Source organism: Bombus huntii, chromosome 10 (genome assembly GCF_024542735.1).
Source record: "Bombus huntii isolate Logan2020A chromosome 10, iyBomHunt1.1, whole genome shotgun sequence".
Classification (NCBI taxonomy): Eukaryota; Metazoa; Arthropoda; class Insecta; order Hymenoptera; family Apidae; genus Bombus; species Bombus huntii.
The window spans coordinates 14,105,684-14,177,536 of record NC_066247.1 but is presented as its reverse complement, the minus strand read 5'-3'; the positions used below and the strand labels follow the sequence as shown (position 1 = coordinate 14,177,536).

General features: G+C 37.6%; 6 protein-coding genes and 1 long non-coding RNA gene across 14 annotated transcripts; 3 read left to right on the top strand and 4 right to left on the bottom strand.

Moving 5' to 3' along the window:
• The first annotated feature begins 15,275 nt into the window (after positions 1-15,275).
• LOC126870259 (palmitoyltransferase ZDHHC5-A-like) lies at positions 15,276-17,799 on the top strand. Its single transcript, XM_050627797.1, has 2 exons — positions 15,276-15,456; positions 16,520-17,799. Exons 1-2 carry the CDS (start codon positions 15,427-15,429, stop codon positions 17,054-17,056), a joined length of 567 nt encoding a protein of 188 aa, XP_050483754.1. The 5' UTR covers positions 15,276-15,426; the 3' UTR covers positions 17,057-17,799.
• A 2,043-nt stretch (positions 17,800-19,842) lies between these two features.
• Positions 19,843-21,892, bottom strand: LOC126870262 (adrenodoxin-like protein 2, mitochondrial). 2 transcript variants are annotated; one of them, XM_050627802.1, is made up of 4 exons: positions 21,512-21,892; positions 21,368-21,414; positions 20,525-20,675; positions 19,843-20,175 (listed from the first exon to the last, which is right to left on the bottom strand). In XM_050627802.1, the coding sequence occupies exons 1-4, from the start codon at positions 21,514-21,516 to the stop codon at positions 20,085-20,087; spliced, it is 294 nt and encodes a 97-aa protein (XP_050483759.1). In that variant the 5' UTR covers positions 21,517-21,892; the 3' UTR covers positions 19,843-20,084. The 2 variants fall into 2 exon arrangements, with proteins under 2 accessions (XP_050483759.1, XP_050483760.1); XM_050627803.1 differs by having other exon boundaries at positions 20,543-20,675; positions 21,512-21,874.
• A 6,278-nt stretch (positions 21,893-28,170) lies between these two features.
• On the top strand, positions 28,171-29,323 carry LOC126870265 (survival motor neuron protein-like). The gene is made up of 4 exons (XM_050627806.1): positions 28,171-28,193; positions 28,623-28,878; positions 28,999-29,078; positions 29,147-29,323. Exons 2-4 carry the CDS (start codon positions 28,757-28,759, stop codon positions 29,203-29,205), a joined length of 261 nt encoding a protein of 86 aa, XP_050483763.1. The 5' UTR covers positions 28,171-28,193; positions 28,623-28,756; the 3' UTR covers positions 29,206-29,323.
• A 1,106-nt stretch (positions 29,324-30,429) lies between these two features.
• On the bottom strand, positions 30,430-32,292 carry LOC126870585 (katanin p60 ATPase-containing subunit A-like 2). Its single transcript, XM_050628401.1, has 6 exons — positions 32,261-32,292; positions 31,874-31,919; positions 31,529-31,697; positions 31,340-31,470; positions 30,945-31,144; positions 30,430-30,794 (listed from the first exon to the last, which is right to left on the bottom strand). The coding sequence occupies exons 1-6, from the start codon at positions 32,290-32,292 to the stop codon at positions 30,494-30,496; spliced, it is 879 nt and encodes a 292-aa protein (XP_050484358.1). The 3' UTR covers positions 30,430-30,493.
• A 2,303-nt stretch (positions 32,293-34,595) lies between these two features.
• Positions 34,596-37,280, bottom strand: LOC126870270 (uncharacterized). The gene is made up of 2 exons (XR_007691261.1): positions 36,690-37,280; positions 34,596-35,854 (listed from the first exon to the last, which is right to left on the bottom strand). It is a non-coding gene; the product is annotated as an uncharacterized LOC126870270 (long non-coding RNA).
• A 551-nt stretch (positions 37,281-37,831) lies between these two features.
• On the bottom strand, positions 37,832-47,098 carry LOC126870263 (omega-amidase NIT2-A-like). Of its 7 annotated transcripts, XR_007691252.1 has the most exons (5): positions 46,619-47,097; positions 46,056-46,224; positions 45,066-45,781; positions 44,796-45,002; positions 37,832-41,280 (listed from the first exon to the last, which is right to left on the bottom strand). XR_007691252.1 is itself a non-coding variant. In XM_050627805.1 (3 exons), the coding sequence occupies exons 1-3, from the start codon at positions 46,700-46,702 to the stop codon at positions 38,341-38,343; spliced, it is 285 nt and encodes a 94-aa protein (XP_050483762.1). In that variant the 5' UTR covers positions 46,703-46,880; the 3' UTR covers positions 37,832-38,340. The 7 variants fall into 7 exon arrangements, 2 of the variants coding, with proteins under 2 accessions (XP_050483762.1, XP_050483761.1); XR_007691250.1 differs by having other exon boundaries at positions 44,796-45,781; positions 46,619-47,098; XR_007691254.1 differs by lacking the exon at positions 45,066-45,781 and having other exon boundaries at positions 46,619-46,869.
• A 1,799-nt stretch (positions 47,099-48,897) lies between these two features.
• Positions 48,898-49,854, top strand: LOC126870584 (uncharacterized). The gene has a single exon (XM_050628399.1). The coding sequence runs from the start codon at positions 48,898-48,900 to the stop codon at positions 49,852-49,854; it is 957 nt and encodes a 318-aa protein (XP_050484356.1).
• The last annotated feature ends 21,999 nt before the right edge of the window (positions 49,855-71,853 follow it).

The following is a 71,853-nucleotide window of genomic DNA, read 5'->3' as shown; positions in this document are numbered from 1 at the left end:
TTTTGTTAGACTTTAACAACTCGTATTTTTCGTGAGCAAATACTGTCGAGTGGTTATACACTGTATATGTGAAGCTTCGTTTTCTTCGCGCGAAATATCCATGTTGTTCTTTCTATACTTGTGTTCATATATCATGACGTTCAGCCTACACGTGCCCGAGAATGTAATGTAACAGATAATTGGGTTCGAGCTGTAAATCTTTCATTTGCAGCATGACGCGAATCTAACAATACTTCTTTCCTTGTTCAGATCATGAATATTTTTGTCGCGTGCAGGTAGAATCATATGTCTAGAGTATCCACGGGTTTCGTGTTTACTTATTTCTTTAACTAACTTCGGTTTTAACCAACTTCCTATTAACCAGCAAATTAATCAAATACTTTCCGAATCAATGACAAGAATATACCGAAAAGTGTCGAAAGAATTTTAAAGGTACAATCATTTTCCTAAAAGTTATCTTGAGACGTATTGTATCGTTAGTCTCATAGAGCTAACCACTTTTCTCTAGAATAATACTCGAACACAGCTGTAGCTTTCTATAAATTTCCTCGATATTCGATTGAATTTCCCGAGATCGTTTCCAATGACGAGATCGCAGCAGTTGTTACGAAGAATATCGGAAGAGCGAAGAACGCGTATGTGTGTCTGATCCATCATTCACGATAGTCTCTACGGTCCATGCGTATGATCCATCATCTGCGTAACCGTTTTACAATCCTCACCGTGGAAATGCCGATCCGCGATGCTATTCTCGCGCGGTAAAGGTAAAAAATAAGGAACTTGTTAATTTCCGACAAGGAGATAAAGTTCTTTTTATTTTTTACTCAATTTATACAATTTTTTCGGTTCGCGATGATACACTTTCGATACTTGGATTAGTTAAGAATTTTTTTATTAGACTGACTGGATGATTTTGAAGGGAGCATTTATATTCTTCCATTCGTTGGAGTGGGAGAAGGTTTTGTTTATACTTAGTGTAAAATTCGGAGAACGGCTGGAGTGATCGAATGCCACTCAGGCGGCTGAGAACGGATGCTGACCGGACGGTCACACGCGATAAGGCGTTCGGAATTTCGGTTTGTTATATACAGCTGCTCGAATTTCGTCTGTGACATTCCCCCCTTCTTAGATTGAACTTGATCCCTCAAGTTTTCTTCAGAAGACTTTTGTGGAATCGGACTTGACGTGGCTTGAAAATTACAGCGGATTCCTCCTCTCATCTGAGTGGTATGTGTTGGTTGGAATATAGATGTTGGGTGTTGAGCCCAGGGTGAGTGGTACTGGTGGGGCTGTCGCATTGTGGCTGTTGATTACAGTTTCATTTCGGCAGCAAAATAAATTGATACATAATTTGTTCGGTATACATTTCCTGATGCATTTGAATACCCCTATTTTGTTTAATCCATATATACCTAGTATGCCTAATGCTATGTACCCTAATATCTGGAGCGTGGTTAGTCCTCAATACTGTATATTTTTAATTCTGTGTTCGAAATTAAGAGTTTCTATCTCGTCGCCTATTTTATCGATCGTTGTTTTATAGCCTTGTAAATTATCTATTATTTTCGGTGCTCTCTCGAGTTTATCTAATAGATGAGTGAAACTATCGTTTGTTTTGAGCGCTAGGGTTTTTGTTTTGATTTCGTATATGACTTCGTTTTTTGTTTCGCCTATACGCATGTGTTCGTCTTTGTACAATATATCGCAAGAAGTGTTAGCTCTTATGATGGAAGGCTTGTCAAGTTTTTGTAAGGTATGTTTCGTTTGGCAAATTGTGTCTATTTCTATCGGATTTGCTGGTATCGCAATGTAACAGTTGCTAGTTTTGAGCGGTATAAAGCTAATGTCTTCAATCTTAAGTACAGTTATTTGACAATGTTCAATGTGTGGTTTGAAATTTATTATTTCGCTGCGACAATCGGTTCTTGAATTTCTGTCATGGATTGGTAGTGTTTGCATATAGTGGTTCCGGCTCGATTCTTACAAAGTTTGTTGAAATACTCGATATCAGCGTTTATAAATGAAAGACCTGAAGTTAAATATATCTGATGTTCGACTACTGGAGCCAAAAATACTCCATTTCTTTTACTCGGGATAGGATATACTTGTAATATGTTCCATTCTGTGTTAGAGACTAAAGGTACTATGATTTTGAAAAATATTTTGTCATCTATTGTGAAGATTTTAAGATCACTGATGTCGAGTATGAATTGAAAATGTTCGGTTTTGGCAGAAATCGCGGTGTTGTACATCTGGCTACCTATTGCCTTGGCGTAATTTTCTATGAATTCATTGGGGTCAAGTATTTGTGGACTAATTATTCCTTGTTTGCCTAATATCATGACGTTAAGTATTTCATCTAATTGGAAGTGTAAAGTTTGCATCGCGGTGTGGACTTTCATGATCATCTTAAGCATAGATCTATCGATATTTGCCTGCTGTTGTAATTTTAATATATCACTATATGATCTCTCTAAGTGGTTTAGGTTTTCTGAGTTTACAATTTTTCTAATAAGTGCTATTTGATTAGCTATTATGGTCTTGATTTTATTATTATCATCGAATAGTTTGTCCATATTTTTGTTTATGAGCGTAAGATCATCATCGTCGAGAGTCCCGAACAGACTTTTCGATACGGAACCTATGATGTTAAGCAAACCTCGTGTGCTCCGGGTATGTGTTAACGCTTTCAAGTGTTTTGCGAGTTGTTTTAGGTTATTGATGCGATTTTGCAATCCGCCTAACTCTTCGACGTATTGTTTGCTGATTGCACGTGATTCTATTGTTAATTTATATGATTCTATTGCGCTTATCTGTTCGTATATGTCGCTAGTGTCTAATCCTACTATTACATTGGCAGTGTCGCTGTATAAATATCCTTTTCCTATGTTTTCTACGAATACAGAGTTTCCTTCTAATGGTGTAATATTTATTTGCGCGGATACTATTCCGGCAAAGAGTCGACCTGGAAAGTAAGGTTTTAAACGATTACCGTGTATCTTTTTGTCTTGAATCAGATAGTATGGAGTACATACTTTATCAATCGTGCACGGTCCTAACCATTCCACATCAAGTTTATGCCTTTTATGATCGTTATGTATTAAAACAGAGTCTCCTTCTTTGAAAACTGATTGAGGTTTTATAATTTTACGTTTTTGATCGCGCTGATATCGCTGTTTACTTTTGATCAATGTTTCGCGAGCGTGTCGGAGTCTAGAGTCCCATTCCTTTTTGCGGAACGTGACTTCGTCTGCGTATGTGCGTTGGGGATTCTTGGATATTGTGGAGGGAAGATTGGCTTGGTGTCCGAATGTGAGTTCGAATGGCGTGTAACCAGTAGAGTCGTGTATCATTGTGTTATATGCAAGGCATACAAAGTTAAGTTGATCGTCCCATTCTTCATCCGAATTTCGCTGTATCGATTTTAACATGTCCGTTATTACTGCGTGTGTCCGTTCTAACGATCCGTTACTTTGTGGGTGGAAGGGTGTCGTTTTGATATGTTTGATTTTGAACGCGTCTTCGTACTGTTGCATTAAACTAGATATAAAATTCTGTCCGCGGTCAGTTAATATCTTTTTTGGAGCGGAAAAGATGTAAATGTAATGATTCAAGAGTGCGTTCCAAATTGTTTCCGTTTGCTGAGTTTTTAGTGGTACGAGTATTAAGTATTTTGTCAATTCGTCATGTATGGATAGAATGTACTGATTGCCTTTTTTCGTCTTTTTCAGTGGGCCTAATAAGTCCATAGCAATTTTATCGTTTGGTTCGAGGGGTGTGTCGGTGATACAAGGTTCTTCGCGCGGTCTGATACGTGTAGTTTTAGATGTTTGGCAGGTGTCGCATGATTCTATATGTTGTTGTATGCGTTTCATCAAATCTGATACTCTGTGCCGTTCACGAATGCGGTCGTATGTCTTTTGTATACCGGGGTGTCCTACTAAATCGTGATTTTCTTTCAATAATTCGTCTATTTCTTCGTCACTATATGTTTGAATTGGTTCCCATGCAAAATTTAATTCTTTTACGGTGTCGTTCAGGAATAGTAAAATTTGTTTGATCGCGTTCTTTTCGGTCTCTGTGAAACTGTCGTCGCCTATACCTATCTTTTCGTTTATATGAATAATTTCGTTTAATTTAGTTAACCATTCGATTCTGTCGTAATTTCCTAGCTCTGTTTTGGATAATTGATAGAAAGATTTACGGTTCGGAGTCATTTTGAGAATTTTGGGTAACGCGTCGGTAGATTTTTCCCAATCGTGATATTTTTTATCGAGTTCTATGTTCAAATTTTCGCGTCGTCTGGTCAGAACATGTATTCTAGATAGTGCGTCGGCTGCAGTATTATCTTTTCCTTTCGTGTATTCTATGTCGTATTCGTATTCTTCTAGTTTTAATCACCATCTCATCAAGCGTGATGAGGGGTCTTTGCAATTCTGTAACCATTTTAGTGCTTGGTAATCGGTTCGGATGAGGAATTTCCGTCCTAACAGATATTGTCGGAGGCGTTTCACGGCCCATACTATTGCTAAAAGTTCTTTTTCTGTAGTGGAATAATTTCGTTCCGGTGCGTTTAGAGTTCGCGAGATATAACAACATGGATGTCCGTCCTGTGATAAGATTGCACCTATACCTTCGTTACTGGCGTCAGTCGTTAATGTGAATGGTTTCGCAAAGTCTGGGAATTTTAGTACGGGTGATGAACAGAGTTTGTCTTTTAATGTCTGGAATGCTTCTTGGGTTTTATCTGTCCAATGAAATGGTGTCTCCTTTTTTGTAAGTTCGGTTAATGGTTTCGCGATCTTAGGAAAGTTTCTGATGAACTTACGGTAATAACCTGCTAGTCTTAAGAACGATTTGATGTCTGTGAGATTATGTGGCTGTTTGAAATTGCTAACGGCTTCTAATTTTTTGGGATTTGGCTTTACACCTTCGGCGGTTACTATATGTCCAAGATATTCTAATTCTGGTTTGAGAAATTCGCATTTGTCCGGCTGTATTTTGAGTCCGAGTTCGCGTAGGCGTTGCAATACTATCGCGAGGTTGCAATTGTGCTCTTCAATCGACTGTCCGAATATTATAATGTCGTCTAAATATACGAAGCAATGTTTATTTATGAGTCCTCTTAGCGCGGTATCCATCATGCGTTGAAATGTTGCAGGTGCATTCTTTAAACCGAATGGCATCCTATTGTAATGGTAGTGTCCTTGTGGTGTGGAGAATGCTGTGTACTTTTTAGAGTCTATGTCCATTGGGATTTGGTGGAATCCGGAGGATAAATCGAGGGCTGAGAAGAATTTTGCGTTGCCTAGTTGGGATAGTATGTCGTATATGTCAGGTAATGGATATGCGTCCTGGTCAGTTAGTTCGTTTATTTTTCTGAAGTCTATTACAATTCGACATTTCTGTTTCCCTGAGGCGTCTGCCTTTTTTGGTACTACCCAGACTGGTGAATTGTAAGGAGAATCAGATGGTTCTATAATGTTCTTTTGTAGCATTTCGTCCATTTGTCGTTTGATTTCTTCTTTATGGCATTCAGGCGGTCGGTAAGATTTTGTGTTAATGATTTTATTTTCTTTTAACGTTATTGTGTGTTTAGAAAGGTTAGTGCATGGTAATAAGTCGGTCTCTAGATTGAATACGTCGAGGTAGAACAGCAATATCTTTTCGATTGGTTCACGGAGGGTTTTCTCTATATGCGAAAGTCTAACTAAATCTTTAAACGTGGAGACTTGATCGTACGTATTTGAATTTTCGATAAAATTAGTCATTTTGGCTGGGCACTCACCACCATTGATAAAGCAGATCGTTGTCGGTTTTCCTTCCAGGTAGACTGTTTTTGACACTGCTTGTTTTGGAGGTACGTCGTTTTCCTGTTGCAATAAAAGTATATTATTGTCAAGTTTTAATTGTTGATTCGAGAGTTCAAATTTGAATTTAGATAGGGCTGGCAAACCGAATATGCCGTCTTCTATAATTGGAAAGTTGTCTTCTACCACAAAAAATTCTAGAGTTTTGCCATATAGTTTTATCAAAGCGTGTTCGTTGGTTTTAAATTTAGAGTGTCCCATCGAGAATTTCCGTTCTTTTGTTATTCTTGGTCGTAATACGCATCTTCGCTTGAGTATATTAATTCCTGCTCCGCTGTCAATGAGGAATTTATGTCGCTGTCCGTCGGATCGTAAAAGTACTGTGGGTAGTCTTCCTGTTGTGGCGTTAATTCGTAGGTCTGGTCTATTGGTTTCTCTATTTCTTCCTTGTGTGTCTCGAGATTGTGGACTGCTGGTGGTCTCGGAAATTGGCTGGGTGTTCGAAAATTTTTACATTGACTGGAGATATGTCCGATCTGGTTGCATTTGAAACATTTTAATTGTGTCCTTTGGGCAAGTGGTATTTGTTCGGTTTGTCGGAAGCTTCTTGGCATTGGATTGGGTGTTGGAGTTGGTTTTTTAGTGATCGGATTAGGATTATTGGTTGTTAGTCGTTGCTGCTCAGGGAGTCGTAATCGTTCTATTGGTTTTGGTCGTCGATTTCGATCTTCCCTGAAGAATCGCTCGATGTCGGTGGCTTTCTTTTCGGCTTCAAGGATATTGTATGGTGGATTGGCGAGTAGTAATTGTCCTATTTCGCCTTTCAGGCCTCGGATAAAATCGATCACGGAGTCTTTTAAAATCCTGTCGTTCATAGCTCGTCTAGTAATTTCGTCACGGTATTCGTTCGTTATACTGTATTGTAACTTATTGAGTGCTCTGCGGAACCTGATGATATAACTTTGCACACTTTCGTCGTGACGCTGTCTCGTTTCGCGTAGCTGGTCTTGATGTTCTCTAACAGAGTCTTGGGTGGCTACGTTTCGTCTTAGGGCATCGTACAGGTGTCCGTATTCGTATATCGGTATATTGCAGATGGCCATTGCGGCTTTACCCGTGATTTTCCCGATTTTGATCATTTTTAATAGTAGCGTGGGTTCGCTACACATGGCTCGTAATTCGCGTACTTCGCGTATGAATTCTTCTACTCCGATATTGTCTTCGCCGTTTAATTGCGGAATACATACTATCGCGTCTTTGGCCCGTAAGCTCGGAGAGGCGAATTGCGGTGGACGGTCTTCGTAAGAGGGATGGTTGTCTTCTTCTGTTCGAATTGGAACGCATGGTGGGGAAGTTCTATCTTTCGCGGCAACAGATTCGTCCATAGTAATAAGGGAGCCTAGTTCTGTAGTAGCGTCGCGTCCTATTTTTATTTTGGAGATATTTTTGCCTAATAGTTCTATTTCCGCTGCACGCTTCTTATTTTCACTGTCGGCCGTCCGTTGTGTCTCTTCTACACGTTGCGCAAGAATTTCAATTTGTTTTTGTATCACGTCGAGTATGGCACGAATCGAATTGTCCGTACCTCCGTTTGTAGAAACGGTTTCAATAGTTTCGACTTTGTCTTTTCGTGATGTGGGCATGATTCTAATTGAGCTTATTGAGTCTGAACTACTGTTGCTATTTGGACTCGAAGCGCTTGAGAAACTGGGTTTTCTCACACGGTATCGTGAAAATGAATCCAGATTTTTCAGCTTACCGTAGTAGCTATGATCGTTGAGGAGTCTCAGGGATGTTTCCTCTCTGGTTGGTTCTAGATTCCGAATCTTATTCGTAGGCTTGCTCTGCGCTGACCGTAGTCCTCTCGTCTAGTTTCACCGTAGTGGAACGTTGAAAGTTGCTGCAGGGCTTCGTAGTAGCAAAGATTCGCACTGGGTCCGTTGATCCTTCGATCTTCAATGATGCGCGTACGCCGAAATCGTAATTTCGTTTGCACTGAAGTGAATAGATCCTGGCACGGATCGCCAAAAATGTCGTGTAAAATTAAGGTAAAAAATAAGGAACTTGTTAATTTCCGACAAGGAGATAAAGTTCTTTTTATTTTTTACTCAATTTATACAATTTTTTCGGTTCGCGATGATACACTTTCGATACTTGGATTAGTTAAGAATTTTTTTATTAGACTGACTGGATGATTTTGAAGGGAGCATTTATATTCTTCCATTCGTTGGAGTGGGAGAAGGTTTTGTTTATACTTGTCAGCGCCCGCTGGCAGCGGTGGAGACGTGGACTTCCCACCGATCACATGGGTTAAGCAACGGTCGCCGCGGCACGGACAAGGATGGGTCAACGTTCGGGCGGGCGCTGGCGAAGAGGAAGAAGGCGCACCGCCGCCATTTTTCTGGGATTCTCCAAGGAGCACTAGGCAGGCAGAAGCCCCCGGAGCGCAGGACTACCCCGGGGGTAACCGGCGGAGCTATCCCGGCCGCCACAGGAGCACATGGAAACCAGGAAGAAAGGCGTCAGGGACGGGGTCCCCAGGAAGACGCGCAGGATCGAGGCGCTAGGGGGTGTGGTCCCCCCTAGTGTTCCAAAGAAGAGCAAGGATGCCTCCCTTCGAAAGAAGGAGAGATAGACGCCCGGGGGTGACCGGCAGAATTCGGAAGAGAACCCGGGTGCGTCTCGACTCAGGCGTCAGGATAGGCCACCGTGGAGTTTTAGTCGGTAAGAGTCCGACACTACCCGCCTAGCTGGTGTCCATGAGGATTTCTCCACGATAAAAAAAAAAAAAAAAGGTTTTGTTTATACTTAGTGTAAAATTCGGAGAACGGCTGGAGTGATCGAATGCCACTCAGGCGGCTGAGAACGGATGCTGACCGGACGGTCACACGCGATAAGGCGTTCGGAATTTCGGTTTGTTATATACAGCTGCTCGAATTTCGTCTGTGACAAGAGCATCGTCCAGAGACGTTTCCATCATACACAAATAACTTTGTTTTTCTTCTTGCAGTCGGAAGCGTGGAGAATTCGATGTTTCTGGCTGATCTGTTGTTTTATCATTTGCGCGGCATTTTTTCGCGGTTAGAAGAAAGATGAGATTAATATCTTTGTGGTATTTTGATACTTATCGATCTGCCGATAATGTCGGTGCTGGTAGGGGAAAGCGCGGTTGAGAAGAAGCGCGCTTTTTCGATAAATTATGAATTATGGCTAACGGTAATTCACGCAATTTACATAATCTAAATGGAACAGACGCTTTTCAAGATCGCTTGTCGACTCATTTATGTTTATAATTTTCAGGAGAAGAAAATCTAAACCTTGAATATATTCAATTCGAATATGTACTGTAGCCTAAATTCAGGTCTTTTTTCGGCTTTCAACGATATCGATTTTGTCTCGATTGACTTCCTGCCGGTTTACGTGCTTTTATTCTTCCTCCTTCTTCTTCTTCCGGTGTCCAATGATTCCTTTGAAAATCGACGCGGTTCGTACCGAAGCGTACGCTTCCGATGCGGAAAGTACGCGATCGAAGCGCGTGGCTTCTGACCGGAAGCGTAGCTTTGCAAACGCGATTAGATTGCATTAGCTACGAGACTGAAATTAAATCTCGAGTCGGAATTGTATTTAATTTTCTTCGGGAAGTTCAATGCCGGAATCGAAAATTAGACGATTGAATAGGGATTCCTAGTTGATTTTAGACGTCCCTCTTCCTGTAACTCCCACCGAACTTGCATTGGGCGTTGTTCGTAGGCTTGTCGTGCGGCAAACCGTTTCGCAAGAGCTTATTTGCATTTCCTCTAATTGCGGTTCGCATAAGACGCGTCAAAGGAATATTGACTACTATCTATTAGGTCAGATTTTTTCACTATTTTCTGCTTCTCGTAGGATTGTAATGTTACAGTACCGGTAACACGAAGCTTGATCTACGGCAAATAATAAAATATCTTTGAGATTAAAAAATATAAAGATTTGAAAATTAGGACATTTGAAAGTTTGTACTTACTCGACTGAATTGCTATTAAGTGACGTTTAAAAATTTTAATCACAAGGTTGAAAGTAATATAGTTAGTAATTCTAACGAACACCTATCCTCAGATAGATTGGTATACACACGCGAGTCGACCGTATTCTCCGGAAATGAAAACAACTACATCCCTGGAACCTGGAACACGTGATTTTCCGCATATCCATTAAAGCAACATCGGTCAGTGACTCGTCTACGGTGCAGTCGCTAGACTCAATTAATGACCACGTTCTGGTCGTAAATATAGAAAAGGCAGCGAGATATTTTAGTTTGTTGGCTAACTGGGCTGAGGTTGGGTCAATGTTTCTGTGGATTTCATTTACCTCTTCCGGCCTCCTTATATTTTCTGAATTCTTACAATTTCCGAGATACCAGTTCATAGCAAATTGATTCTTATTATGGCGTAGGATATAGTAAATCTTATTGTCTAAAAATACAGGAAAAGATTTCAGTTTAGATGATTATTTCATTAAAAGATTATTATTTTTTTTAACATTTTATTCAAGCGTTTCTTAAGACATTTGTTCAAAGAGATGTCAGGTTATAAAAAATTGAATCAACCTTCCCAAAGCTCCTTAACCTCTTGTTATTTTTGATAAATCAATAGCATTACGCAATATATACCGTGTGATTTCCCTAGACGATCTAGTAGCACTCTTCTTTACAACCTTCTTTCAAAACGAGAAACAAGAAGAGGATTTACCAAATATCATTGTCATCGAAGCGCAGAGACGCTCCGGTGATTCTTATCTCCATTCATCTCTCCGAGTGAAACTATTTGACGTCGCCTTGAATAGGCTCAGACAGTTTTGTCGGGGGTCCGTGTCGTCGCCTGTAGCCAGCTCGCACGATCGTGAATGGAAAGACTCGTATAAAATCAAAGGGCCGACAGACTCTTCCTGCTTAGACGAGATCAATGAGATCTCGTTCAATAGAGAAGTTACCTTCTCGACCGCCGGCGCCGTATTACCCTTCAAAGTCACCGGAAAGTCATATAAGCCAACCGATGCAGCCTAACCTTTATCCACAGATAAAATAGGTTTCTCTTATTCCATCTGAATTTCTAAAGAAACCAAGACTTGATTTCAGTCTGGTTAAAAGCTTCGCTCGATTAAAGCTGTTTTTCAAGCAATAACCTAATTTGTGAATTTCATGCACGCGAATCCAAGTATGTATGCGGCAGAAATGAAGCTTTCGTGCATGTCTAATTGTAAGTTGATGCGAAACAATGCGCATGCGCCGAAATCCCACTACTTTGCGGACCCACATTGTGCCTTTTATTAAGGCGCTTTGTTTGTTTACTCTTCTCGAGCTAATTCTTCACTATTATTATCTACATTATTTTCACTGGCTAACAACTGGTTGGTCTGCAATTGACTAACCAATACAAATTTTTCGTTACGTGCATATATTCGAAAGAATTCGAAATTAAATTATCATGTATTACGGGCAGTTACGATAGAGTGACACAAAGCAATCTGTGTTTGAATGCCTCCACTCGTGGACAATATCGATATAACCTAAATGCGATAAATCGCGAACGTTTGATTCGACTCATGGGAAATTTACGCGTTTTTGAATCGTTCCTAGTCGCACGCGAAATGCAGGTCAGAGAACCGTCTAATATTTATTGTTGAGATCGTGGGCTTGATCTTAATAGCGCGGCGGCACGCGATTCTTTACCAACTATGCTCCTTAACTCCAGCTCTCGACCTTCTTCCCTATTCAACTAGCTCGAGTAGTGAAATTGACTCTGCATGCCTGTGATTTTGGCAGGGAATGGGAGTCGAGTTCGTAGTGAATGCACATTGTGTATACGTGTTTTAGGTGGTTTGTGTGAGTTTGTTGCGGAGATTCGAGACATTTATTTAACCTCTTTATCATATTCGAGCCTGTGCGATATAACCATATCTTAAATGTAATAAGTTTTATTTTTTATTGCAAAGTTCTTGAAATATATAATGCACACAATAAGTGTATAATATTTTATATATATAAATTATATTTAAGAAGTTTGGGATAGTTTAAAGATGAAATAAATTGCTTTTTAAGTTTAATCTCTTACTTTCGACGAAATCAAGTTTCTCTGGAATTTGATGGAGTTTAAGATTTGATATCGGTGTCGTAGGAGTTATGTGACACTTTAAGGTGGAATAAATCTAGCGAGGAGTTTAAGGTGCGGCAAAGGAGCGTGGAATGTTGCAATAGAAATTTATTGCAGTGTTAGTGCATTGGTAGATTGATCAAATTTACGTGTAGCGTGGATAACCAATGGTAAATATTTTGCAATGTGTATAATTTCTCAGTAATCTGAGGCTTATAAAATCTATTGATAACTAATGGAATTTGTTGATTTAACAGATCAATTTTAAATTCCTCGTTAATTTAAATTTTTTTAATCCTATTTACAGCTAAACCTTACGACGAAAAATTAACGAAGTGGAATAAAAATGGCATTGTGATTCTTCTCGTCGTGTATTGGTGTCACATCAAATTTAAGAGACAGTTTTACTTGCGGATGCTGCGTGTTACGTTGGTGAAGTCGACGAAAGCGTAAAATAGGAACTCGTCCGAAATACACTAACGCGGAAGGTTAAATTTAACGCAAAAGGCTGAGAAATTAGTTTAGAACTCGAAGTTTCATTGGTACGACGCTCTTGAAACGCATTCAAAGAGGTCGGCGACCTCGAAAGGGGATGAACGCAACTGTTTCGTGGGAATTTCTTATTGTGGCTTATTTGGATGAAGCTACTTTAAAATCAGCGCTGGATTCGTCTGTATTTTGCCCGGAAATCATAAAATGTTTAGGCCAGGCGACTCCGTGTACAGAAAATGTTATGTCCACTTTTTACGTCCGTAGAATTCAACTCTTTACTACTATGCACTTCTTCCCCAAAAAAATATCGCGTTTCAATATTAAAAAAGTTTCAATAATATACTATCCATTAGAAGAATGATAACATGATAACCTTACAAATTATTAGTATTAACAAATTCTTATTGTCGTATAGAAATGCCAACTATTGCTTCGGTAAAACAAACAAAGGAATTTTACAGGTAAATTTTACAAATTACAAGTCATCTTATAACGCAAAATACGACGTGTAAAATTGTCTCAATTTATTAATAGTATTAATAAATTATTATGATAAAAGATGCAGGAATCTTAGCCTCATGAGAAATTAGAGATGAAAATGAGTGGGAAAAGATTAATCACTGGTCCTCCTAAAAAGATGTATTAAAGCAGCGCAAAACCGTTCCCCGAATTCTCATCCCGGACGTCGTACGACCAAAGACAAAAACAACTCACTCGAGGGCATTGCGGAGAGACATTCATCGAGGACACAATAGTATTATTCCAGGAAGTGCTAGTTCTTCCTAGATTCCGGTTACAATGTTCTTAACGCGTGGAAATTAATCTTGACCAGGAAACATCTATAACGGCATGTATTTTCTGCCGTGATTGTAAATCTGTTTGGAACATGCGGTTTGTCCGTTAATCTATGCGCTGTTGTTCAATTGAGTCAATATTATTTGTTGGTAGATTAGTGTGTGCAAGAGCGCTCTATCCATTATTGACCAATTCGAGCACGTATTGGTAAATTTCACACCGGCAATTACGGTGAAATCGTTCGTGGTCGCCGGAAATTAGCAGTATCGTTTGCGGTCGTGAGCGGGGAATTATGTGAAGCAGCTTTGCTTTGTCGTTTCATGCATTTAATAGGTTTACGGCGGTGGACAGAGTTTGTAAAAAATGAAGACAAGGTAGAAAAAGATTATTTTTCATTTTTTACTATTAGATTATTTTCAAAGTGATCTTTTCAGTGAAATATGATTGACAAAAAATAAGATCTATAATTGAATCATTATAGAAAATAGAATAATATTGATAATAAAGAAATAAAAATCAATTATAGAATAACATATAATAATAATAATAATAATAACAATAATGTGGATAGACTTTATGTTTACTTTTATATGTATAATGATACTGTTTGATCCTTGAATTAAAGTTAAGATTAACGTTGCGATTATGATTATCCTATGTCTGACTAAATATATTTGAAGTATCAATTACAGTAGAATTCTTGAAAGATTCTTGGCTGTTAAACAAAAAACTGGTTCCTTTATATTTCGCTCAATTATCATAGAATCGTGAAACTGACTTTCACTTCAAATTTTGTCTGTTTCAGGAGTAACAAGTACCTGTAAAAATCATCCATCAGCCGGATATGTGCTGTCGGAGGGTTTTTCATTAGCATTCCCGTCTTTCTGACTGGTAAGAACCAATTCCTTCAATTCTGTCAACTTTAACCTTTTGAAAGATACTAGTACATAAGTTATACGTTTAATTTTTCTTGAATTCAGGCATGAATCTAAAAGATACTGTGAACTATCTCTGAGTGTATGAAATCAGTTTAGAAATCCAATGGAAATAAAGTTAATTTTAACGCCGAATAGTCATTATTTTTCTTAGAAAAATAAAAAACGATCGTCTTTTAGGGAAGTTTTAACAGATTAATTTATAAAGAGCTGAAACAGAATATTCATGTCATGCATGAATGCGGCTGGTGAATGGATCGAGATCTAATCTAAAGTTTACGTTGTGTCATGTTAGTTTACACAGCTATCATTCGCTCGATCGATCGTTAAGCTGTTGAACTCGATTCAAGACGGACATTTTGACTCTGTTCAGAAGAAAACTGCGTTTTAATAAATTTGACGGAATAGAAATTATGATAGACTACAATATTTTTTTAATTATATCATAAAATTTATTTATTTTTTTTTAATGTCATGTTAGAAACTTCAAATAATGTCCAAAACTTCGAATGTAATCGTTTTAGAAATTTGTAAATTACTTAACGACCAAAAATATTGAATTCTCTATTGTCTGAAGATAGATTCTCTATAATTTAAGTAATTTATTCGTCGAGAATTGATATATAAAGACTTAAATAATAAATTAATTGAAAAATAATTTGCGACTAGTATTGAAAATTTCAATGAAAAGCATATGTATATAGTTTACGCTTCGAGAATTATATGTATTGAGAATATGTATTTGCGCTGATTCTTTGTCCCGCTTGTTATGGCATACGTGTTATAATGATCCTCTAACAATGCTTTCAGGTATGATATTGTATACATTCATCCAGTTTCATTCGACGCCGGTGTCACGTAAAATGGATACTTGGGTTGCGAGAGAAAAGAAAGCTGAGTCGTAGCCCAACTATTAATTCTCTTTTATCGAACTTTATTATGACTTTGGCACTTACAGTAGAATAACGTTGAACAGAGAAAGGGGTGTTGTACAAGAACAGCAACTAGAACGAGAACTCCCCGGGCTGGGTGAAGTCTCGGCTTATATACACCCTGGCTTGGGGATATTGGGGGGTTTGATGTGGATTCCAAGGAGTCCGAAAGTCGGGGTTGGGGCCTTATCTCGGATGGGGACTAAGATGCGTCGCGGCGTTGGCGTCCGACAGTCGGGAGTCGATGTCTTTTCTCTGAGAGGTAATTGGTGTCACACCGGCAATCGTTACGTCGGTTTTCATAGGCCTTGGCATCGTGTTTTGTGGATGCGCAATGGTCCATAACGTCTTCGTGTGGCAGAGGGTAAGAACATATCGCTATTAAAAAAGAAAACGAACACGTTCAAACGCGTCTAAATCATCTTTTATGTGTATTTTACTCGGAAATCATTTTATCGTGAAATTTTGTTTTCAGAGTTACCATAATTTATCTGGTAGAGTTCATAAAAATTTTTCTGAAATCAATTGCAAGCTTTTAGGAAACCAGGATTTTTCACATTTTTAAGAAGCGTTATAATTATATTGCTGATCTTTATTTTATTCGTGCGAAATTGAAAAGTACGCAAATGGCGCAAAATGCATAAAATGCGCTAAAATATACGTATATAAGAAAACAAATCTCGATTAAAATTTTATTTCTTTGATTATGTTCGTAAAACTACAAACTTGTATAAAAATACGCATTCTAGTTATAAGTGTTAAAACATTCGATCTAGTCCTTATCACATTCATGAAGACCTCCATTTAACCATTCGTTGTATCAACAAACATTCATATGCAAAACTTACCACCTACCACATCCTCCGCGTATTAATATAATCCCCTTTTATAAATTATACACTTTAGAGTGGACTGGTTGGGTCAGAGTGATATAAGCTTACAAGTTCTCGAGGAGTTCTACCGAAGTTACATTTACGTTTGCATAATTTCACCGAAAAAGATACTCTGTAGAATGACAGGTTCGTTTGTTTATGTGATCCGCGATCGCAACTATTTCAAGGGGATTTTATAAATAACCATACACACGATATTCAGTGTATTTTCGTATTCTCGTTTATTTTTGGGAGATTTGTAAAACTGTTGAACAAAATAATTGAGTAACGATTATATTTGCTGAGAAAAAGTCTTTTTCTCTGTACCCCTCCTTCTACTTCAAGCATGTAGTATTGACAATAAGATTGACAATGGCTGAAAGTAATCCGAAAGAGTTTTCACCATGGTTATCGGGAACGAAAAAGATTTGAATCATCTTTAATACTTATTCGTAACTAGAATCATTTCAACTAAAATGTAAATTCTTATATTATAACCTTTTTAATTTGTTATGGCCCCTGACTACAACCTAACCTATCATTCTTATTTCGTAGGAGAAGACGAATGCCGTGAAGGCGTTAGCACGCGAACAGTGCGAAGCGGCGGTACAGCTGCAGCGTCAGCAGCAGCTGCAACAGCACCAGAACCAGCCCCAGCTACAACAGCAACAACAACTACGTGGCCCGTTAACCATCCACCATGCTGGCTGTCCAACGAAAGTCGGGCCCGTGACGAACCAACTAAATACCAGCCACGCAACGCACGGCCGAGCTGCACAGTACCAACACTATCATCACCATCATCATCATCGACACGTGTCAATGTCTCCACCGCCCTTGTCGCTCTCATCGACAGCTCCGATCGCGGCGACGCACAATCATCTGAACGTGAGCGGACACAGAAACGTGGTTACGCCACCGGATACACCAGCAGATAGATCGCCACCGAGTCCTGGAAATAAGCTAAATAGATCGCAGCATTTGCCACGGGAAGCAACCGGCAGCGTCAGTCCTGGTCTTCCGGCTGCCACATTGGATCTAAGTAGCGCAGCAACCACCAATAGTCCGCATGAATTGTCCACGTTAGTTTAGAAATTTGGTCCGAACATTATATCTTCACATAGGATTGGAGATTAATAGTTGATAGTTAATTTACACATCGATCTTTTTATTTGTAAATTGGGTCGTGGTTTAGAGTTGGTTTGTAAAAATTCGGTCCTAATTGTTAAATGATAAATATTGATTAAGAATAATAGGCATTGATGTACCAATCTTTTTTTAACTTATATACTTGAGCACACGCATTGGAGATTTCACTTTTATTCAGTGAAACAGCAACTTCATTACTCGCTTATTCAATACGGCAATTGCATATATTTCATGGACATTTTAACAATGTTTTGAATAATTTCTAACGGTACAATTGTGATGAAGTGAAAAAAATCGTGATAAGAAACAGAGAGAAAAGTTGCTCGTTAATGAATATTGACCAGAAATAAAGTAATTTCTAAAAAATATCCCGAAGACGTCGTAGATATTACGAAAGGAATGATTAATTTATACCCGCGTGTATCTTGCCATTACCATACTATTATTATTATTATTATTAATATTGTTAGTAGTACTCGATTACATTATTATTAATATTAATATTATTGCCTTATTATTATTAATGTTATGGAACCTCTAGTCCTAGGTTACTTTCGCTGCCACGAAAGGATAAGATTTTCGAATTTTTGACTATTACGTGTAATTCAAGTTTTCCTGTTGCGCATGCGCAGTAGAAAGAAAGTTAGCGGAACTCAAATCTCGAACTATAGAGAGTTAAAAAGTAGTAAAAGTAAAAAAGCACGAATAACATTTGTATTTGTGCTGGATTAAGTTTGATAATTGAAAATTGAGTTTGATGATAACATTTTTTTCGTATTCGCTTTGGTAAATATTAGTTTTATTTAAAATTGAACAAAGCATTTTATGTTTTTCAAATACGGTACATAATCGTAATATCGAATTTTGTAAACTGATAGTAAGAAACTCTATAATTCGAGATTGGAACTTTGATCAAGTTCACATTGAACGTAAACTGACTTAATTTTGTTATTTAAGCGTGTATACTATACGTGTTTGTTCCTTCTTCTCTTGTGCGCAGGCTATAGCTTAATTACTTCCAATAAACGCAGTTATATCGAATCAATGACCGATACAAATTTAGATATTAGGATTATTTAAACAAGAGATTAAAAACTAAAAAGTATTGTTTTTATACTGCATATGTACATATGCAATATGAACGACAGTTTGTGTAATAATATGTACCCCTCTTCTTGGTTTACTTTTGTATATTTTGCGACATTTGATATTAATTTTATGAGCAACGTACTTACACTTTATCTTTGTAATTAAATGTGAAATGAAAGAAAAGAAATGACATGAGAAAAGGAAATTCGATGTATGAGTATATACGAATTGACGGAATTAAAATTTAAGGCTATATTTAAATAGAAGACGTGAAATATCTTGTCATCTTAAAATAACTTGATCATTCCTATTCTTTTACATAAAAACACTTTTCGACTGTAACTTAAGAAACATGTCTGCTAACGTGAAACGTGCCAGAAAAAATTAACAACTTCCATTAAATTGGCAAATTTCTCATTAATATCGTAAAACTCGCGTTTACAAAGATCAGATCAGTGTACATAATATACAAAACAAATGCAGAATATATAAATATAGCACATACGTTCTGAATTATATTCGAATTGGGCAGGGTAACCAAGTGAAAATATGTAAATTTCACGATGTGTAATGTACACTTTATCGAACTTGTAAGTAGTGTAGAAATAGAATATTTTACACGTAACAAAATATACAAACGACAATACACAAGTTAAATTATTTGTTAGATCTATGTATAACAAGCATAGTACAAAAGTGTTTTAGCTTTATGTACTGGTAATTATGAGAAATACCAACTTAATAGATGTATTTGGTATGTACCTAGTTAAGAAAACAATAAATTATTCTGAACAGATAAAGCGTTTAGTAGCTTGTGAAGTATGAATTTTCGAAAGTATTTTATATCTAAGTAGTTAAGAAACGCGAGCAAGGGAAATCAAACAAAGGAACAAAGTTTTTTTGTTTAAAAATATTTAATTTGTTGTTCTATTATCCGAGGTTAGAAACGATAATGTACAAAATCTGAATAAATAAGATTCTTCAATATTATTGAATTTCAATTCTAGGGTAAAGTAATATATCCGCATATTTTATTTATATACAATATGTATAAATAATGATGTGATTTGACTAATTTTGTTGAAAGAATATTTGTACTTTTTACGTAAAACTTCAGTCTTTTACAAACTTTCTTGTAATTAATAAACCAGTAAACACAATATTAATAAAATCTATTAAAATTATAAACAAACTCATAAGTTTTAATTTTAGTCCTTAAAGGTTGAAATATTTTGCTCCAATGTCGAGACATTTGTTTTAATCCAAAACATTACTATACTGAATCGATAATGTTGCATGTGCCACGAAAATGATGATAGTGTCAGATAACTTGTTGTGAAACGAAAAAGCATTGCATGTACATTTCTGTTGTTTTGTTGACCATGAGTTTGATGATCTTTTAAACTTGCCCATAGCTAAGAAATCAAACAGTATATCTAAACGAAATTAATTTCAAATTATTTTTTAGGTTCTAAGCTTTTATCTAATCTTTCAGAAGTTGCAAAATTTATTCCACAAGAGTCTTTTTTATCGTAACCAAGTACACATCTTAAAACCATTTAAGTCTTCCTTAGTAATTTCTTCTTATCTTTAATAGTAACGAAAATAATTTAGATGAACGTTTTAAAATTGACACCCTGTATATTAAAAATAAAAGATATATTTTCTTCATAATTGGATAGGCTTTTTACAATGGCAATGTACAAATATCAAAATTGCAATTATACTATAACATATGTATATATATAAGCTTCACATTTAAACACAAGATTCTTTATTATATTTTTTTAATACCAATATTTTAATAATTATAACAAGGGTTTTTTAACAAGAGATGTATAACATTGTATACAAATTTTCAAAAACCTATAGATAATTTCAGTTATGCTCTTGCATCATTAATTGTTGATGGAACTCTTACCTCAATTCCATCTAGTTCCTTAGACATTACTATTTGACAGCCTAGCCGTGACCTGAAATTAAATATTATATAACTGAATATGTCAATAAATATATTTATTGCTATACAAATTAATACTAATACACAATAAGATTTCTATTTATCCATTTGAAAATCAACATTGTAAATATGCTAATTCCAACATAGATTTGTAATGATTATAGGGTCATAAATAAAAAACTATGAAAATTTATTATAATTTCAGTTTCGTAGTATTCAGAGATAGCGATTTGAAATTCTACATTGAGATGCAGATTTCGAAATACCCAATACTAACCTGTTTTTACATAAATTTAAATAGAAAAATTCACTTTATAGAATATTAAAAGGTAATAGAATTAATAATGTGAATGATTTGATACTGATTATTATGAACTAACGTATCTGTTAATTCATATGCTAAATCCAACATGTCTAATTCTTCATCTGTTGGTTTGTCAGGAAGTGCATCATAAACTTCTTTCGAAAATATTAAATGGCACGTACTACAAGTTAATGTTCCTTCACAAGCACCTATATCAATTATATTTTAAGATTACAACATACTTATATAATAAAGTATCAAAAGTTAAAAATAATAAGAATATTAAACTTGATAAAAATGAAAATTTTCAAATATTTTCTACCTCAAAATTATTTATTTTAAATTAAGTAAATTATGCTTCTTTAAAACATACCATATCCACCTAAATCAATTTCATTATTTACTACTATGTCTAATATAGTATCTCCAACTTTCCCTTTTGCTTTGATTCTCTCTCCACTTGCTTTAACAAACGTTATATTTATTCTGAAAATAATATTTATGAAAGATAAAAATTATCTCAATATAATTATTTTCTTTATTTTTTGTGTTTCTTCAATTAATCTTCTCTTAATTATACCTTAATTATATGTATCACTTATGATAATAGAAATAATTTAAAAATAAGATATACTTGTCTTAATAATACATAAATAAAATTCGTATATCATATATTTATAACAGTGTTATATTTTTAGTTGTTCACTGTCAATGTTGTTCTTATTAACACTATTCTATTAATACTATGTTATTTTTCTAGATGTTATACTCCTACAAAGAGAAAAATTTCTTAGACATTATTATTAGCATTATTATTTTGACACCAATTTTATATTGGAAGGTAAGTACTGAAATTCTATTAAAAAAAGAAGGAAAGCACAAGAAAATTTGTATCACTTACTCTTGTTTTTCTGAAAGTGGTTGCGTGGTCGATATTCCTCTTGTTGCCTGCAAAAAGGGCAACGTTGTGTTGCTCGTATATTTTGAATAATTTGATGCAATACCGAGAATTGATCTCGAAAATTTTTGTAATTGATTTACTAACGCCATTCCACTGTCATAAATATCATGAGTATGGGACACCCTGTCCGAACACCAGATAAGTATTGCGGAAAATATCAATTGTAGATCAATTGTACTTTGTGCAAAAACTTTCACGGCATTCTTCGGCTGCTATACTGGGACGTTCCTTTACTGTGATAGGTTATAAAACGATTCCTAACACAAGTGACGTATCCCTACCGGACACGTGCTCTTCGGGCCACATGTTTTATGATACAAGACCAGCAAAATGATCAATGTGTAATTTTACATATCTTACATTTTTTCCAAATGAAATATTGTTTTTATTAAACGTTTAAAACCTCAGGCAACATTTATTTCATCTGATTTCAGTTTTACAAATATATATCTATATTACATATCTGTATAAATTACGGTCTGGTTATATCAAACAGGGACCGACACTCGCTAGGGAAAACTGCCCAAAAATTGAATCGTAAAAACCAATATGAAAGACAACAAATTTCTCGTTCTGCGGAACAAATAGAAATGAGCAGAGTATCTTTATCTTTATCTGAGACATTCAAAGCGTATCACGCATACGCTAAACATGAAGAAAACTTTCTTGTCTTCCATGTTCATTTTTCCCTTTCCATTTCCGAACGGTTTCTTCTATATTTATTTATATGTTCGTGATTGATGCTATTGACAACATACAACTAAGGGGAAATGCGAATAGTAATAGATATATGTATAATTCATTATGCAATTTTATAGAATTAAATCTTATTTATCTTCAGATATAAAAACTATATTTACCAGCTGAAACACTAACGCATATGCAGTATAATATAATCTACTTAACAATCTCGTTTTAGTTATAATATGTGATTAATTCTTTTGCTATTTCGCTATAAACAGTTTCTTGTGCATACAATATTTTTTTATAGTATTCTAATATATTGTTAGATATTGTAAAGAAAGTAAAATACAGTTATTGAAGTTTGGGAACATTCAATGTTAACCTTGCTTCAAAAAATAATCTTTCGAATGAATGGGGAATAGATTTTTAGTATTATAGTTGGTATAAAGTCATCATTGTTTACAATGTGTTAGAGTTAAAGAAATGAGACAAATTAATATTTCAGAAGCAAATTCAATATTTAAATGATGTTATTTTAATATGGCAGATGATATGAATGTTCTTTTTATACGAGGAAATGGAAACGTATGTATGGTAATGGAAACGTAATGGTTTTATCATTATTTTAGTACAAGATCTTAGCATAATAGTAATTAACAGTATCCATTATCTTTTAGTCAATTTTTGAAAAATGACATATATGATAATTTGCAATAGTTTGATAATAAAATACTTGTATCAATATTAATAACGTATAATTTGCTATCTCAAAAGGATACAGACACAGCCAATGATAATGTTTGGGATGATAGTGCATTAATAGAAGCATATGATAAAGCAATAAATTTAGCAAAAGAAGAAGTTATCAAGCGAATGGGAATGGATGTTGGAAATTCTCAACCGAAAGAAAACCTGCAAAATCTTAAGCAGCCTAAACACGCAAGTAAATTACACAAGGTTGTGATTTTGATAGAATATTACAAATTTGATACAGAATATTATTAAATATATTGATTAAGAAGCAAATTATTTTATTTTGCTATTTACTTATATTTATTTGTATACACATCTTTTTTCTATAGAAATGGATCATAGGAGCACCTTATCGTGCAATATACTCAGAGGATGGAGAAATTTATGAAGCTATAATATCAAAAATTTACGAAAACAATGGCACGTGTTGAAGTGGTTACCACTTCTAAGAAAACTCTACATCTGGTCTTTTTTAGTTTTCTCAAGCACTGAAGCCATCGACAGCGTGTAGACAAAAGACTGCGACGAAGTCAGGCCATAAACAGTAGACAGGCGACGTTGGCTTCGGGGTTTTTCAGTTATTAGGTAACACAGCTAGCGTGCGGATCTGGACCAGCTCAAATTGTATTTTTACTTATTACACTTCTATTTAAATATATTTTCTACCTTACAATTTATCCACGTGTTTTCTCTGTTTACACACCGAATAACCTCAACAGGTTATGGGCCCAGGGCTGTAAATTGCAAGGTAGCAACGTGAAGTGAATAAATTGTTAAAGTGTTGTGCTTAGTAAAATAAGGGATAGTGCTAAAATGGAATCAGCAAGTGCGAAGGTCGAGATGTTACGCGGCGAAGAAAATTGGCTCCAGTGGCGTTTTGTTATGCGTACACTTTTGGAGGAAGATGACGACCTGATCAACGTGTGTGAAGGGAATTTGTGTCATCCAGGTAACAGCGCGGAGAAAGAAATCGCTCGTGGAAGATTTTTGAAAGCAGATCGATTAGCGAGAAAATTAATCGTGACCTCAGTAGGAAAGAAACCGTTGGATCTTCTTTTATGTTGCACGACAGCACATGAAATGTGGAAAAAGCTGAATACAGTATATGACATGAAGTCGGATGAGAATTTAAATATGGTCCAGAAGCAGTTCTTCGATTTTAAATGGGAAGAATCTGAAAATGTCTCTTACAACCTATCAAAGTTGGAACTCATAGCGGCGAAGATGAAAGTCCTTGGGAGTGAAATTGGCGAGAAAATGCTGATAACACGCATTTTATCGGTGTTACCAAACAAATTCGATCATTTTCACAGTGCGTGGGATTCCGTGGAAGAAGAAAAGAAGACCTTAGACAGGCTTAGTACCAGGCTGATGACGGAAGAAATTAGATGGAAGAAAGACGACCAGGAAACATCGGTGGCACTGGTAACAAAAGGTAATAATTATAAAAGGGAACAGCAGAAGCAGTCAAGTAAACGTGAATACGAGAAACAAGGACCAAGTTGCTTTAACTGTGGAAAAGTTGGCCATCTAAAGAAGGATTGCTTTAGATGCTTTATATGCAAAAGGAAAGGCCACACCAGCAAAAACTGTTTTAAAAATAACAAAAGAAGCAACAGTAGAGACAACCAGGAACCTAGAAACCAAAATCGGGATCACAGCGGAATTGGTCTATTAGGAAGTACCTCAGCGATACAAACGGCAAACCCTGATGTTTGGATAATCGACTCAGGAGCTACGGATCACATGACAGGACGACGGGAATGGTTCAGCGTTTTCGAAGAATTCGATAACACGGTGAAGATAGAGATCGGCGATGGTCCGTTCATGGATGCGTGCGGCAAAGGAAAAATCAGAGTAGAGACTTTTGTGGACGACAAATGGGTAACATGTACAATGAACGATGTTCTATACGTACCAGGTATGAAAAGAAATCTGTTTTCGATTCGATCTGTCGCAAGAAGGGGCATAGATTTTTGTATTTCAAAGGAAGGGACCAATTGCATATTTTTACAAAATCAGAAAATAATAGCAAGAGGTTCTGTTATCGGAAATTTGTATAAAGTAGATATGCGTCAGTTTGTAATTTTAGCAATAGAGCGGAGTCAAACGCGGACACATTGCAGTTATGGCACGAACGGCTATGTCGTCAGAACATCAGACATGTTAAAGAATTCTTAAAGAATTCAAATATGAAAGTTATAGAGGATAATAACTTTTTCTGTGAAGGTTGCGCGTACGGGAAACAGCATAGATCGAGTTTTCACGAGAAAATCAATCGGGCGACTAAACCTCGCGAAATTATTTATACGGATGTATGTGGACCTATGGAAGTCGAGTCATTAGGCAAGAAACTGTATTTTCTGACATTTAAAGGTGATTTTTCAAAATTCACAAAGATTTACTTCTTACGACGTAAGTCAGAAGTAATTGAAAAACTAAAAACCTTTTGCCTAGAAGTTGAAAATCAATTTAAGGATAAAATTAAAGAAATTCATAGTGATGGAGGGAAAGAATTCCAAAATAAAGAAGTCAAAGAATTTTTAAGAAGTCAGGGAATTAGGCACACGATTAACGTCCCATACACTCCTGAACAGAATGGTGTCGCAGAAAGGGAAAATAGAACAATAGTAGAGGCAGGTCGGTCGATGCTATATTCGAAACCAAATCTACCGCTGTTCTTATGGGCCGAAGCCATGAACACAGCAGTACATGTCATAAATAAGACGGGGCCGACAAGACAAGATAAGAAAACACCATATGAACTGTGGTACGGGAAACCGCCGAATTTAGAAAAGTTTAGGGTTTTCGGTACTGAGTGCTTTGCTCACATACCTGCGGAGAAAAGGACAAAACTTGACAAAAAGGCTAACAAAGGATATTTGGTAGGCTATTTAGATGACGGACGAGGGTATCGAGTGTACGTGCCAACAGTAAAAAATGTAATATTAAGCCGTGACGTAATATTTAAGCCTGAACTAGAAAATGCGAAATTCGTAAAATTAAGTTTACCGAAAATTGTCGAGCGCGAAGATGTGAGTGCGCAGAGCAATAGAGCATGTACGTATGAAAGTGCAGAGAGTGAACATGAAAAACAACCTCATGGAACTAGCGACAATGTGAGACAATTGAGAGATAGAGATAAGATCAAACGAACCGATTTTTATGGTAACCCAGTAACGTACGTAGCGGAAAAATTACCGGTGGATTTTAACGAAGCGATGAGATCCGAAAAGAAAGAGTTATGGGAAACAGCTATGAATGATGAAATGAAATCGCACCATGAAAATAAGACGTGGATACTTGTAGAAAAACCTAAAGATCAGAAGGTACTTAGCAATAGGTGGGTTTTAACGATAAAGCTAAATCCGGACAACTCGGAACGATACAAAGCGCGACTTGTAATAAAAGGGTGTTCACAGAAAGAAGGCATAGATTATAAGGAAACATATAGTCCCGTTGCTCGGTTTGACACAATTAGATTAATGCTCAGTATTGCAGCCAAAAATAATTTACACCTCGGACAGTTCGACATTAAAACCGCATTCTTATATGGAAGTCTGAAAGAAGATATTTATATGAAACAACCTAAAGGTTATGATGATGGTACAAATCGGGTTTGTAAATTGCTAAAAAGCCTATATGGCTTAAAGCAGTCTCCAAGATGTTGGACGAAACGTTTCACAAAATTTATCTCGAACTTAAAATTTTATCAGAGTAACGCAGATCCTTGTTTTTATATTTATACAGAAGACGACAAATTAATGTTGATGACCATATACGTAGACGATGGACTGGTAGCAGCTTCAGACGAATCTTTAATTGATAAATTCTTCGATGATTTAAATAAAGAATTCAAAATTACGAGTTCGAAAGAAGTAAAGAGTTTTCTTGGACTTGAAATTAATAGATTAGAAGATGGTTCAATATTCATTCATCAGAGTAGGTATATCGAAAACATATTGGAAAAATTTAATATGAATGAGGCAAACAGTGTTTCTACACCTATCGAGACTAATTGGAACGAAAGTAACATAGGCGATAATTATTGTAACGCACCATACAGAGAAGCCGTAGGGAACTTAATGTTTTTACAAACCGTAAGTAGGCCAGATATTAGTTTTGCAATAAATATAGCGGCGAGACACTTAGAGAATCCAAACCAGTATCAATGGAAATTAGTCAAACGAATTTTGCGCTACATAAAAGGGACCGCAGACATGGGACTCTTATATACAAAAGCAGGCAGTCTCGAAACCTTTAGCGACGCTGACTATGCAGGCGACAAAGAAACAAGAAAGTCGACATCAGGCGTTGTATGTAAGTATGCGAATGCGGCCATCACATGGCAATGTAAGCGACAACAATGTATAGCTCTATCTACGACCGAAGTTGAATATGTCAGTGCAGCCTCAGGAGCGAAAGAAATTATGTGGTTAAAGAAAATATTTCTTGAATGTAAATTAGAGATCCTTAAGTATATGCTATGTGTAGACAACACTAGTGCCGTGAAATTAATTAAGAATCCAGAATTCCATCAAAGAAGTAAGCATATTGACGTAAGATATCATTTCTTGCGAGATTTATACAATAGAGGCGAAATTGATATAACGTATATAACAAGCGAAGAGCAATTGGCGGATATATGTACAAAGGCGTTGCCAAAACCGAGATTTGAATATTTAAGGAAAAAGTTAGGTTTGAAAAGTAAAAAAGATATTAAGATGTAATTGTTTGTAAACATGTAGAGTTTTTAGGGAGGGTGTCGAAGTGATTATTACTTCTCAAAAAAAAAGAGGAAAAACTCTACATGATCTGTTTAGTCTTCTAGTTTTTTTTTTTTTTTTTTGTGTAATAAATTAATTTGTATGGAAAAGAGAAAGGCGGCTGGCAAATGTACTTGAGAAGGCATTGACAAATTAATTTTCAGATATTTACGACAAGAGTTAGAAAATATTAAGAGATAATTTGTAAATTTGAGATAATTGTTTGTAGGGATATAGAGTTTTAGGGAGGGTGTTGAAGTTCACTTCTAAGAAAACTCTACATCTGGTCTTTTTTAGTTTTCTCAAGCACTGAAGCCATCGATAGCGTGTAGACAAAAGACTGCGACGAAGTCAGGCCATAAACAGTAGACAGGCGACGTTGGCTTCGGGGTTTTTCAGTTATTAGGTAACACAGCTAGCGTGCGGATCTGGACCATCTCAAATTGTACTTTTACTTATTACACTTCTATTTAAATATATTTTCTACCTTACAATTTATCCACGTGTTTTCTCTGTTTACACACCGAATAACCTCAACAGCACGTGTGTTGTAAAATTTGTAGGTAATACCTTTAGCATAATGGTTATGTCAATTAAGAAATGTACTAAAAATACATATATATATGAAGTAAAGGCTTTCGCATAGTCTATCACAGTGTCATTCAGCAGGTCCTTAACTGGGCAGAAGTACCTGTCAATGTCTATGGGGAGACCCGTGGGATATAGGGTCATGAACCATAAACATGCATGTTACTTATTGTTCATTATTAGCTGCTTGGAATATAATTCTCCTCATTAGACGAGTGATTATTACTACATATATCAAGGCAAACATTTATACATATACATTTATGCACGGGAAATTCTAATACATTGCCTGTAAGGACAGTAACCGAATGGCACTCAGTCATTCTATTAAATGACAAAAATTTCTTTTACTCTGTGTTTAGGCTATGGTAATACAGAGAAAGTCGAGTTGAGTTCTCTTTTAGAATCAGAAGGTTTGCAAAGTCAAATAGCACAACAAAAGAAAGCTTTGGAAGAGAAATTCAATGAAGAGAACGATGAGACTTGTGAGACTAATTTTTCTACAAATGTAAATTCGAAAAAATATAATGTAGAAAAAATGGATTGTGACTCTGAAGAAGCAAATGCGTATAAACATCACTTCATACCGGGACCATCTTTCAATTCGATGACTGATATAATGCCACCTGCACCTCCTTTACCACCACAATTAATGGCCAAGTAAGTACAATTTAAAAATTCTAATGGAATGCTGAATACTTCTAATATTAATAAGTAATTTGGAATAAGTTTAACATTTTATTTGGAAAAAAAATACGAAATTTTAATAAAATGTACTAGATTACCAGATAATGATACAGACGCACTTTCAAGTATGTTGATGTCATGGTATATTAGTGGTTACATGGTATATTACACAGGTAATTATTTCATATAAGTATTTTATTGTATATTAAATTTTCAATGGACTATGTTATTTCTTTTGTAGGTTATTACCATGGTTTGAAACAAGCAAGAAACAATCAAGAGAACAGGAAGAACTGTTGATTATATCAATTTTTTCAATAACAATATAACAATAATATAAGATATAATAAAATATAAAACTCATTGTATTTATTTACTTCAATTATTTGAAATAAAGAACAGCTTTATTTTCATATAAGACTTTAAGACTTTTTTAAAAATAATTACTAAGATAAGAAAACATAAAAAACATATTTTTGATAAAATACACTCACATATATATGTCGGGTTATCATTAGGATTTAAGGCGCGTAATGATCCTTCGTTTGAATTAGCCATTGTTTTACGAAACAGAGAATATATTTACGTGAATAAACAAGGTTTTACAAAATATTATGAATAATGAGTTTAATAAATAATAAGATTAACAAACGATAAGTTTAACTAATAATTAGATTAAAGATTAATAAGTTTAACGAACAATAAGAGGAACGAATAATATGTCTTACGAATAATGAATTTAACGTATAATGAGATTAACGATTGATAGGTTTCACGAATAATGAATTTAATTAACGCTATTAACAATGTTCTTGGGTTCAAACGAATCCACGGTCAATGGGATGATTCTTTACTATGCGTAGAATAATTTTAGGCACAAAATACGATTGCTGAGACGCTCGGTATAAACTGCTCGATGTGTCACTCTCCAAGGCAATCGCACGAATAATAAACTGATGGAAATTTTCCTCGCTGTGCGATTGCATTTGTTTGTTATATACTCGTTGGAAGCATCGAGAAAGTTCCAAACGCCGTTGCTAGGCAGTTTCTGCCTGGAGTTTGATTATTAATACAACGTGTGTTCCATTATATTGACACCTCCGAGGTACAATCCCATTTGGCTAGGCTCGTTCTCGAGGCCGTATGCCGCCACAACTACATTTCTAGGGAGAACCATACAACCACTTCACACCTCCGTCAGGCAAAACGTCCATCCCGTGACCGTGGCTACGTTCGGCGACTGGTTGTCGCCTCGAGCCCAAGCCCACTATCACAAATCTCGAACAATTACAAATGACAATTGCTTAATTACAGTTATGATAAAATCTAGGCTAAAGCATTAGAAGGCTTCCTCAAAATTGCAAAGGGAAGGCTCCGGTTTTCCTTTCATCTCCGACATATATAATACAAGGATATAATACAACCGAACATTTTAAACTTAGCCTATAGCGCGTGCGCGCACACACACGCACACACATGACAAACATGACACACATGCGCGCACACACATGCACGCACATGCGAGTGATTTCTCGAACGATAATCCATTTATTTATATTTTTCAATATCTGTCCTTACGATTGCGTATTTATTTGTTCCACGTATCATAACTTTTTAATTCATATTTCAAAGTGGTAACAGGTGTTTCTTTCTTTTCAAGTCTCCTCCATATCGGGCTTATTTCTAGTAGCCACGCTTGCTTACAAAGCAATTTTATATCTGCACAAGAATATCTTTCAGTACATTTTACTATGTGGTTTACAATATCTGTATTTTCTAATAAGTGGTTGCTAAGGTATAATTTGAATATACCAAGTCGAGCAACTTCATTGGGTAATGATACGTATATTTGCTTTTCGAGACGCCTGAGTAAAGCTGCATCAATGCCCCTAATAACATATTTACAATAAATATTATCGTTCTATTATACTAATAATAATGAAGGAATACTTCAAACAACACAATAACATACTTGGAATTTGGAGAAATATTACGATATTTTCTACTTAGAAAACATTGAAATAACGTGATATACGTACCAAGGGGAATTAGTTGTAGCCAGAAGAACTACATTAGAATTCTCATTAGACACTAATCCATCCAATCTAGAAAGAAGTTCTGATCTGAACCTCTTTGCAGGTTCAGACAATATACAGTCTCCTTTATTTGTGGCGATCCAGTCAATCTCGTCGATAAAAATAATTGTAGGCGAATGACTATAGGCAAGTTCAAATAAAACCTGTTCAGTTTAACAAATGTATTATTCATTAAATATTATATTCGAAATTCCTTAAATTCATTGCCTCATCACGAATATGATATCATTTCGTTTTCCAAACAACTATTCTATTTATATATAAATGACGAAAAATAAAATCAAATCTTTTTATACCTAGAATCTCTCCTTCATAGACAAAGGAACAAAGAAACTTACATAGACAAAGCAACTTACACGTATATACTTCTCGGAATCGCCTCTCCATTTGCTGACCAATGAGCTGGCAGTTATGTTAAAAAAGGTGCAATGGCATTCTGTCGCGACTGCCTTCGCTAACTTCGTTTTCCCTGTTTTGTATATTTCTTGTAAACACGTACAGAAATGAAAAGAATACGAGTATCTTACCTGTACCAGGTGGGCCGTACAGCAAAATACCTTTCCAGGGGGAAAACGGGCCATCAAAAAAGATAGGATACTTAAGGAGATACACAACGGCCTCCTTAACAGCGGTTTTACATTCCTCTAGGCCTATAACGTCATCCCAATGTACATTTAATTTGTTTACTATGATCTCCTGTGACGATACAAAGATAAAATGGCGTCTTCTCTATATTAAGTAAGTGTTACGTAATTTGATATTTGAAGCGTTACTGAAATCACGTCATCGTCGATATACGTTGGACGGTTTATCGACGGGAATTTTATCGTTTAAAAGCTTTACGATACGTATATTAATCGAAAATAACTTACGCATGAGATGTCCTCAGCCTCGTAATTCCGGATTATCTGAATAAAGCTTTTCAATGCATTTCAATATCTTCGATTGCATGGATTGTTCCATTGGGACGTTAAATAGCTCTTCTGATGAACGTCCATCACTCTCATTGGGGAATATTGACGTCACTGTCATTGCGAGATTAATATGATTCGTATTGTCATCAGTTATCTTCTGATATAGATTCGTCTCTTTCACAGGCTCACTTCTTGCTTGTTTACTAACAGATTTGGCCTTTGTCTCAATACTTCTACAAACACTGGATCATATTGTAATACGATACGTTGAATACGATACGTTGAATACGATACGTTGAATACGTTGAATACCTTTTAATATCGTTAAATAATTTAAATTCTTACGTTTTGCTTGCATTTGTCACTTCCTTCGTCATTTCCCTTCCAGTTATTTTCTTACACAATATGGGATATTTTTGAAATTTCATCTTGTAATAATTTTCATACTCTGCAACGATAATTTCCAAATCGATGTTGTCGCAAACCCGATGTTCGGGAGATAGACGAGCTTCCCGGAATAATACATCGCTAACGTCTATATACATAAAAAAATGTAGTTTTTAATTAATTATAGTTTTTAACTAATTAAAAATATTTTTCGCAATGATTGAACACTATAAGATAACCATCAAACAACTGTTTTATCTCTAGGTAAGACAGGCAAAAGAATGTATTTACTATATAAATCCTCGAAGATAATTTCTTGTCTTCTGCTTTTTAATTTCCAATTTTTAGATGGATAAGAATAATTTGAATTTATACTTCATATATTTGTTTATAACTAGTTAATCTACATAATCGATTGAGTTATTCTTAACTACTGAATTACCGATGTCGAATTTTCAAATTTGGTTTCGCCTTCTCTCTCCATGATGTCCACTGATTTCTATTTCGATTGGTCACTGACACTATTCAAAAGAATTGGAACTAGGAATATATTTTAATTATAATATACTCACCCATTGTGTTCCAAATAATCACATACAAGGTATAATATGTTCCGATGACCTTCCGAAATACGACTCTCCTCCTAATATAATTATTTTTTCATTACAATAATATAAGGTTTTTCATGTAATTTTTTGTTACATTTGCGAATTCAACGAGTTACACATGATTTTTCATGAAACACGAACGTTAAAAATATTTGATACAGCCTAATTATAAAAATTGTTAGAAGCAAAAGTCATAGATACTATGTGCGAGTATCGCATAAAACGAACAGCTATTAAGAGAACTGCAGCAATATTACAAATCAAATAACAAAACACACTCGTCTGTGACGTGGAAATTCTAAAATCTAAAATCTAGAATATTCCTTATCTTTTTTCGCAGATTATAAAATATCTTATTCATACTACCTTGCATCGATAAATCACCGTTCATAGTGACACTTTCAAATCGCCTATCGTTTCTCAATGGATACGAGAATTTCCGTTTATTACTTTAAAAACAACCCGTCCATTACGTTTCTCTTAAAAAATTCTTTCAACTCTGTTGAAAACCGAGCATCAAACAAGAGACAAACGATTTGTTGTCATGGAAATGTTTGGTTCACACATAAGCAACGCACAAATATAATGATGGAATAGCTGAGTGTGTGTACTGTATAGTAAGATGGATGCAACATGGAAATAGAAAGAGAACACCATGTATAGATACTTCCTGTCCTTGTTTAATCAGGCATGCACACTAGTGGACACTGACGCTGCTCGTATACCGCTGTTACATATTTCCTGTACAAGTGCGCGTCATTAGACAAGGACGGAACATCCTCTCTCTACTTCTCTATCGCGTTTTTAGTTCGCTCACGCGCTCTGTACTTATATTTATTACATTTCCACCATAAGCAGCGGCCGTGCAGTGACTTACAAAAGTTCCGAACGGTTCCATCCTGGGCGGACGGTTAATTGCGTTCGGTACTTCGAGGCAGGAAGGTGAGTACAGAATCGCTCCTCTTAGTACTCTTATTAGAAGTGTTATCATCGAATATAAGTTTTTTCAATAAATTCTTATCGTTTTACAATCTTTCTAGAATACAATGACGTCAGCAATCGATCATTTTCGCGAATTTATTGTAAATTAATTGGGGGAATATCTGGAGTTCTTTATTGGTTTCGACTGTAAAATCAGCAACTATTCGAATTTTTCATTCATAATTGTGACATTTTCGACTCTTCCGTTGCCAAGACCCTCTTGAGAGATTTTTGGCACGTTCCATCACCCTTGTTAAACGAGTGCACATTGGTGGATATATTGATTTTAAAAACCAATACGTGTACGAGATTTATTATCTCACTGGGACAAAGAAATCCGTTTTATTCGCGAATTTTCCGTGTTTCTTCTTAATTTTCGTGAGTGTCTGGCGCGGAGCATTATTTGAATGAACTTTTTATCGTTCAGATTATATTTCGTTTAAAAAGATTGAAATTGATGTCGAGAAGAAATGAAACAAGGTGCTCGGGCATTCTTTCGTTTCCCGGGGAAAGAGAAATATGAAAAAAACGGTCGTTCTTCCTTCTGCCATTTTCGTCCATTACCAAAATGGTATGACCCAAGTGTCCCGGGCCGTGAATCAATCAAGCGAATTTTGAATAATGAATAAATAATTGATTTGTCATGTCGTGAGTATAGCTTTTGACTACCATATGTTTGTGATTTATGTGAAATTTGACCACTATACCGTGATAGAATAATATTTCCAATGAATTATAAATATTTTACATTGTGAATTATAAATATTTGTTACAAATTATATCGTACTTGAGATGAAAATGAACCATATATCTGCTTATGGAATATGAGGTAGTAAATCATTCGAAACATAATAACGATTAATTAAGCACATATACAATAACGTTTACGAATGAATATTGCGAATTATTGTATGGCTTTAATGCGGTATTTAATGTTTTGATTGCGGTCTTTGAAATGGTATCATAGGTGCTGATATAATATCGCGCGAAAAAGGAAAGACCAGTGGTTAATATTGCAGGTGCACCAGTGCGTTGCGCTCGTCGAGGGTGGTTTTGACGCTGGTGCCGAGGAAAGGCGCAGAACGTGTTCGATCGACCCGCGAACGTAGCCTGTGCTCATACTGCGACAGAGTTCGTTTCAGTTAGGCTCAGTCGCTGTTTGTCCGTCGACAGCGTATAGTCGCGTCGGCCTACGATTCCTTTTTTCTTCTTGTTTCTTGCGAACTCTCTCGCAACAGCCGTTCTATACGTACGCCGCCAGTATATCGCGTGATCATCGTTCCCGTTGCTTCCCTTACCCTCTCACGTCCTTCGAAAAAGACCTCTCTTTGGTTTTTCCTTGTTTGGAGGGAATTCATCGCTCGGACACATGGACTGCGAAGCACGAGGGTTGATCGAGGCATCAGCGTGATGTACTTTTCAGGTTTCATATTTTCTCTATGATACTTTCTAAGGAGAATTTGGAAGATATATATTTTTAGGAAATAAAGGTTTTTATGGAGTCATCGATAGGTTAGAATTTAATTAACTCTCTTATAACAGGTATTCCAATTTTTTAATATATAAATTTAGTTTCCTCTATGGTGTTAGAGAACATAATGCGGGCATTTTATGATATAACGAATATATTCGTATATATTTTAGTTTACTCATTCGTCAAATTTCCCTAGTAGGCCGGCCTGCAGCTCACATGCAGCACTTAGTAAAAATTTGTTTTGTTAGAGGTTGGCCATTCTTCTTGCTATAAAAATATCGTGAAGTCATATCATATGATAAAGCACCTTCTGAAAGCTAGATGCTCGATAACGAGCCTAATGATTCTCGGTAGTTTGTAATGTCAAGCTTTGAATTGGCGAGATCGCTCTGCTGTCAAACCGCCGTCCAGCGGCGACCACATTCTTTAACCACGTTCAAGGGGTATATCACGCTACAGAAACCATTAAAGGGTTTGCAAGTTAGTTGCCTTTGTGGCGGATCGGTATCAACAGGACGCCGACAGGTCGAGGCATCAACGCGGCGCAACACCTCCCGGGCGATCCGCGGGTACCAACCGCCAACACTAGAGGGCTACGACGACAACGAGTCTGTCTGTCTAACTCGCTAGCGGTCAAATATACGAGCGATTGGTATAAATACCGCACCTAGCGAGACTCCCTCTACGTCTAAGGCAGGGACTACCGGGCATAGCCTTACTGACGAGTCCACCGGTAGTCCCGGGACGAAACGCACGACTCTCTTTTCATACGCCTCATTGGTGACCACCGACAACGAACACGCACCTTTGGAGAAGGAGTCAGGAAAGGAGCCAACCACCGACGACGACCAAGCCAGGAAGTGATGTAGCCATTGCAATAGTTCATGGGCATCACCTCCAGCAGCACGTCAGAGGAGGAGACAACCACCTCGTCCCCACGACGATCAGCCTTCCATCATCGACGACGAGCCATTCCCTCTAACTTGTATCGCGCTATATAGCTTTGGGGTCACGCTATAGCGCTAGGGGGAGGCTGTGTGGCGGATCGGTATCAACAGAGGACGCCGACAGGTCGAGGCATCAACGCGGCGCAACACCTCCCGGGCGATCCGCGGGTACCAACCGCCAACACTAGAGGGCTACGACGACAACGAGTCTGTCTGTCTAACTCGCTAGCGGTCGAATATACGAGCGATTGATATAAATACCGCACCTAGCGAGACTCCCTCTACGTCTAAGGCAGGGACTACCGGGCATAGCCTTACTGACGAGTCCACCGGTAGTCCCGGGACGAAACGCACGACTCTCTTTTCATACGCCTCACCTTTTAGAAGTGGGGCAGTTGGTTGTTACATGTCATCCGTAGTTGCTGGCTGTTCTCCTTAGTCGCCATACATCATAGAGACGACAGTTATAGTCGCCAGTTGTCCTTGCTAATGGTTGCTTGTTGTCGCTAGTTAGTTCTCGTTATCGTTATGTATTCCATCAATCACGTGAAATTTAACGTATGGGATTTTATTCTTCTTTATTCTTTCTGTAGGGAGATTTTTTAAGACGAGGAAAATATAGAATATTTCAAAACGACGGTAAGGTTTGAATTTAAGTAACTATTTTATGATACAACAAAGTGGAAAAACGATTTAATTTTATAAAGTTTAAGGTAATTTTTTAAAAAACTTCGAATTTAAAAGATTCAAATAGATATCTTAAACGTAATTAAACCCTCCATATCGTAAGAAATTAAATGAAATTGCGCAAGAAAGTTAATACATTTAATGTATTATTTTAAACATTTATTTAAAAATATTTATTTAAAATTTAAGTGTAGGCGTTGACGCGCGCGCGCCATTCGAAGCATTTGTCAGTTCGTTACATCTGCGGTAAAAGTTGTAACTACGAAGAAGCTTAACATATGGTGCGTCTCAAGACGACGGTAAAAAGTATTAAGAGATTTTTCGAGATTTTTTCTTTTAAGTTTCCAAGTACTTTTTCTATTTAACTTCTTTTTTTTGCATTTTCTCACAATATTCGATAAATAGAGACGAAATATGACAGTTCTTAGTTCGGGGATTTATTGGTTCGAAAGTTACTTCAAAAGTGTTTCTGGAGTTCGTGCGGTTAATACTTTTAAACTACTGAGTACGACTTATTCCGTATGGCTGGACAAATCTTTGTTGATACTGTAAGCGTAACTGGTCCGGATATTGTCTTGTGGAGATAGAAAAATACACGAAGTATTGATTGAACTACATATTTTTTTAATTCTTTTTTAATTCTTTTAGTTCTTCATATATTGATAATAGAACGATATTCCGCTACTTTGAGCACAATATAGTAATGTTTAAATAAATAATAAAATTTGCGCATTTCGTCTTCATGCGTCGATAAGAAAATGCAAAAAAAGTTAAAGAAAGATGATGCGCAGACGCGAAGTTTAGTCAGCAATAATATTTAAAACCTCTAAAATATATTGTACACATTTATTTGCAAATAAGCTCAATGAAATTAAACTGTAACTGTGTTTCCAATAATGTCTTCGATGTATTGCTCGCCATTATGTCGGATTAACAACTCTAAGTGATCGACCTTAATCACTAAATGGCGGCCGTGATTCAGTGGTATAGCTTTACATATGACGGACATCGCAGGCGCTTATAAGACGTCTATTGTGAAACGTTTCCAATAGCACCGTTTATGTGATGGTGAAATCTGAATATATATATATCGCTGAAATATATATCGCTTATCACTTGAGTCTGACACGATCGTTTTTAAATAGAATCACAATTTTTTATTCTTTACAAAATCAGTCTATAAAGATTATGTGCAAATAAAATAGATAAATAGATAAATGGTTGTACAAAATTTTTCAAAATGTAAAAATCAACACAATGGTTGGTTTCTTTAATTAATCAATAACGTTTAAAGTTAATTAATGTCCAGAGTGGTTTGTACATTTTGTATTTCGCCGTATTTCAACGTTCGATGTGTAAATAAAACTTGATGCCTGAAATATCGAAAAAATAATTAAATCCGATCGTTCCGTTGAATTTGCAAATTGTATACTCGTGTAAAATCGAGTGCGCTTGTGTATGCTGATACGAAAAGTGGTAGTATATTTTTCTTTTTTCGATTATCGTTATCACTTTTTGTGTGGAAAAATTAATTCCGTGAAATGGAAGTGCAATCAATACGGCTTATCACGAAATAATAGCACAACGACGGTACATATTGGTATTGACGTCAGCTTCACAAAATTTCTCGAGTATCGCGGTCGACTATTTGGGTTAAGAATTCATTTTCAAGGTCCTACAAGCACGAGTATCTTATGGATATGAAATTTTCAGTGTACATTTTAATAACCATATTTCATATTGCATGCTGCGGTCCAAGAAAAATTCGCAGTTAATATTCTGCTAATCCCTGCTGCTTTTAAAGACCATAAGTAAGGTCCGTAAGGTCGTCCGTAAGGTTTAAAAGATTTCGAGTAGATTTGTATTACGTATTTTATCTTCTAATTTTTAAAGAGAGGGTCGTGTTTAATTAATTGAAAATGACGAAACTGTAATGGGACATTATTATCAAATATTAAACGTGGTTCCATTGGGTACTTTTATGGTCTTTGCGAGATATATATGCATTATACGTTGCTATTAGCAACGCGTAGCGATGAACGATGGAGAGCAGTACCTTCGTTATCTCGTCTCGGTTGTGTACATATCAGTAATGCACAGTACTCGTACTAAATATCTTACAAATTCCATACAGATTTTCAGATTAGTTTCGAATAATACCAACACGACCATGATAGTCACAGTACAGTATTAAATAGTGCCACTATGCATAATATACTCCTAAAATGTTTCTACAAATATATTTGTCCGAATATTTTTGTCAGCTACTATATCCTAACCACGATTTATTAAACAATATATAGATTTAAAAAAGAATATATAACGACATTACTTGTTTAGGCTAGATTGGTTTAACTTGTATAGTTTTAATAACTGTGTAAGATCAAACAAGAACTTATCGTTAGTTTGGCGAGATTTGATTACACGAAGCAACATAATTGCTTTGATACTCAGGACAGAAAACAATGTCAACCGGTAGACGCGTTTGTCTGGTGAACGTGTAACGCGTGAATAATAGATAGCGACAATCACGCGAACGCTAGTTACAGCTAACTTGGCTTACATTGTAGCATTCAAACTAGAGTATACGAGCCGTAAGCGCTATTGAAAGTTCAAAGGCCGACTAGTGAGCTTCATCCTATCTCATTTTTTAATCAGGCGATGGATCGACGAATCGTATTGATTTCGAGGATTATTATAGTTCTGTGGGAATTTTAAAGCGTGGTTTGTCTAATCTTGTCTCGTTAGCTACAGATTCTTTGGCGAGCAGCCTGAAACTTGATCCAGTTTCGAGAAAATGAAAAATTCGTTTCTTCTCTTTGCTTCCCTGTTCCTTCTTTCCTCCTTTTTCCCTTTTTACATCGCGTTAAGACCCGTTAAATAATATTGACTGCCGTGGACGCTGGCTGAGAAGTGCACTTTATAACTAGCTTTAAAATCACTGACGTCGATGAGGACAAAGGTAAGTTAGAGGGTCATTTATCTGAGCTGGTGTTATTCGACCTGAACTCTGCAGCTTTTCAGAGCTTCTTTCGTTTTTCTTTTAAGAGCAGAGATGTTAACTGGTCTTTTGTTACGTGTAAGAAGTATGTACTAAAGCTTATTTAGCACCAATTGGTTGCTCAAAGTCGAGATATACATACCTATATTATATTAATACGTTACAGAAGATTAGGCGTTAGTTAGCTTATGAGAATTTATAGTGTGTCACAGATCACAAAAGCAGAATGACTACTTTTTCATAAACGATATATGTATATGAATTGAAAGTTTAACTATTACGCTACATACTTCTCTCGATAAACGTCGTCGAATGCATATTGTTAAGGAATATTAGCCATTTGAATTCAATAGTTTCGAAGATACTAATGCTTCTGTGAAGTTTTTGCAGGCTGTTAATTTTTTATTGAGATACTACAAATTTTGAATAACTTCGATTAGAAATAAAAATCACATTACATTAACGCGTAGAATGTAACGTAACGTAGATAATGTAAATATAAATTATATTACAAGGAAATAATACGGGTAAGTAATGTGAAACATTCTGGTTAAAATTGCATCCTTTGAAGGCTAGGACACACAGTACTTACGAAGTAGATTAAGTACCAAATGGGGTACTTAAGAAAATTCATGTTGTCATTGTTTAATAAACATCTTTAGCTAATAGCTTTCTGCAAAAGCTGGTTTAAGTTATGCTAGCTTATTCCTTATTAATTGCAATTATATTGTTCGTATCTCCTAGAGGATTAACAATCCATTTTTATAATGGATAATAAAAGTAAATTCCTATTAGGTTGTCCCAAGTTTCTTTCGTTTTATAAAGAAATGACAGATGCACAACATATTTTGTTTTATGTTATTCTATATTATTTTACATTAAATTGGAAAAAGGTGGATCACACGTAATTCAATAAAATAATATAAAACGAAAAATGTTGTACATCTATTACTTTCTTATAAAACGAAAGAAACTTTTGGAACAACCTAATATTTCTCTACTACGACGCTTTTACAGTGCTAAAATATTTGATAAAAATGTTAAGAAATTCTAATATTGATTTAAGCGTATCGATTTATCTGCTCTTCATATTTAATCAAACAGAAATTGTTAATTATGATTTCCACTTAAAAGCGGATTGCATATTATGAGGATAAATTATCAAATTCATCTCTAATATAGACATTAGAGAATCATTCATAGCCGCAATCCTGTTTACCGCTAACATTCCTGGTACTCAATAATTCATTAGGTGACTGCTTTAGCCGCACAGAATACACCTACAAATAATTAATCGCGATTAAAATTCCATCGACTTTTGAAAATCCCTCATGTGATCTATTTCATGCGATGAGAATACGTATAAATTGAGATTGCGATCGACCATCCTCAGTCGGATAAATCGAGTGATTCAAATTATAACACAAAAAAAAGTTAAAACTAGTTACATTATCTTATTCAATTTTTATGTATTATTTGGCGGAAGAAACTTTGGTAATTGGTAAGTAAAGTTCACCTCCTTAATGTTAATGATTTTAATATGTTATTAAGCTCAAAGTTCTAAGGAATTTTCTATATATATATATATATATACATATACATAACTGTATGCGTATATGTATAATATACGTATAACAACCAAAGTTCAGCTCTCAAGTGTACGCAAAACTTTTATGTTCATTTTACGCTATACCAGTATGTTTCATGAATTTGTTTGCTAACAGTATCGAAACAAATAACAAGCAGAGGACGAGCTATTCATGAATTGTTTTGCCAGCGTGTACGCTCCCAATATTTTCTATTTGAGAAAACATACTTGTTGCTATTGCAACTACAAATATTTTTACAGTCGACGCTTTTGCCGTGAATCATTGGCTAACATGTAAAATCGAGAAAAAACATGGTTTATTGTGATGGAAATGTGGAAAACCGCAAAACCGATATAGAAGGGAAAATAAAGGAAAGGAAGGTAGATAAGTAGAAGCTTGGGGCCAAGTTTAATTCACTGAAACCGAGCTGCTTGTATTATCACAAAACAAAATTGCCAGTACGTCATTTCCATATTCTCGTCCTCGCGAAAATGGTTTCGCTTGTTAAGGAAAAACGAAGAGACGGGGAAGAGAGGAAAAAGCAGACGGAGAGCTCTTTTAAAAAGCTGGCGAACCGTGTGTTACCACAACGAGACACGCGATGCTATTTGTCGCTTTAAATTGTGTCGCAACTCGTTTTTGAGATCTTTGCCAGGGACGCGTTAAAACACGCTGCAAATATATTTCTGGCTTTTCTGGGGTTTAACTGAAATATGACAAATAACGTTGCAAAACATATGTACTTATGACTTACAAAGTAATTGAGTGTACAAAATATATAGTATACAAAATAGCCAGCGATTTAGGGCTTTAAAAGATCAAAAGGAAAGAAAAGAAAAGAGAAGAAGAAAGATAATATGTTGTGGCAGTCTAAGTCGATCTAAGAAAATAGATAAAGGGAGGGAGGGGCAAAGCTAGTTAATCTGGAAAGAATCCAAGCGTCAATTTCAAGCATTTACAGAGAATCAAGCGGGCTGGTTAAAGTCGTGAGTTGAGCGATTATCCCGCGTTAGGTTCAATCAGGTTAGTCCCATGCGAAATTGATCCAACCATGCGAAAACGAGTGTATTCTGATTTCTGTCGCAGATACTTCTGGCTAGTGCAGTACCTACACGGTGGTTGTTGAAATAGCCGCTTCTCATCTATTTTCCGCAGCGCGGACATCATCCTTTGATCCCTTACGACTAACGAAGTTTTCGAAGATGTACGGCAGTTTGAGATTCTACTTGAAAATGATCATGATTGCGGCCTGTGTGCCGTCTGCTCTTCTTTTTGTCCTTCCGTTAAGGACTGGTAAGTTGATACTGATTAATTATGCGATCGAAACCCTATATAATGGCTACAAAAATGCCGCTAATATAATATTCCTTCTTTCTTGTATCTGTCTGCCTCTCAGGTCGTTTTACTAATTACAATAAGTAATTTCGACTTCTTTGCGCTCTCTTTTAACGCATTCGAGACCGAAAGAAATTCATATCAGTCAGTAGGCAAGGGTATAGTATACATATTTTATATATAACTTATGTAGTAATGTATATATCATGTTAATTTCATATTTTTTTCAATATAGAATTATTATATATATATATATATATATATATATGTCGGGTTTACATTAGAATTAGGGTTAGGGGCGTGAAACGAATCTTCGTTTGGGTTACACGTTGTCGTTATGCAATAGAGAAGACATTGACTAATGCAAATACGATTATTATAGAACCGGACAAGTAACCGCGGTAGTTAGGTACTCGAGAAACTAATGACAATGATCCTAGGTTCAATAACGAATCCGCGGTCGACGGGATGATAGATGAACGTACTCACAAAATCTAAGTCGGACGCGTAATATTCACTGATCGTAAAGAGTTACTCCTTTCATCAATGAGATCGCGAGCGAGAGAATGTCTTTCCCGTCCCGATCATGCCACAGAGGAAAACTATAATGGGGTGTGTCTAAGGACACGAGATCATCGGATTCGTCGAGAAAAGCCTTCGTTCAGAAAGTAAGGGAAATTGGCGTTGCTGCTAATTGGTCAATCTCTATATCGATGGTTAGAAAAAGATGCTAGCCGCCCTCGAGGGAAAGTTGCTAGTGGGAGACGCCGCTCGTTGAAAAATATGTCTCCCCTATCTTCCCGTAGTTGGGACAAAGACTGTTTGTCTGTTTGAAGGACTTTAGTTAACTAAACCTTAAGATTTATAACGGGCCCTCGGGCTAGCCGAACATGTACTGCGGAGACGCATCGACATCTGGCAATCATCTTACTCGAAGAATAGGGTCTGCGTGTGGCGAGCCACGGGACAGAAACCGTTGGAATGTTTACTGTCGCGTGTCGCCACGAATATTTCTTTTGAGGAGAGCTATAGAATTACTCCATACCTTTGTTAGGCAAAGCGTTCATCCCGTGACCGCGGCTACGTTCGGCGACTGACTGTCGCCTCGAGCCCAAGCTCATTATCACAACTCTCGAACAATTACAATCGGATTGAATAACTACAATTGTTCAATTACAGCTATAGTAGACTCTAGGTTACAATGTTGCGGGATTATCCAAAATTCCAAAGGCTCCAGTGTTCTTTCATCTCCGACATATATATATATATATATATATATATATATATATATATATATATATATATATATATATATAACTGTACATAATACATTACAGAATAACATAGTATATAATTTTATATTTTAAAAATATGAGGCATACTATTTAAGATTGTCATCGATTTAAAATCAAAGTATGAAAAGGATACCCTGGAGAGAGTAAAACACAGAATGATTCTAACTAAACATTCAGATCGTACCGACACCTAGGTATCGACTTACAATTAAATCTCGGTCTCGAATGGATTAAAATGAAATACATACTTGCAGCTTCAACATCTTCAATATCGAGGAGATTCAAACTTTACAAATAAATGTAAATTGCGATGTAAAACAAAGGGATGTAAAAAGGGAAAAAGGAGGAAAGAAGGTACAGGGAAGCAAAGAGAAGAAACGAATTTTTCATTTTCTCGAAACTGGATCAAGTTTCAATGCGTTAAAAGAGAGCGCAAAGAAGTCGAAATTACTTATTGTAATTAGTAAAACGACCTGAGAGGCAGACAGATACAAGAAAGAAGGAATATTATATTAGCGGCATTTTTGTAGCCATTATATATGGTTTCGATCGCATAATTAATCAGTATCAACTTACCAGTCTTTAACGGAAGGACAAAAAGAAGAGCAGACGGCACACAGGCCGCAATCATGATCATTTTCAAGTAGAATCTCAAACTGCCGTACATCTTCGAAAACTTCGTTAGTCGTAAGGGATCAAAGGATGATGTCCGCGCTGCGGAAAATAGATGAGAAGCGGCTATTTCAACAACCACCGTGTAGGTACTGCACTAGCCAGAAGTATCTGCGACAGAAATCAGAATACACTCGTTTTCGCATGGTTGGATCAATTTCGCGTGGGACTAACCTGATTGAACCTAACGCGGGATAATTGCTCAACTCACGACTTTAACCAGCCCGCTTGATTCTCTGTAAATGCTCGAAATTGACGCTTGGATTCTTTCCAGATTAACTAGCTTTGCCCCTCCCTCCCTTTATCTATTTTCTTAGATCGACTTAGACTGCCACAACATATTATCTTTCTTCTTCTCTTTTCTTTTCTTTCCTTTTGATCTTTTAACGCCCTAAATCGCTGGCTATTTTGTATACTATATATTTTGTACACTCAATTACTTTGTAAGTCATAAGTACATATGTTTTGCAACGTTATTTGTCATATTTCAGTTAAACCCCAGAAAAGCCAGAAATATATTTTCAGCATATTTTAACGCGCCCCTGGCAAAGATCTCAAAAACGAGTTGCGGCACAATTTAAAGCAACAAATAGCATCGCGGGTCTCGTTGTGGTAACACACGGTTCGCCAGTTTTTTTTTTTTTTTTTTTTTTTTTTGATATCGGTGACTGCCATATTCTCTTGAGTTTCCAAATCGTAAAGAATCTTTCCCCAGGGATTGGTCAACTGTGTATGTCCCCATGCGACGTAACTTGCTTAAGGAACACGAGCCGATGATATGCAGGCAACGTATAATTGATTATCATTCGCTCTGAAACGCTGAAGTAATGACCAGTGCAGTGGTCCAGTGGTCATATTGAATGCCGCTGGATATATCAGCATTTGGCAACCTAACCCAGAGAAGCAGGAAATATGAAGCCACCGAATACCAATTAACTTCGTAGTTGCACGGTTCACATTCCATCATTTCTGAATATGCGAGGACAGTCCTCTTATTGTGCTTTTAATTCTTTTATTTGTTTCATTTTCAGCAAATATACTGGTTTTTTAAATTAAGCTTCTTTTTATACAGAGTTACAGATTATATTAATTTTATATAGAATATATTTAAGAAAGATATTTAATTTTTTGCTAGTTAAGTATTGATCGATTAAGTTACTGTACCTTTGTTCCGATAAATGCGTGCCATTTCCTCGAATCTAATATCATAGCAAATGCCAATACCTATTTTGTAGCCCTTCACATCGAACGTCGTTAGGGAGTTACCAGGACTGAGTGAATCACTCTCTCGAAAAGTAATCTTATTAGGAATGTCGATGTCGAATAGATGTACCTAATAACATAAAAATGTGGTCGCTAATTCTATTGCTGCAACTTTTGTAATTTAATATCAAAGTTACCAACTCCTAAACTTTAATTATTTTTTATTTAATAACTGACAGCGTTTTCATCACTTTCTTTTATTAAAAAATCTTATCATTTAATAATGTTTAAAAAGGAGAAAAAATAAGTATAATAATATTTTAAGTATGTGAAAAATTTATATTACACATTACAACAAAAATGGGCGTTTCCCGTATCATAACGTATTTTATAAACCGTAAATTATAGAATTGGTTATAGTATACGTATGTACATATGTATATTCCTAAATTATTCCTAGATAGAGTCACTTTCTTCACCCCAATATTTTCAAATTCAAAGCCATAAAGGAATATATTACTTACCTTTCGGTGTTTTGCTATCAAAGTTCCATCGGGACCCCAAATAGTACAGGTATTGTACAATTTATCGCCCTCTATTTCAGGCATCGTACCACCAACTACATAGATGTTGTTTTCTTTAGCTGCGTTCGATGAAGCAACGCTCGTTTCACCATCGGGAATACTCTCGGCCTATTTTGGAAAGTACTCTGCATTGCAATATTTCAATTAATGAAAAATAACTGTCTTTTGTTCCAACCATAAATTAAATTGAAATGTTTGTCAGTTTTTTATTTTTTAAATTATTAAAATAACTAAGTTTTATATTTCGACTTAATTAAATATGCAATTACTTAGCTAATAGTATATATAATAAATTGTTTCCACAGGTTCAAAATGAAAAATGAATATTTAGAAATATTTAATTACGACAATGCTATTTGTGTTAGCATCAGTGGCTTGTTACTCAACGACTTTGCTAGTACTTTTTGAAACATAAAGTTAGTTTTCAATTAACACTTATACTAGAGGCGGAATTATAAATGCAAAATAATTGATAATACTAATTTATAAGTACCGAATTATTAGTATCTTAAAAAATATATTTATACAAAAATCACGATAATCATGAAAATGGGGAAATCCTATATTCTCGAATCAATTCACAATTTATTTTGTATATTAATTAGATTCCGCGCTCGTCAGTACGTACTCACTGGCGACATCGAGAAAATGTATCGGCAATTCCTCGTACGACCAGAGGATCGGAAATATCAAAGGATATTATGGCGCAGCGCGAGTGGAGAAACAGAAACATATGAGCTTAACACCGTAATACTTTTATCATAGAAATAGAAGCAGTCCTCAATTCCCGCCCGCTAACTCCTATCTCCACCGATCCAAATGATCTCCTAGCCCTCACTCCCGGACATTTCCTCATTGGCGATTCATTAATGTGCTTACGTGATCGACATTTCAGAGACATTCCATCGAACCGACTCTCCAAATGGCAGCATATCCAACAGCTTAAACAACATTTTTGGAACCGCTGGCATAAGGAGTATTTGAACGAGCTAACCAACCGCAATAAATGGAGCAAGGGTGGACACAGCATCCAAAAGGGCACAATCGTCATCCTCAGAGAGGACAACGTTCCCTCCATGCATTGGCCTCTGGGCCGAGTTATCAAGGTTCATCCAGGCGCCGATGGTGTCATCCGGACAGCTACAGTTCAGACGGCAAAGAGCATTTTGGATCGGGGCGTCAAAAGGCTTGTCCCACTGCCAATTCAACCCGATCTCGAGAAACCCGAACAACTAGCCACCGAGACGAAATAAGATGGGAACTTCAACCACACCTCGCTAGTTTGATCGGTACCCTCTCAACGGGGGGAGAATGTTACGCCATGCGGCTTACCATAGGTCATATTTTAACTATCGATCGCGGCACTATAATGTCGCAGACGGATCGTCGCGTCTGCCCGGCAAACAAACATTGTAGTGGCAAGCGCATGGTTCATTAAGCAGGGCGACTTCCAGAAACGTCGACTCGTGGCCCGTATTTTACCTCGCAGTAAAAGAATGTGGCGTGATCCGAAGGTAGTGGGGGTCGCCTTCCAGAAAAAACGAAAAAAATCGAAAGGCGTTCAGAATTTTTCGAGAAGTCGAACCGTCTACACATCTGATATGTCGCGCATTACTTATCAACCAAAACGCAGTTACATTTTTTTTGTTCCATTTATATCTTTCTAGTTAATAAGTTGTTGAAATAAACATTAATTTATTTGTGTTAATTCTGTGGAATTTCATTGAACTACCCTTATTATCATAATCGAAATAAGGGGATCGATCAGTTCGTGGCGTCGATTATTTAATCGTAACGGGAACTTACAACTCTCGTTGACGTGCTATCTCGCGATTGCGTCTCTCCGCGAACGGTTGAAACATTTTCGAACCGAATCACGTGCCAGTGAAGAGTGCACTTACCAGTGACCACACAGTGCCACGTGACTTTATCAAGACCAGCAGCGGGAGCGGGAGCAACCACTACTGCGAAACCAGTGACGTCAGGCGCGTCATTTTCGAAGAAGCACATCCCATTGGCAAGGGAACACAACCACGCAGCCTTCCGCCGCAGCTGGACAGTCATCAACGCAACGAATTTCACAACTTAATAATACAACCGAACGAGTGGCCGTTGGCAAGGAACAAGGCGTTCCTCGCCAAGCATACACGCGACCTCACGCCGCACGATAGTAAGGTAAGCTCGTTCCTTATTTCGACCATCTCCTATCCTCGGCAACGATGACAAGCGAAGACCAACTCATCTCCCTGCGTCGGAGACGAGGCTATTGTAGCGGCCGATTCACATACGTATCGAACCGACTGGACGAGTACGAGCAATCCGAGCGTCAGCAAAACTCCTTGTTAACGAACTACGAGAAACAACTGACCGAAGCTGCGAGTCAATTCGAAGCGATCCAACTCGAGTTAGAAGTATTAGACGAGGAGGAACAAGCGCGCGGCTTCGAAATAAGGAATCAGTACGTCGCGGTAGACATAAAGCTACAAAATCTTCTGAGGAACGCGCAAGCAGCATCGCCGTCGACATCCATAAACCTTCCAACCTGTGCATCATCCGCAAGTTTAAATCCGATAGCCATTAAATTACCAGATCTTCGGCTCCCTACTTTTGACGGAAGCTTAGAGAAATGGAACACGTTTTATGATACCTTTTCTTCCACAATCGATAAAAATCCTAGTCTCACGGATGTACAGAAATTCCATTACCTGCAGTCCGCCCTGCAAGGAGAAGCAGCCGATTGTTTAAACGCGTTACCCCTTAGTAATGTAAACTACAGTCAGGCTATAGCCGTTCTCAAGGAGAGTTTCGAATGTCCACGATACACAGCTTTCAGTCATTGCATGGCAATAATTGATTATCCAAGGATAACCAAAGAATCTCCAACGGAATTAAGGCGCTTAGTCCACACATTTAAACAACACATATATGCATTGAACAAATTAGGAGAATCCTACCCCGATACCAGTGCTATGCTCAACAGCCTCATCCTCTCGAAAATACCACTAAGTATCCAAAAACAATGGGAAATGACGCTGCCCAATAACGAGGTGCCTCCGTACATTCATTTACTAAACTTCCTAGAGAGATTAGCACGAAGCTCCAGACCGACCACCACGGTCAAACAAACAAGAGAATCACCGGAACAAACTACTCCGGTCCGTCAACGCGCACCATGAGGGCATGCACTTACGGCGACACAGGTTACTCCAACATGCCCCACCTGTCAAGGACCACACCCCATTTGGAGATGTGACACCTTCAAAACCAAATCCCTTCGCGAACGCATTCGGGAGGTCAAAAAAGCATCACTATGCCTCAACTGCCTCGGGAAAGGGCACGCAACGAAGCATTGTTTCGCAGGATCATGTCGCGTATGCGGAGATCGACATCATACAATGCTGCATAGGACAAAACGCCATTCAGGGTCTCGTTCCAGCAAGTCCAGCCCGAAATCTTCCCCATCAAATAGCCGATCCACAACACCTTCTTTGCCACCCTACGTATCACCCACTCGTCGCAAAAAGCACACAACAGACCACAGATCGGAAACACCACGAATAGCCGCGTCTCCAAGTCCACCGCCCAGTGACAGACGAACACATAACCAATGACGCCGACGATCGACGACTCCGTTGATGACCGAACATATCAGACCAATAGCATCCGAATTATTATCCAATGATCTAATCATCACAGCGCAGATTAACATTTTGAATGATAAACAGCAACCAATCCGATGTCGAGCGTTGCAGTATCTTGAGGTCGCGATGGATGGTTTCGTTGGTAACATACCAAGGTGCGTCTATTAAGGCTCTTAGCGCTTTCGATTGGAATCGTTGTAGTATTTCGATGTTGGAGTTACTTGGACAGCAACAGCTGGTGATACTGTCATACACCTCCATTTATAAACTTTCGAAAATTGATGTGACCTTCAAACTTTAGTGTATTCTGTTTCACAGCACAAAATGTTTCCGAAACGTAAGTTTATTGTTACAATAAACTTGACTAGTGGCTCTGAAATACTATCCTTGAAAAAACAATGGGGAAATTGCAGCAAAAAAAAGAAGGAAATAAACAAAGACCTTGTTGGTTCGTAAAAATAAAATATGCTACAGGAAAAACTTTTTCCAACGGATTGAGATGCGACAAGCTTTAAAAGCTATGATGCGAATCGAGCGTTTGTCTACAAGAGCGCATTTTCGGTGGATATATATGTCGGAATGACATTGGGGATAGGGTTGTCGGTGTTTGAGGAGTCTTCATTGAAGGTAGCCATCGTTGCGGTGTAACGAAGATACGATTTATTGACACAGGTATGAATAACACAGGTTTGACAATCTACCACGGCGGTGAGACGTCCGCGACACTAGTGACAGTGGTCTCCGGTTCAATAACGAATCCGCGGCCAACGGGATGACAGATGGACGTTCTCGCTGAATCTAAATCTGATTCGTAAAAATAATTGCTGAGCGTAAAGACGTTACTCTTTGGTCGACGGGAGCGCGTAAAAGAATGCCCGTCCCGTCCCGATGATGCCACAGAGGAAAACTATAATGGGGTGTGTCTAAGGACACGAGATCATCGGATTCGTCGAGGAAAGCCTTCGTTTAGGAACGAAGGGAAATTGACGTTGCTGCTAATTGGTCAATCTCCATATCGGTGGTTAGAAAAAGATGCTAGCCGCCCTCGAGGGAAAGTTGCTAGTGGGAGACGCCGCTCGTTGAAAAATATGTCTCCCCTATCTTCCCGTAGTTGGGACAAAGACTGTTTGTCTGTTTGAAGGACTTTAGTTAACTAAACCTTAAGATTTATAACGGGCCCTCGGGCTAGCCGAACATGTACTGCGGAGACGCATCGACATCTGGCAATCATCTTACTCGAAGAATAGGGTCTGCGTGTGGCGAGCCACGGGACAGAAACCGTTGGAATGTTTACTGTCGCGTGTCACCACGAATATTTCTTTTGAGGAGATCTATAGAATTACTCCGTACCTTTGTTAGACAAAGCGTTCATCCCGTGACCGCGGCTACGTTCGGCGACTGATGGTCGCCTCGAGCCCAAGCTCATTATCACAACTCTCGAACAATTACAATCGGATTGAATAACTACAATTGTTCAATTACAGCTATAGTAGACTCTAGGTTACAATGTTGCGGGATTATCTAAAATTCCAAGGGCTCCGGTGTTCTTTCATCTCCGACATATAATTATATAATGACTCATTGAAAACCAGCTTTCATTTTTTGTTGATAGTATGGTAAGAAAATGTGAAGTTCGAACGCTTGTAACGATTGCCTGAGTTGCGTCATCCTTGGTTTTAGGAAAAGATAGGGAAGTCACTGAAGGGTGTCGCGGCTTCGATGTCTTTCGTAGCTGCGACGCGGAGGCCTCTCGGTTGTTCTTTGAACAATCGTCAACGTGGACGAACGTCAAAGCGAAACCACGCGAATTCGGCATTTCCGATAATACGGAACACTGTAAACGCGACTGCGTTGAATTCGTTCGATTAATTCCTAGCAGTATCTATAAACAGTGAACTTAAGGCCCCATACACAACTGCATACGCTAGGTTGTAAGAAATAATAGCTATATAAGTATGTAGCGGCACATGAGTTAGAGAACGATGCAAATCGAGAGCGACTCATATTATTGTTTTGCCCCGTGACACTTACACAGTCTTGACGTACATGTAACGTCAACAAATATCTCCAACAGACTCAGGAAACCTGAACCGCCTTGCACACGACACCGACTCCCAAAACAAAGGAATATGAATTCGGCACATAGGCATAAGATAAACTAACATCTAGAAGGGCTGAGTCTTGATCGAGTCTTTCAGTCTTTCGGTAACGGTCAAATTGCACACTTGTAATCCTATTATAAAATAAAGGTACCTCGAACTCTGGTTCAAGAACCCAACATTTTTTTATTATTATTTTCCCATTATTTTTACGTGACATTTTGGCGATCCTGCCAGGATCCATTCGCTTCAGTGTAAACGAAGTTACGATTTCAGTCTACGGACATTATTGAAGATCGAAGGATTCGAACTACTTGTGTTATGAACTTTGGTGCCAATAATTTACCACGGTGGACCAAATCAACGGGGCCACTGTCAGCATAGAACAAATCAACAGAACGAGTTTGACACTCAAACAACACATTTGAACGCGCCACAGAGGAAAACACCGCAAGGGAACCTCATTCTACGAACTTACGTATCAAGGTGAGAAAAGTCGGAATTCTTTTAAACAATATAGAACGCGAAAAGTTAGTTTCTCTAGTAACTCTAGCGAAGAGACAATATGAACAAGAAAGACTCAAAAGCCGAGACAAGTTTACCCTCTATATGTGGAGTTCAAAATAAAACGGGATCACTCGATTCCTCTACCAGAGCAATTTTAAACTTAATACAGAGACAGAACGAAGAATTTCGACAACAATTTAACGAAATAAAGAATGCTTTAAAATTAGCGAACGAAGAAAATAGAAAACGCGCTAACGAAATGGAAATATTAAGTAGAAACCTCTCTCGTGTTAAACTACCACAAATAAACGTAAAATCAACTGAATTTGGTTCTATGATGACTGACGATGACGATAATATATCAGTATTAAAACACGATACTAATCCACCTCCACCTATGCCACAAAAGCCACCAACATATGTCCAACCATCCAATCCAACAGCTGCAAACTCTGAAAATCTAAAAGATGTCCGATACTAAACGGAGAAAACGATATAAGTGTAGAAGATTTTATTCGTGAAATAAAAGAAATGAGAATGATGTGTAGCGAACAAACGTTATTATTAAAAATGATCAAAATAGAGAAAATTGTAGGAAAAGCCGCAATGACAATCCGCAATATCCATATTAACGAATTCGAAACTCTGTACGAAGGATTAAGACGTAACGTAGCTACTCAAGCATCAGTAAGAGAACACCAAGATCAGTTAAGAGTGATAAAGCAAGGAATAACCGAAAGCGTGCAAAATTATAACATTAGATTTCGACGTGTTTTCAACAAACTTCAATGCAGCATTACCAATGAATATAAAGACGAACTAACTCGATGAGCGATGAACGATCGACTATACATGGTTTCTGTGATTGACTATGTAAGAGGCCTTCGTTCAGAAATAGGACACGTGCTATTGGCTAATCCCCCCCCCCCAAACATCATCGATGCAGAAAAAAAGGCAATGGACGTGGAAAAATACTTTCGCGAAGACAACGCTCGCAGACGGATGACACGACAAACAACCACTCCACCATCTTATCGTAACCAGACGTCTCGTCCAGTAGGTAACCGCTTCACGATTACAAGTAACATGAATAACAAAACTCCACCCACACAAAACATTCTACCAAGAATGAATAATTTTACAAAGCTTGAAAATCGACCATTAAACGAAAGGCCACAAACGAAATGTTTCAAATGCAATCGATTGGGACACCTTGCCAATCAATGCCAAAATTTTCGAATACCGCCTCAAACAAAAGCCCCTCCAGGAATAAACCACATTCAAGAACAATCAGAATTAACAATGCTACCTCAGGAAGATTATCCACAATACGACTACAATTACCAGGACGACGAGGATTGCGATTTTTCGTTGACTCGGGAGCAGGAATCAACTTGCTTAAACGAGGATGCTACCCAGGAAGAACAATAATACCAGACACATAGAAATTCTCCATGGAACATTCCAAATACGAATCCAATTCCAAAATTAAACTAAATTTATTCAACAAAGAGATAGAATTTTCCTTAGTAGATGATAATTTCCCTATCATAGAAGACGGCATATTAGGTTTACCCGGTTTAAATCAATATCGATTCGAACTCTCCAATAAAACATTAAAATTAGATAATAATACTCTTCTGCTGCAGCAAGAACCAACCCTCGCATCGGGAGAAATCGTTCAAAAAATTGTATACTTCGACGGAAAGCCAACGCCAGTATGCTTTATCAATGGTGGTAAGTTTTCAGTCCAAATTTCTAACATTATTGAAAATATAAACACTGTAGATTAAATTGAAAAATTCAAATCTTTGATTCGACTATCGCATATAGAAAAACCTCTTAGAGAACCTATGTAGTATTTTCGTCTGTACCTACTTAAATTATATTTATCTTATTTTCCTTTAAGCATTCGTGAACGTAGTGGTAATGAACTTCAATGTGTTTAGAATTTTTTGTGAAATTTCCGTACTTTGCTATACTTATCACTCCAGAGTTATCGTCATAAATTTTTACAGGGTTATTGTCTAGATTTACATTGAAGACCTTCATAATTTCTCTAATAGACATTAATTCACTCACCGCTTCCGATAGAGCTACATACTCTGCATACGTCCAGGCTTTTGTCACACACCTTTGTTTTTTAGATTTCCAATCGATTACATTTCCATACAATTTAATTACATATCCAGAAGTAGATTTTCTATCTAAATGATCTTCTGCCCAATCAGCGTCCACATAACAATCTATCGTTTCACACTTTTCATTCCTTTTCTAATGTAACCTTAAATCTTTAATATTAAATATTTCAATATTTCGGTACAAATATTTCAATATTCGCAAAGCATATTTAAAATGTGTCTCGCTACAACAATCTTGAAATCTACTTAAGATAATTCACACTATAACTTATATTGGGTCTGGTATTTGTACTAATATACAGCAATGCACCAATTAAGTTCTTGTATCCAATGTCATTTCTATTTATCTCAGCGTTTTCAATTTTTAAATTTGTTTCCGTTGGTGTACAGTACAATTTGCTGTTTTGTAATTTATATTTGTTCGCTAATGATTCAATGTATTTCGTTTGGCTTAGTTTCATTTCATTTTTTATATAATCATACTCTATATTTATTCCAAAATATTCTTTTACTTCACTTAAATCTTTCATTTTAAATTTATCAGGTAATAGCTTCTTTACATTTTGTATCCTTTTTTTGTTTTTACTACAGATTAACAAATCGTCTACATATATTAGCAAATAAACAACATTTTTCCCCTCTCCATGAGTATATAGGCACAACTCTATGTTATTCTTCTTAAAATCCAATGTCGTCACATACCTATCAAAACACTCATACCAGTCCCTCGGACTTTCTTTTAACCCATAATGCGCTTTCGATAATTTACAAACTCTATTCGTTCCGTCTGCATATCCCTTTGCTTGATTTACATATACCTCCGAACTTACTTCGCCATTTAAAAAGGCAGTTTTTACATCCATTTGCTCAATGATTAATCCATTTTGACAACAATATGATAGAAGAGAAGAGAATATATGTCATCAACGACTACGTTTCTTTGTTGAAATCCTCTTACCACTAATCTAGCCTTATACTTGTCATCTGATTTTCTCGTGTAAACCCATTTTACATCTAATACTTCTTTGCCTTTTACCCTCTCTACCAATTTCCAAGTTTTGTTTTTATAGAGACACTCTATTTCTTTATCCATAGCCTGTTTCCAATCTTCACTATTTTCACAACAAGTCGCCTCCTCAAATGTGCAAAGGATATCTACTCTACAATAATTTGCGTGAATCTCACTACTGTTTTCCTTTTCTGGATACCTTACTGGAGTTTTCTTATTACGTGTAGATCTCCTAGGAATCTTTAAGCTTTCAGAACTATTATCATTTTCATCTTCTCTACTTTCTAACTCTTCCTTATTCATGCTGTCCAATAAATAATTATCTTTACTATCATCGCTAACTGCATCGAATGAATTCTCCTCAAAACCGATACATTTTTTGTCTGTTTCTACGACCTCTACATGTCGCTACTGTTATTTTTACACCTAATAGGACTCTCTAACCTACTTCACTATATCCTAACAGAATTCCCATATCTGCCTTCTTATCCCATTTAGAAACTCTTTTTTGTTCTGGCCTTCTTACAAAAACTTTACTTCCATATAGATGTAGATTTTTAACACTTGGTATTCTCCCGAAGAATATTTCAAAAGGTGTCTTTCTTTCTATAGTATTCGCTAATATTCGATTTTTCAAGTATGCCGCTGTACAAACTATTTCCGGCCAGTACCTTTTATGTACTTTCGCTTCCGCAAACAAGCAACGCGCCATGTCCATCACTGTTCTATTATACCTTTCCGCTGTCCCGTTTAATTCATGTACGTATGTTGGGCAATTATTCTTATACCTTTATCCCTAGCAAATTTATAAATTCGATTATTTAAATATTCTTTACCATTATCGCATCTTAATATTTTTAACCTCTTGCCCGTTAAATTTTCGGCTTCATTTACGAACTGTACGAAAGAATCAAAGACCTCATCTTTTGATTTTATACAATAGATCCTAGCTATTTTACTATAATCATCGATAAATGAAATGAAATATTTTTCTCCATTGAATCCGGTGGTCTTAAAGGGACCACATACGTCCGTATGAATAATTTCCATTATTTCCCTAGCCTTAGTTCGATTATTTTTGAAAGGTAAGTTATGCATTTTGCTTTCTATACACACCCTACATTTCAAAAGTTCCTTTTCAAATTCATTCGGTATGCCAGTCACTAGCTGCTCTTTACCCAAAATCTCTAAATATTTAAAATTTACGTGTCCTAGCATCCTATGCCATCTTTCCTTTTTACTCATACCACTACGTTCGGCGCTGTTTACTAAGTGCTTCTTCCTTTCAATATACTTTTCATTTTATATGTACCATTCTCTTTGACCGTTAAAGCTGTAAGTTTATTGTTCTCATCTATTATTTTTGCAATATTTCCTTTTGAAATAACCATATTATTATTATCCGTTAACTTGCCGAAACTAATCAAGTTTGCGGACATTTCTTTCACATAAAAAATTTTATTCATATTTATTTTATTTCGTTTTTCAAATGCTTCAAAATAGCTTATAACATTTCATACTTTTGTTGCCTTTATCGATCTATTATCGCCCAAATATATGTCGGGTTAACATTAGAATTAGGGTTAGGGGTGTAAAGCGAATCTTCGTTTGGATTACACGTCGTCGTTATGCAATAGAGAAGACATTGGCTAGTGCAAATACGATTACCATAGAACCGGACAAGTAACCGTGGTGATTAGATACTCGAGAGACTAATGACAATGATCCTAGGTTCAATAACGAATCCGCGGACAACGGGACGGTAGTCGTACGCACTCGCAAAAATCTAAGTCGGATTCTGTGTTAGTATTCGCTGACCGTAAGGAGTTAATCCTTTTTTTTTGTCGATGAGACCGCAAGAGAGAATGACTTTCCGTCCCGGTGATACCCCAGAGGAAAACTATGACGGGGTGTGTCTAAGGACACGAGATCATCGGATTCGTCGGGGACATACTACGTTCGGAAAGTAAGGGAAATTGACGTTGCTGCTAATTGGCCAATCTCCATATCGGTAGTTAGAAAAGGATGCTAGCTGCCCTTGAGGGAGGGTTGCTAGTGGGAGACGTCGTTCGTGGAAAAATAGGTCTCTCCTGTCTTCCCGTAACTGGGACAAAGACTGTGTATCTGTTGAAGGATTTTAGGTAACTAGATATTAGTGTTTATGACGGTCCTCGGGCTAGCCGATCACGTACTGTGGAGACGCGTCGACATCTGGTAAACATCCTGCCCGGAGAATAGGATCTGCGTGTGGCAAGCTACGGGACAGAAACCGTTGGAATGTTTACTGCCACGTGCCGCTACAAATCTTTCTTTTAAGGAGAGCTATAGGATTACTCAATGCCTTTGTTAGGTGGAGAGTTCGTCCCGTTGACCGCGGCTACGTTCGGCGACTAATTGTCGCCTTGAGCCCAAGCTCATTGTCACAAGTCTCAAACAAATACAATTGGTTAGAATGATGGCAAATCGTTTAGTTACAACTGTAGATTTTAATTACAATGTTTTTATGGATTTTCTCGAGGTTTCAGAGAGAAGGCACCGGTGTCCTCTTATCTCCGACATATATATTTACCGGTTCTTTAAGGTCGATAGATTTATCAAAATAATTTACGTCGTTAATAATGTGATCGGTACAACCGCTATCTAATAGGCATGTTATTTCGTTACCACTTATCTCGTTCATCTCGCTGCTGTATGCTGCGTGTGCTGTTGCCATCCATATGCCTGCTCCTGAGTTGCCATATTCGCTCGTGCCGGCTGCTGATTGACGATGGAAGTTTCCACGCCCCCTGTTCGTATTGCCTTTGTTTCCTCTTCCTCTGCTGCGACTACGTGTTGACCCACGCCGATAACTGTTACTGCTTCCCGCTTGGACGCCATTTTGACACTCTCATGCAAAATATCCCACTCTTCCACATTTGAAGCATCCTTCCTTTTTTGCAGCAAAGGCATTAGTTTTCATTTCTCCTCCATTAGACTTATCTTTCTTTTCCGCTATTTCTATTTTATTCTTCACGCACGCTACCGTTTGTTTCTCTTCTTTCACTGCATCTATTATATCCGCTATGTAGCTATACTCTTCGGGTAACGTATTGTTTTCGCACGTTCGCGGGGAGACGCGATCTCGAAGAAGCGCGCCAACGGGAGTCGTAAATTCCCGTTACGATTTGCTAATCGACGCCGCGAATCGCTCGATCCCTTATTTCGTTTAGGATAATAAGGGTAGTTAAATGAAGGATAACGCTGTTGCTAACAGGTTATTATATATTTTCACAAACCAACAACTTCGGTGTAACACAAAATGAATATTTGTTATGAGATGACTACGAATGAGTGCGACCTGAGTCTCTAGACGGATTATCGCGTATACTGATGGATTTGTCGACTCACTGTATTCGAATTGCTGACCGCTTGACGAGATGCTTGATTGAGACTGACTGATCTTCGGGTGTAAACCCGGTCGAAGGATGTTGACTGTTCGAAGGATGTAAAATCAGTGATGTTCGGAGACGATGCTGTAGCGGAGGAAAGCTAAGGATGGGTGTGTCTAGCGCACGGGACCATCGGATTTGTTGATGACGATTTTGACTAAGGGAGTGAGGGAAATAGTCTTCGTTGTTAATTGGTTAAACGAAGGGTCTTAACCGCCCTCGAGAGAAAGTGGTTCGCGGGAGGAAAGTTGCATCATACGTGAGAAAAACCAACTTTCCCTTGCCAAGCCGTAGTAAACAAAGGTCTTTAGAAATGCTTTGGAAACAGACGTTTGTTCAGTTTGAAGGACCTCGACTAGGAAATTCCTAAGATTTATGGAAGATACTTGAGACTATTGAGGGTACGCAGTGAGTATCCGAAGACATCTGGTTGCCATCTTGCCCGCGGTGTGTGGTCTGGGCTAGGTAGAGTGTTACGTAACACGTATTTATCATGTAATTCAGCTTTTCCCTCTCACTCACTTTTGCGCCTGCACCTTTTAATTCATTTATTAATTTTTCAAGATCGCTAAAAAACGATGCTGAATCACTGTATTTATCAAGACGTATCTTCTCCAATCTCCTACTGCACACGATCTAGTGCCGTCGATTCTTTCAAGTACACTTCGTCGAACTTTTTCATTATTTCATACGCTGTTTTTTCTTCCCTTATATATTCTAATTGTCTATTTGAGAAGGCACTGTAAATTATATTTATCGCCTTCAAATCCTTTTTATCCCAGTCTGGATTGTCTGTTTCAGTCTTCACTCTAGTTATAACAATATCACATTCTTTATATCTCAGAAACATTGTTATTCTTTTCTTCCACATACCATAACCCTCACCATCGAATATCGATAGCATAATTTCCGATCTCTCCATTTTAATTGATTTTCTATTCTTTACTCAAGCGTTCCTACGTGCTTGAAGTATTTTTTCTTTTATTTTATATTCTTTGAACGTTTCTTCCCTTACTAAACTCGCAAGACTAAAAACCACGCACTAAGTAGCTTGCAAAACTAGTAACCACGCTCTGCTACCATGTTAAGGTATAGAGAGGATTCGAAAATACAAATAGTTTACTTTATTTCGAACACAACAGCTATACATATATATATTACACTCTGAAGACTTCGATAACCTTCTTGCACGCACGCTTGTTGTCAACCACCTCCTCTAGATTCTCCTAACAGCCTCCAATCGTCTTTTGTCTCTACTGAGACCTGGACGCCCTCTGACGCTTACACACACATTCACGTGTACAGTGTAAATGTATCATCTACCTAACAAGATCATCAACGTAAAATCCTACCGTCCTCCCGAACATCATAAAACCGAAATAAATAAACAGATGACTGAAATGTTAAACAAAGAGATTATAGAACCCTCCGACTCTCCCTATAACTCTCCTGTCTGGGTCGTTCCAAAGAAAATCGACGCATCAGGGAAACAAAAGTGGCGAGTAGTGATTGACTTTAGGAAGTTAAACGAACTAACAGACCAAGACGCGTATCCACTACCTGACATTGACGATATACTATCACAGCTAGGAAATAAGAAATATTTCTCCTCTTTAGACTTATCCTCAGGGTTCCATCAAATACCCATGGACGAGAATTCAAAGAAATACACTACATTTAGCACACCACAAGAACACTTCCACTATAATAGAATGCCATTCGGGCTCAAGAACGCACCTGCTACCTTTCAAAGAATGATGGATACCACGTTAAGAGGTTTGATTAACAATCATTGTTTCGTTTATCTCGATGATATCATTATATTCGGGCAATCGATAGAAGAACATACTAAAAACTTAGTCATTATATTCCAAAGACTCGGGAAAGTAGGTCTAAGAATACAACCAGATAAATGTGAATTCTTAAAGCCCGAATTAGAATATCTAGGACATGTAGTGACAGCAGATGGAGTAAAACCTAACCCTAAAAAGATAGAAACAGTAAAGAATTTCAAACTACCAAAAAATCCTACAGATGTAAAATCATTCCTTGGGCTAGCTGGATACTATAGAAAATTTATTAGAAAAATTGCCAAACCTCAATCTATTTTTAAAGAAGGACATTTAGTATTAATTCATAACGATCATAAAGAACACAAGATAGATACTGAATGGCCAGGGCCATACACCATTGAAAAAGTGAAAAACCCCTTATTATGAAATAATAGTAAATCACTCGATTAGGAAAATACATGGTAACCGTATTAAACCTTACTTTCCAGGACGATCTTCACCTTCTTCATAGTTAGCTAAGCTAAACGTTATACCCCTTAATGGTAGTTCTATATATCAAGAAAAATTAGCTCATGCATACTTATATAGCGAATCCGTAAAAGTAATTATAGGTTTAGACATTAAGGATATATATGCAAAACTCAGCGAAATTAAAAGATTTAGACTAATGTTAACAGAACATTTTAAAAGTGAATGCCCGTATTCCAATGAAATGATTACACGCGCTCGCAAAAGAAATTTAGACAATGTAATCATGCATATTAAATTTATGACACACACTTGTTACCGAAGAGGGTCATTGAATTTTGTTGGATCCATTTCTAGAAGTCTATTTGTAACTCTGGATAACGATAATTTAGAATTAATGAATAAAAATATAGATAAATTTTTTGATGAAAACAATAACTTAAAAACCAATATAACTTACAAAACAAATTTCAAAACTATAGCTTTACTCTTAACTGACAGTCTAGAAGAAATCCTAACAAAAATTGAAAACGCTCCAAAAATCATTAATAATGTATAATCGTATAGAATGCACCTCAATCAAATTTCCAACGAAGTAAACTCTCTTAATTATGAACATAGAATTAGAAGTCTTAAGAAATAGGAACTAAGTGTCTTATAAATTATTAGTTATATTGATCTAGCATTACTAGGAACATATGTATATTTAACAAAATAGGATTATTCGATATTATAAGCAAATGCCTACCTTCCAAATTATGTATTCGCGTATTATGTTGTAAAACCAAAGAAAAAAAAAAGACACAGGTATAATCAATATCTCTAGACCAATAGAGACACCTAGCGCAGCTTTAAACACATATTCCACACCTGAAATACAACCATTACGAGAATTACCTGAAGACACCAATTCAGTCATCCTCGAAGCAAGGCATGTAAGATTCCAAAAGGGCATACAAAAGGAGGCACTACACCGAAAATAGGAGTCTGGAGGACCAGCCGCACTCTAACACTGGGGGAATGTAACGTCAACAAATATCTCCAACCGACTCAGGAAACCTGAACCGCCTTGCACACGACACCGACTCCCAAAATAAAGGATTATGAATTCGGCACGTAGGCATAAGATAAACGAACATCTAGAAGGGCTGGTTCTTGATCGAGGCTTCAGTCTTTCGGTAACAGTTTAATCGCACACTTGTAATCCTATTATAGAATAGAGGTATCTCGAACTCTGGTTCAAGAACCCAACATTTTTTTATTATTATTTTCCCATTACTTTTACGTGACAAGCAAAGCGTAACGATAAACAAACTCCGGGCAAAACAATGTTGCCGCTACGTGCAATCGTCAACCGAGGTTGAATTTAAAGTTTTCGATACTCCCCCGAGTATAAATAAAAGAACACGATCGTTAAGACAGTTAGTATCGAACATTCTTATAGCGAATTAATATCGAACGAACGTAAGCATTACCTTGTATACACATATCGAGCAACGCTAAGCGAACGACGACTAATTCTGTACTGCAAATAATTTTAAATACATTTGACTACACTAAGTATCAACTCGTCTGGTCATTAATCAACAACGCGTTTAATCGTCCTCCACATACATGTTGTATAAGCTACTATGTGTATATTTATTTATGTTTCCCATAGTACAGAGGTATTCCTTATTTTATTGTAGCTGTGTAATTTCAGTAGTCTTGCATAAAGGACATCTGTTTTGTTGCAATTGTATCAGCTATTAATTGTAATACTTGAAGCGTTTGTATCTAATCGTCATGCATCTGTGGTGGCACACGACCATGGAACTTTCCAACGGCTTCGCGACACAAAGCGCTATACCTTCAAAGCGTAAGGCCGACACGCCTAATGTACCATTGATATCCCTACAGTTCTTTCGCCGAATATTCGGAAGAATGCATACGCGGCAACCGTTGCGGACATCTAATAAACGCGTGCGTAGTGGAGATATCGAGGGGCAACAAAGAAAAGAATCCATTTGGTTTCGAATCAAAGATTCATTCTGCCCCGAGCTGCGGAGTGCGAAAGGTTAAGCGTCATAGCGAAGCAAACAAAATTAGAGATACGTGATTATTGACTCTTGATAGTTAATCGTTAATCGTTAATCGTTAATTGTTGTTCATCGTTAATCGTTAATTGTTTTTGATCGTTCATCGTTAATCGTTAATTGTTGTTGACAGTTAATCGTTAGTCGTTAATTGTTGATCATAAATTGTTGACTGTTGATTGTTAATAATTTAATTAACTTTTTTGTTGAACATCAAGAGTATTTCTTGTGGGCACCTTCACCCACTATCCACCTCACATCGTTATTCTACATACGGAAGGCAAGATTGATATCAAGTTCGAAGGACAGACCGCAGAAGTATGGTCTCTGCTATTACCACGAGACCTTTCGAGACCGCGCAAGGAAGTGCCGGGCCCCTTGCAACTGGACCCAGTGAAACGAGACCAGCCGTCCGTAAACGCGGCATGTGGCGATGGCTTTAGTATCCCGTCGCATTTTCGTGACGGACAGGGCACCAAGGATCTCTTTCCTTGTGAACACCGGTGTCAATATAAACGTATACCCGTGCAACAAACTACGCGGATCCGCGAACAAAGATACGTACGAGCTGTTCGCGGCGAATCGAGTGGTCGAAGCAAACCGAAAACGCCTTTCGCGAGTCAAAACGCATCGTCTCTGACGCCACAATGTTAGTGTCACGACCGGCATACTTCAAATCCGATGGACTGACGATGGAGATAAAGATGTGGCGGCACTCGGCGACAATCGGCGGCAATATCGCTGAAGTGTCTAATGAACCATCAACATCCCAACGGTCCTTCCGCCGAAGGTTCTAGAAGAAAGAGCACGTGGCAACGGTCGCGGACGCCTAGCAAATGCAAATGCATGGTGGGGATGTTGAGGGATGACAAAAGAAAGTAATCGGATTCGATCGAAAGTCAAATCATAAGAGCTTCAGTCTTGGAAAGTCACGCCTAGAGTTTGGAAGTGGATTGTAAAGTGAATTGTTGTTAGAAAAAAAATAAAGTTTCTTTTTTTTATTTACACCTCAAATTTCTTTTTTTATTTTGTTGTTTTACGTGACATTAGCGCATCCGGTATCGGCAACAGCGCGTGAACGACAAATGGCAGCCGCTAGGATTCGTTACAAAATCTTTGTCTCCCGTGCGATTAATTCTGTATTTAGAATAATTATAAATATATTTGACAATATCAAGCATCAACTCGTCACGTCATTATTTAAATCATCCACCACAAATCCAAAAACAGAATAAGGAAAACAGAGAAACGAACAAATAGAAAATTAAGTTGCTAACATGTTTTTCTATAATAATATTTTAACATCAATATTGTAATACGCAATGTGTTACGCCGCCTAAAACATCTGCACGCCAGCCCGCGCGACCGGACAACAACCGACCTGCGTAACGTCACTTCGACCCTCAATAAACCTAAGGACCCACCATAACTTTCACTTCCCTGTATTGTTTCGCCATGTGTCTTCAATCCGTTTGTCTTGAAGAATTTCTAAAGCTTAAAAATATTCTCGAAACACAGTCGGTTTTTAGAGAGGTCCTTGGGTTTATTAGTCGCACTTAAAACACGGAGAAAGCGAGTATGCACCCATTAGGAAAATCCGAATAGCCCTGTAATAAAACAAGCTAGGTTTTTCTCACGCACACAGTCATCTATCCACCACGATGGTAGGAGACTCCCTACTCATCCCTTCGAGCAGTAGTGCAGGTCATGACCAATCGACACCGCGGTTCGTTGCCCTCACTTTTCCTAACGAAAGTGGGAACAACGAATCCGCGTTCTTTAGGCACAGGGGCACACCCACACCGAACTTTTCTTCCGTATTAGAAAAAGAGCGACAGACAGTCTAAAAACTAACGCCTAACGCGGCAGTCTACACATAGCGCGAGAGTCGCATACTTCACGCAAATCTTTTGTCGGTTCTCGGTGTTGTTGAACACACATCTTCTCTTCTAAATATATTATAGTGCTAAGTCCATTAATACATTAATTTCCATTATAAGAGCCCTGCTCTAGCGTACATATCTATCGCATCTTCGTGCGACAAGTTGTTAACTATTTATTTCTCTACGTCAGTGTAATCTAAGTGTTGGAAATATATAATTTATGTAGTATCGTGGACGAAAGGCCTAAGAAATATCGGGCGAACTATGAACAATGTCGCGAGAGCCGAGGCGCCGTCGGGCCCATCAATGTGTCATCGGTCCTTTCAAGTGCATAGTTTCGTGGAAAAGACCTACGTGACCCTGGCCACGAGCGTCTGCAGAACACGTGTGCGGTGGGCCTAGGAAAAAGACAACAGAATGCGGCAACGACCAGAGCGTGAGTCGAAAAGCAGAGTGCGAGTCGAGAAGCAGAGTGCGAGCTGAGCGGAGACAGAGGTTGCGAGTGGCGTTGCCGAGAGAGTGTGGATTGCGCTGTTTTCTGTGCGTTTGGCGTGAATAGTTCAGGTTGAACAACAATCGTCTTTTTCTGTCTGATTAACATCTCTATTGTCCACTCTTTGTAAACACATATCACGATATTACATATTTTTGGGGGCTCAGCCGGGATTGGACAAGACAGAAAACGAAACGGTTTAACAGAGCTATTCGAGCTAGTTGTGAATTTACCGGTACGCGGTGCGGTAAAAGACGATATCGTTGACGGTTTAAGTTTGTGTAGTGTGAAAAATGGCAAACGTCGGGGACGAGCGATTGTCGGGTGAAGAGGGTTCGACGCTGGAGGAGCTGAGGAGTAAGCTCGCGCGAATGAACCTCCCTATATCGGGTGCGAGGTCAGTGCTGATTGCAAGGCTGAATCGGGCGTGTAGGGCTGGACAATCGTATCGTAAGGGATCGACGGGCGGTGAAGAGCTAACCGGTCAACGAGATTTAGAAAATGTACAGAGAGCTGAGCGTGATTGTAACGAAGATGAAGATGTTGAAAAAATGAATACGAAGGAGTTGAAGGAGCGCCTCGCTAGTTTGGGTTTAAAAACGACGGGAAGAAAAGTAGAATTACGCGCACGGCTACAAGCGGCCATGGATGGTAACGACATATCGTCGGAAGAAGAAAGCGACGACGAAAGTGAGGATGAAGATGACAAGAAAAACGCAAGAGGATACAAGAGAGATACGCGAAGGGTGTATCAGGACCGTGATGAATATTGTCGAAGGGCATGCGTTGGTTCGACACTGAGTTTTAGAGACGTCGAAGATGCATTAGAGTCGTTTAGTGGCGACAAAGGTGAAAATGTCGAACGATGGTTCGAGTCGTTCGAGGAAGTCGCTGATACGTGCATGTGGTCGGATGGGCAGAAGGCAGTCTACGCCAGGAAGCTGCTGAAGGGATCAGCGAAAATATTTGCGAGATTCGAGTGTCATGCCAGGACTTGGCATGAGTTGAAGAGGGGGCTAGTTAAAGAATTTTCGAGGAAAGTCAACAGTAGGCAAGTTCATCAGAAACTTGAAGAAACAAAAAAGGAGAGTGATGAAGCATGTTTGGCTTACATGTACCGCATGCTCGAAATAGCCAGCCATGTGGACATGGAGGAGGAAGCAAAGGTGGAATACATAGTGGATGGAATAATAGACGACGAGAACAATAAGGCTGTATTGTACGGCGCTACGTCAATCAAAGAGTAGAGGAAGAGGTTAGTGACGTACGAAGAGCAGAAGAGTCGCAGAGCAAAGTCGATTGTGAAGCCGGCTAAAACCCAGAAGAACGGAAAGCCCAGTCAATCTGTAGACGCAATGAAGAAAAGAAGATGCTTCATTTGCGATAGTGAGGATCATCTAAGTGTTAAGTGTCCGGAGAGGGGAGAAGGTGTTAGGTGTTCCGAGTGCAGCGGATTTGGACATATTGCAGCGAGGTGTACGGCACGACCGAAAGAGACTTGCGTAGTGTCAAGATCCGAAAAAGGGAAGTATGTGAAAGAAGTGGCGATAGATGATTGTAGGTTTGTGGCACTAGTGGATACAGGTAGTGACTTTACGTTCATACGAGCGGATGAGTATGCGAGGTTAGGATCACCACCTCTGGGAAACTGCAAACTTAGGTTTGATGGTTTTGGTTCCGCTGGCAATAGTACCTGGGGCGAGTTTACAAGGGTAATGACGGTCGACGGGTACGACTTTACTGTCACCCTGCATGTTGTCTCCAATAAGGTAATGACAAGACACAGTCTACTCTTAGGTACCGATTTTTTAGACCAGGTAGAGTTGCGAGTCAAACGGGGCGAGGTGACATTTTTACGACTCGACGATCAGACCGACGGTCACGAGGACGCGCCGGATGTACTGAGGGTAAACGCGATAGAACAATCCGACGAGATCGACTTGTCGCATGTACGAGAACCTCATTACCGTGAAGCCATTCGGGATATTATTAAAGGGTATAGGCCGGAGAAGAAGAGAGACGTCGGGATAACCGCGAAAATAGTTCTGAAAAGCGACAAACCGGTAGCGCGAAGACCGCGAAGACTGGCGCCGTCGGAAAGAAGGGAAGTAAATGATCTGATGGAAGCGTGGACAAACGAGGGTGTCATCAAATCGTCAGACTCGGAGTATGCGAGTCCGATAGGTGTAGTTAGAAAGAAAGATTTGTGTGTGCGTGCGGGGGGGCCTTGTTACCAGGCGAGTTTAAGTATCAGGTGTGTCATCGGCCGGGGAAAAGTATGCAGCATGTAGATGCTCCGAGTAGGAACCCCCTGCCGAGCACTATGTATGTAACGGAGAGTGAAGACGGGCTGATTGCACGGTTGAGAAGGGCACAGAACAAGGACATTGAAGTCCGTAGGATTTTGGACGCCGCAACGTGCAGTCAGGCCGATGGGCAGGTAGTAAGAAACAATATTTTGTATAAGGAGTGTAAGGACGATGTGCTAATAGTAGTATCGAAGGCGATGCGGGCTCAAGTAGTCAGGCAAGCGCACGAGCGTGGGCATTTTGAGGTTACCAAAACAGAAGTTATGGTCAAGAAGGACTTCGGGTTCAAGGGGTTACGCGAAAAGGTCGAACACGTGGTATCCAACTGCCTTGACTGTAGCCTAACCGAACGAAACATAGGTAAGCTAGAAGGGAACCTGCGAAATTACAAGAAAAGAAGAAAGCGTGCGAAGCAGTACCGAAGGAAGGACCCGCACACACCTCGATTTTATGAAACCTTGGGTCCTAAACGCCGAAAGTGACGCATCTGATGACAGCGAGATAGAAGGCAACATCTGAGGGCAGATGTTATTGCAGGATGGCCGAATGTAGTATCGTGGACGAAAGGCCTAAGAAATATCGGGCGAACTATGAACAATGTCGCGAGAGCCGAGGCGCCGTCGGGCCCATCAATGTGTCATCGGTCTTTTCAAGTGCATAGTTTCGTGGAAAAGACCTACGTGACCCTGGCCACGAGCGTCTGCAGAACACGTGTGCGGTGGGCCTAGGAAAAAGACAACAGAATGCGGCAACGACCAGAGCGTGAGTCGAAAAGCAGAGTGCGAGTCGAGAAGCAGAGTGCGAGCTGAGCGGAGACAGAGGTTGCGAGTGGCGTTGCCGAGAGAGTGTGGATTGCGCTGTTTTCTGTGCGTTTGGCGTGAATAGTTCAGGTTGAACAACAATCGTCTTTTTCTGTCTGATTAACATCTCTATTGTCCACTCTTTGTAAACACATTGTATCACGATATTACATTTATAATTCTGTGAATCACAGTGTTATACAAACTCAATCACCCCTATTATCTCAACGGAAATCAGGGGATCGATCAATTCGTGGTGTCGATTGTTATAATCGTAACGGGGATTTACGACCCCCGTTGACGTCTCTCCTCGCGATTATGTCTCCCCGCAATTGGTCGAAATTTACACAATGTGAAAATGAAAAAATTGGAAGCAACCGAACTACGGATGAAACTAAATCACTTCGCTGCTTGTAAAGATAACTTTTAGTGTTATAAACATAAGTCAAGTAGCAAAGAGCATAAATTGAATTTACCCAAATTCTTCTTGAAATCTGACAAAATGATTCTTTATTTTGTCAAAAAAATCTTTACGTATTTTCCATTCCCATTCGTCGCTTTTTTCAGTGGCGTGTTTATCGCTACGTCGAAACTCCGTCGGGTAGCAGTTAATTTCATTTAATATAAAGTAGAAAACTATTCAGAAACGTGTATACGTTACACAGCAACAAACCAGTCGCCCTGTTATTACCTCGTTCTCAACAGTTCAAATTTCAGAGACAACCGACTACTTAGTATCGACCCAGTACGTCATATTTACTCGCCAAAAGTATTGTAAACGAAAATTGTAACCAGACGTGCCGTTAGTAACTACCATTTTTCGCGAAACTTCTTTTTCATTTGGCGGAAATTTAAACAAACCCCGAAACACCGTGGCGTTTTGCAACTGTCTTTAATCCTTTAAGATAAAAAAGATTGACGCAAAATTTTGACGGGATGAAATTTCACGATATATTCAGGTGAAACGATGCGAAATTAGAGCGAAGCTTATAATGGGAATATAGTTTGCTTGTCTGTTGTCATAAAATGAGATATGTAGAATATATTAAAAAATAGAGTATATGTAATACGAAACTTTATATTATTCATGTTATTATGGACAAAATATCACAATATGTTCATATATTTAAATCTCATCCGAAAAAGATTATTGTATGTAGAACACAGTTTAACTGTATTTTGAATTCTTGTTTATCAGATCACAATTGATAAGTTGATATTAGGATGATTATCCTCATTTGAAACAATTTTGTGACTGTTACTTGTCAATATACTTTATATCTTATGTACATTTTAAATATAGTACGCAAACTCGAAGTTGCAAGGAACATTAATAAAAATTCAATATTTCAATAACGCCTTTCATGATTATAATTAAATATTTTTTCAAAACGTTGTATCAGTGTTACATCTAGCACCCCCTCCCCCACACACAAAAGTTTACCAATTTATAATATATGTACTAGTAGATTGACAAGTTACGATTTACAGGTTATATAGAATTCTATTTTATGATTTTATAATTTTTCGTTAAATAGAATAATCAAATAACTTGCAATTAGTAAAATTTCATTTGTTTTATCGTCAAACTTGTGCAAGGGAACATATTAATGCTGGTAACTTTAGTGACTTGCAAAATTTCAATAGTGCAAGACAGGCCAGATATTCAATTGCAATTGGTTGCTATCCATATTTTCATCGGTCTTACAATAACCTTATGTTATCAATTATGAATTAAAAAGTTAATGAAATCACAACTCACCCAAGGCCAATGGGTATGACTTCTTTTCGAAGATCGATTGAAATCTCGAGTTTGTTGTTTGAGACATTCAGTTACCACAAGACAAAAACACCACTCCATTACAGCCGACGTAAACAAAACATGACAGATTCTTCCAATTCTCGGACAACAAACATAGGCTTACATACTGTTTTAAAGTCACAGTCTGTCGTTGAACTTTCGCCAAGTAACTTGATACGTACATATACACGTCCCTCGAAATCAGTTTTCGACGAAAATACATACATGACATGTTATGTTGCAACCGAACGTGAATTTCTCGCGGGAAATAGCCTGATATCGTTTATTTATGCGTCTCTCAAATACGAATTTTACTATACACTTCGTTTAAGGCACGCCATTTTGCAAAACGATTATCGAAAGATTACTGCTTACATCGAGATCGAGAATAGATTCGCAGGAAGCTGGATGCCGCGATTTCTTCCCGCGCTTTACTTTCTTCCGAAGTTGTGATTGGTTGATTTCCTGCTGCCATATTCGGTTTCGCCGAGAATCGTGAACACGTACGCTGGAAGCAATGCGGGGTAATTATTTAATTTATTTCATAATATTATTTAACATATATCGTGAAAAGTTCTGAATATTCGGATTCTTCTGTTATCGTTTCATCGTATGTTAGCATTATCAGCTCTCGATATCGAATTGACAAACAGAATTTTTCTCATACAAAGTAAGTCACATTAAGTATATGTATATGTATAGTCGAAGCAATGCAATTAAAAATTTTT

Excerpts from the sequence above, each read along its gene's own strand:
- LOC126870265 (XM_050627806.1), top strand. The coding sequence starts at position 28,757 with ATGGATTGTGACTCTGAAGAAGCAAATGCGTATAAACATCACTTCATA. Across the intron at positions 28,879-28,998 it reads CCACCACAATTAATGGCCAA|ATTACCAGATAATGATACAG; the intron begins GTAAGTACAATT and ends AAAATGTACTAG. Across the intron at positions 29,079-29,146 it reads TTACATGGTATATTACACAG|GTTATTACCATGGTTTGAAA; the intron begins GTAATTATTTCA and ends TTTCTTTTGTAG.
- LOC126870585 (XM_050628401.1), bottom strand. The coding sequence starts at position 32,292 with ATGACGAAGGAAGTGACAAATGCAAGCAAAAC. Across the intron at positions 31,920-32,260 it reads GTGACAAATGCAAGCAAAAC|CTTTATTCAGATAATCCGGA; the intron begins GTAAGAATTTAA and ends TGCATTGAAAAG. Across the intron at positions 31,471-31,528 it reads GTACGGCCCACCTGGTACAG|GGAAAACGAAGTTAGCGAAG; the intron begins GTAAGATACTCG and ends TATACAAAACAG.
- LOC126870263 (XM_050627805.1), bottom strand. The coding sequence starts at position 46,702 with ATGCCTGAAATAGAGGGCGATAAATTGTACAATACCTGTACTATTTGG. Across the intron at positions 46,225-46,618 it reads TGATAGCAAAACACCGAAAG|GTACATCTATTCGACATCGA; the intron begins GTAAGTAATATA and ends TTATGTTATTAG. Across the intron at positions 38,373-46,055 it reads ACGCATTTATCGGAACAAAG|GCATCAAGTTTTATTTACAC; the intron begins GTACAGTAACTT and ends TCGATATTTCAG.
- LOC126870262 (XM_050627802.1), bottom strand. Across the intron at positions 20,676-21,367 it reads CCACTTTCAGAAAAACAAGA|GTGCTTGTGAAGGAACATTA; the intron begins GTAAGTGATACA and ends TAATTGATATAG. Across the intron at positions 20,176-20,524 it reads ACGTTAGTTCATAATAATCA|GTCACGGCTAGGCTGTCAAA; the intron begins GTATCAAATCAT and ends ATTTAATTTCAG.
- LOC126870584 (XM_050628399.1), top strand. The coding sequence starts at position 48,898 with ATGACAAGCGAAGACCAACTCATCTCCCTGCGTCGGAGACGAGGCTAT.
- LOC126870259 (XM_050627797.1), top strand. The coding sequence starts at position 15,427 with ATGGTCCATAACGTCTTCGTGTGGCAGAGG. Across the intron at positions 15,457-16,519 it reads ACGTCTTCGTGTGGCAGAGG|GAGAAGACGAATGCCGTGAA; the intron begins GTAAGAACATAT and ends CTTATTTCGTAG.